The following is a 64,299-nucleotide window of genomic DNA, read 5'->3' on the forward strand; positions in this document are numbered from 1 at the left end:
GATTCCGCCTGACGATTTCGGGTACTGCTCCTATATGTTAATAGTCCATCTCCTGAATTTTTTGGTCTCGAAGTCTCCGCTGTAGTCGTGTCTCCCGACTACGCAATGTGTTGAAATGCTGTTGATGCACACGAGTTATGGGGTTATTCCTAACGAACCTATCAGCGTCCCTTACGCGCTCTGGTCTGCGATTTTCTTCATCCGCCCTCCAGGTAGCGCGGTTAGCAGTATTTTGCGACTGCTGTCGTCGGCGCTCCTCGGAGTTTGCCCTGACAAGAGCGTGCGCTGCCGTGCTTAGCGACTGCTGTCGTTGGCGTCCCTCGGAGATAGCTCTGGCCAGAGCCTGAGCCATAGCGCCCTGTTCTCGCTCTGGTCAGCGATTTTCTTCATCTGCCTTCCAGGTAGCCCGGTTAGCAGTATTTGGCGACTGCTGTCGCCGGCGCTCCTCGGAGTTTTCCCTGGCTATTGGATATAGTCGGCCGACCCTTATGAAATTTGGTAGGTCGGATTGATTGACCAAAAATAAAACCCATTGAAAAACCCATTTACAAACACCAAAGTTATGGCATTTCCGATTATAATACCCTCTGCAAGGGTATTAAAAGGACCTTTTTAAACAACAAAGTTATATTTAAAAACATTTTTTTTTTTCGTTGGGGACTAGTTTGCGTAGAAACGGACGGACGGACAGACGGACATGGCTAGATCGACTCTCCAGGTGATGCTGATCAAGAATATATATACTTTATGATATCGGAAATGTCTCCTTCTCTGCGTTGCAAACTTTTGACTGAAATTATAAATTATGAGAAGTCGTTGCCAATCAGACAACTACATACTACAACCGCTATTTAAAAATGAAATTGATTACGTATAGCTAATCTTTTTATACCCTTGCAGAGGGTATTATAATTTTGGCCAGAAGTTTGTAACGCAGTGAAGGAGACGTTTCCGACCCCATAAAGTATATTTATTCTTGATCAGGATCAATAGGGCAGTCGATATAGCCTGTCCGTCTATTGACATGTAACTATACTAATCTATTTTATTTATGTATACCCTATTCTTTTCGCTACTTTTTCAATTTTAGCAATTTCGGCAAAGTCTGCAAGGGTATTAAAACTTCGGCTTGCCGATGTTAGCTTCTTTAGCTTTTTTAGGCGGGTACTTTTATAGTATATTGTGTAGTTTTTCTAAAAATTTGAATGTGGTAAATTGTTATTATTTGACAGTCCAGATAAGCTTCTAACCAATATTGTATAGGAAAAAATTCAGATCAGAGCACTTGGTGGTGGCTCCGTGGGACTAGGAGTTTTACATCTGTCAATAATACCAATCAACCAACACTACAACAGCCGGAGAGTGCAGACGTGTTTTGCGCGAGCTCCGGAAAAAAACCGCTCAAAAGTGAAAAACAATAACTAAAAATACTAGAGTGGTGTAATAAAGGCAATCTTATTGCTAAAAACAGTAAATAATAATTAGTGCTATGTAAAAAGCTAGTGCAAAGTTATTATAAAAACTAAGAAGTGCCACGAGTGATAGCTCAATGAGCGGCGATTCAAAAAATGAGCGTAGAAGCTCCGTAGACCAGAGAAACAGTTATATTTCTTATTTCTCAACCCGCGATACAGAAGTAGAAAGAACTTCTTCAAAGAGCAACTCAGCCCTACTGACCATTGACAGTGCGAGAGCACGGTCTTGTTCTCCCGCCCTACTCACACCAACTCCCACTTCATGGAGCTTGCAGTGTAGAACCCCACCCCCAGCTTCGACTAACAGCTCACCAGCCACGAGCACTGCGACCTCGTTAATTTCTGCAACCGCAGCCACTGCAACAACAACATCAACGGTCGCCGTTAACAACAACGCGATTTCGAATGCGTTTGCAACTTCTGCAGCGCCGAATAAAACTACAAAGCCAAGTGTAAGTACGAGTGCCAATATCGGCAATATCAAACAACAACAAGTGGGTCCGGCTATACAGACTGGCATGGACCGTAACATCCAAATCAAACGGAAGCTAAGCCCGCAAAATAAAATGGTTGGAAATAAACCAAAACAAAATTGCCCTAATAAAGGCAGCGAACAACCAGGGGCATCTAGTAACAACAGATTCGCCCTATTGTCGGAAATTGATAATAATCAATCCGAATCTGGACAGGCTGTTCAAAAGAAACCAAAGCCCCCACCAATTTACATAAGGGAACAGAACTCAAATACCCTAGTAAAGAAAATTGTTGCGCTGGTCGGGAATGACAACTTTTATGTTACTCCCCTTGTTAAAGGGAATATTCATGAAACAAAGCTTCAAGCTAAAACAGAAGATCAATTCAGAGCTGTAACAAATTACCTAGACGAGGCTAGGAAACCCTACTACACGTACCAGCTCAAGAGTAGCAAGGGCTTGCACGTAGTGCTAAAGGGATTCTTCTCCAAAAATATTATTAATATTATCAACACAAATAAAAAGCCGCAACCACTCTTTAAGGTCGAACTGGAGCCTGAAAGCAGAGCCTTGAAGAAAAATGAAGTGCACCCGATCTATAAACTGCAATACCTGTTGCACAGAAGGATTACTGTTGAAGAACCGCATAAGCGGAATGGCCCGCTACAATGCACAAACTGCCAAGAGTATGGACACACCAGAAACAACTGCGGGCTTCGTTCAGTCTGCGTAGCTTGTGGTGGCTTCCACAAATCCGAACCTTGCCCTGCAAGCAAAGAAGACCCAAAGACAAAGAAATGCGCTAACTGTGGAGATAACCATACCGCAAACTACAGAGGCTGCCCGGTCTATAAAGAGCTAAAGAGTCAGTTTCAACAAGCAAAACAAGCACGCTCCCAGAATGCACGAAATGCGTACGTGCAATCCCAAACCACACCTAATGTTTTCTTTGCGAAAGCAGCCAGATCTTCATTTGGGCCCCTCAACACAAATGGGGGAGTTTCATACGCCAGTGCCCTAAAATCAGGACTTGCCAATCAGACGGGGTTCCCACAAGCTCAATGCTCTGAGCAAAATATAATAACACCTCAGCAAGCAATAGGACAAATACCAAACAGCATGGAAACCATGATGCTGACTTTACAACAGGGTATGATGGAATTTATGTCCTTCATGAAAACAACAATGACAAACCTTATGCAAAATCAAAACATTTTAATAAATTTGCTCACATCCCAACAATCTAAATAATCGATGTCTTGTCTTCGAATATCCATGTGGAATGCCAATGGCGTTTCACGGCACAAGCTTGAAATAACTCAATTCCTCAATGAAAACCAAATAGATGTAAGGCTGCTGGCAGAAACGCATCTCACAAGTAAATACAACTTCCAAATAAGAGGTTATACTTCATACTGCACAGATCATCCGGACGGTAAGGCTCACGGAGGAACTGGAATCCTAATCAGGGAACGCATTAAGCACCACTTTCACCAGAGGTTTGCAACAAATTATTTGCAGGCTACATCTATAAAACTACAAGCAGGCAACGGCAGTATCACTATAGCCGCTGTCTATTGCCCACCGCGTTTTACAATAACTGAAGAGCAATTCTTGGACTTCTACAATTCACTCGGAGATCGATTTATAGCAGGAGGAGACTACAACGCCAAGCACACGCACTGGGGATCAAGACTAGTGACGCCCAAAGGAAGACAACTGTATAAAGCAATCATAAATTTGAGCAACAAACTCGACTATGTCTTCCCTGGCAGCCCCACATATTGGCCAGCTGACCCCAGAAAACTCCCGGACTTAATTGACTTCGCTGTGACCAAGAACATCCCAAGAAATTTAGTCAGCGCCAAATCGCTATCGGACTTATCATCGGACCACTCGCCTGTTTTAATAACTCTCCTTCAAAGCCCGAAAGTAATCGAGCACCCCTTCAGGCTGACCTCGACTAGAACTAACTGGCTAAAGTACAAAAAGTACGTAAGTTCCCACATTGAACTAACACCACAGTTAAACATAGAGAACGACATCGACTTCTGTGCTGATGCCCTGGAGTCAGTACTCGTGGCAGCAGCCAAAATCTCAACACCAGAAGTGACAATCGTGCGTAGCAACCAATACAAAACTAATCTGCAAATCGAACAACTGGTTCGGGAAAAACGACGTCTACGACGCGTTTGGCAATCCTGCAGATCGCCCCATTCGAAGCAACTCTATAATGATGCCACCCGCAGACTCACCAAAACCCTCAAGCAAGAAGAGGAGCTTGCGCAGCGCCGGTACATCGAGAAACTGTCGCCGACCAATACAAAGCATCCTTTGTGGAGAGCTCACCCAAATTTAAGCTCTCCGATAGATTCAGTCACTCCGATTAGAAACTCCTCGGGTACTTGGGCCCGCAGTGACGAAGACAGAGCCGAAACATTTGCTTTACACCTACGAAATGTATTTCAGCCGAACGCCGCCACAAACTCTCTTCAACTACCGCCGTTTAGCTCTGAAATTGCAATTAACCCGATTTTGTTTCAAACACCTGAAATTGCTAAAGTCATTAGGAAGCAAATAAAACCGAAAAAGGCTCCAGGGGCCGACCTAATAACCCCAAAAATGATAATTGAACTTCCAAACTGCGCAGTGGATGTTATATGCAAGCTATTTAACGGGATCGCAAAACTTGGCTACTACCCCAAAAAATGGAAAAAGTCCGTGGTTATAATGATACCGAAGCCTGGCAAAGACCACACAATTCCCTCATCGTACAGGCCAATAAGCTTACTATCGTGCCTGTCCAAATTACTGGAAAAATGCCTGCTCACGCGCATTACACCATATTTAAGAGAACAAAACTTAATCCCGGCACATCAATTCGGGTTTCGTGAAAGCCACGGAACCATCGAGCAAGTCAACCGGATAACTTCAGAAATTCGTACAGCCTTCGAACATCGGGAATATTGTGCGATATTCCTCGACGTCTCTCAGGCATTCGACCGAGTGTGGCTTGAAGGCCTTATGCATAAAATCATAACATTACTGCCAGAAAACACTCATAAGTTACTTAAGTCGTACCTCTACCACAGAGTCTTTGAGGTTAGATGCAATACAACGACATCCAACGAGTATAACATTGAAGCCGGAGTCCCACAAGGTAGCGCCCTGGGCCCTAACCTGTTTATCCTATACACAGCAGACATCCCTACGAACGAGAGGCTGACTACGTCCACATTTGCTGACGACACCGCAATCCTGAGCCGCTCGAGATGCCCAACTAGAGCAACAGCTCAACTGGCTGATCATTTGGTGGTAGTTGAAAAGTGGCTATCAGACTGACGAATCAAAATTAATGAACAAAAGTGTAAACATATAACGTTTACCCTTAACAGACAATCGTGCCCGCCGCTAACTTTGAATGGTACGCAGATTCCCCAAGCCAGCGATGTAACATATCTCGGCGTCCACCTCGACAGACGCCTAACCTGGCGGAGGCACATTGAATGCAAGAAAGTACATCTCAGACTTAAAGCTAGCAGCCTACACTGGATTATAAATTCTCGATCACCCCTGTGTCTGGACTTTAAAGTTCTTCTCTACAACTCCACCCTCAAGCCCATTTGGACCTACGGCTCCCAGCTCTGGGGGAACGCGAGCAACAGCAACGTTGACATCATACAGCGCTCACAATCAAAAATCCTGCGAACAATCACTGGGGCACCATGGTATGTTCGGAACGAAAACATCCACAGGGATCTGGGCATACCACCGGTCAAAGATGAAATAGCAAAGCAGAAAGCGGCCTACCATAACAAGCTTACACTGCACCCAAATAATCTCGCAAGGAACCTAAGACGGGTTTCGAACAGAACTCGTCTGCATCGTAACGATCTACCAGCCCAGCAATAAATATTAGGGCCCGTTAGTCTAAATTCAGTCTACATGACTGTAAGTTAAGTTATATTCTTAAGATTTGATATACTTATTGTTGGTCTCATATAGAGAAGATTCAATAAATAAAGCATATATTTACAAAAAAAAAAAAAAAAAAATACCAACAGTTCCGTAGGGCTTTGCTCTGTGGGATATACAAATTTCGCTTTTTGTGCTGGAAGTTTCATGCGGTCTGCGTTTGTGCTACAGCGACGAAATTCCGCAACAGCCTTTTTATTCAAAAAGAAGTACATGTACTAGAAAGAGACAAAAAACTCTATAGATCTCGATTTTGTGATTATTGTGCTGCAATTGCACTGAACATTTGGCACTCACCTAACCTAAACTCTTTTAGAGGTCATGTTGTTCTGGTTACTCCGCACTAAGTAACTGTCGGATTAAAAATCGAAAACGGTGTCCCACTTTAGCAACCTTGATAGCTCAAGAACAGCGTTCTAACAATCTTCCTCAGTTCTGTGTGGACGATGGGTTACCGGCTACTACAAGACTTTGAGCGCCTCCCCACTTTTCGTCCCCGGCCCCATTGCATAGCTTCGGTGTTTAGCCAAAAAATTTGAAATATCTAAATACAGTGCACTTAAAATCTGGGAAATAGTCGTTTTATTTGCCTTGGATCCTTCTGGCCATGTTTAGTTATTGATAAACACCATTTAGTTGTTGACATCAATGTTAAGCTTGATGTCACTAAAACTCTTCGTCCTTTTCTATAACAACTATTTGAGTGTTTGACTGAGAAACAAACGGGCAAACTCAGCGGCAGCTCTACGAGCGAACTTCCAAAATTACACAACAAGCTCTTCACTGGTGAAGCTGGTACATAGGGTGATCAGCTTATAAGAAAATCTTTGAAAGAACGGCTCACAGCAAGCAGCATTTGACGGCAATACAAAAATCCCACTACTTTGCGGATTTTATCCGTCATATGCCTATAACAGATGCAGCTTACGAGGAAGATGAGATTGAGCGTTATAACACGTCACATTCTCAAGATTATGTTGGACACATATGTAAATTTTCCTTCGAAACTCCGAGAGATGTTACAATTCTGCGTAAGGTGACAGACGGAGCTGTGGTGATTGCATGCAGCAGAATGGGACTTCGGGATTATACATTTAATTCTTGCCAACATTGACACTAAAAATCTCGACCCAAATGGTTTAAAGAAAGTCGCTCATTGGAACCCCTGGCTGTAGACGATCTACTTAAGTTTTTTGACCGACGCTGCGAGGAGAATCTTACTTAGAATTAAGAATAGAATAATGCCTCCATCAAGGCATATGTGGCAATCGTCTACTGCAGTTTGGTATGAGCAAATATCCCTGCATCTGTTTCACTCATAGCAAGAAAAACAAGAGCTGCTCTGTGTGCTTCTCTGCTACTGATTTGACTAGTCCTATTTATAAAGACTACTTTAAAACACAAGAACATCGAAATATATGCAAGTCAACCATCATTTTGGTTTGGCAAAAATAACGTCGGAATTACTCGCAATGCATGGCATTATGTAATGCCACACGAGGCATGATTGCTCCATTTCGTCCTGTTGTGAACGGGACCTTTAAGGTCAACACAAGAAAATTTTTTGAGCATGAACCGATTGGTTCATAAACTATAAACATCTACTGACGGAAAAGAACTCACCGATTATCTGTAAGAAGGGCCTTCTTTGAGTCGGTGAACGACTGAACTATTCACAATATTACCCTTTTTTGCTTCCGAAATCAACAATTTTTATTTAGAGAACTCTACCCCTTTTTCATCCGCATCAAAAGTATTGAAAATGATTTGGCCAACGTAAGCACACAGCATCAATTTATGGCCGATATACCTTTCGCTCTCAGGCTGTGATTACGCTGAGCCATTTAAGCTAGAGAGGAAGCAAACATTGGCAAGCTAAAGTTTATATACCCTTGTAGATGTTACAAAATTTTTTTTTTTTGAAATTGCTTTGCTATTTATGTATTGAATCTTCTCCTTTCGGATACTAACAATAAGTGTATCAAATCTTATGGTAATCTAACTAACAGTCATAAGACTGGTTCTTAGAAATGTGGCCCTGAGAATTATTGCTGTGTTGGAAGGTCGTTGCGTTGAAGGTGATGATTTGGGTGCACGGAGAGTTTTTTTTTTGTAGATCGTCTTTTGTTTGTCAATTTCATCTTTTACTGCAAGAATGCCGACGTCTCTGTGGATGTTTTGGTTGCGAATATACCACGGTGCCCCAGGATTTTCGATTGTGCGCGCTGTATGATGTCAATGTTGCTGCTGCTTTCGTTCCCCCATAGCTGGGAGCCATATGTCCAGATAGGCTTCAGAGTAGAGTTGTAGAGCAGGACCTTGTAGTCCAGACGCATGGGCGATCGAATGTTTAATATCCAGTGGAAGCTGCTGGCTTTTAGTTTTAAATGTAATTTCTTGCATTCGATGTGTCTTCTCCAGCTTAGTCGTCTGTTTAGGTGGACGCCGAGATACGTTGACTTGGGGAATCGGACTACTATTCAATGATAGTGGAGGGCATGTTTGCCTGTTGAGAGCAAACGTTATGGGTTTACATTTTTGTTCATTTATTTTAATACGCCAATCAACTACGATGAGGTGATTGGCTAGTTGTGTTGTTGCTTGGCTTGGGCTCCTCGAACGACTTAGGATTGCAGTTTTGTCAACGAAAGTAGATGTTGTTAGCTGCTCGTTTCTAGGAATATCCGCTGTATATAGGACGAAGAGAGTAGGCCCAAGTGCGCTTTCTTGCGGGACTCCAGCTTCGATAATGTAGTCGTCAGATGTTGTTGTGTTGCACCTTACTGCGAAGACTCTGTTGTACAGATACGACTCAAGTAGTTTATGAGTGTATGTAGGCAAGTGTGTTTTGATTTTATGCATGAGGCCATCGAGCCAGACTCGATCGAAAGCTTGAGATACATCGAGGAATATTGCGCTGCAATATTCCCGATTCTCAAAGGCAGTGCGGATTTCTGATGTTATTCTGTTAACTTGTTCGATTGTACCACTAACCATACAACATATAGACTGGTCATTTCATACAACGAAAATGGACACAAAAATATTTTTACGGGAGGGCTCACGGCTCTTAGCGGCAGGCCCCGGACACTTCGTGTCTATTCGGGTTTTTTGCGCTCTCATTCATATTCTCATTTTGATGCGCATTTTGACGCGCATTTTGAAGCCAAATAAGCTTGGTTGTTGTTCTGCGAGCGGATGGTGCCTGCATACCCTACCGACGAGTGAATTTTAGGGCGGGCAGAGACAAGAATGGCTGTTTGGCTTTTGTTTTGTTTACATTTTTTAGGACACTTGTTTGGAATTTTATGTTTAATGAGCTTTGGCTAATTTTTTTTTTGATTCGCAGGGTAATTTTGTCAGTTCTTCCCATGCATTCGTTGATGACGGACGTATCGCTGTGCAAATAAGTGCTAATCAATATTCAACTGCATTCACGTGTTGTTCTCGCGTACCCGAACATATTTTTGGACACTGCTCCGCGGTGTCGGCAAAACGAGATAAGACAAAAAGTGAGATCAGTAGCTCTTGTCCAGCGGGCAAGCCACGGCCCCAGCTCTGCGGGAGCCGAGGGGCAAAACTTTGTTCGTATTAATTGTCGATGGGCAATTGCATATTTGTGAAAAAAACAAATATTGCGAATTGACCAAGAATGGATAGCGACGAATTTGATCACCTTAGCTTAGCTGAGCTTAAGAGAAGAGAGATTGAGAAGTTGAGGCAAACTGCTGGCACATCTGTAGAGTCGCGTGCTGGTTTATCCAAAGGAATATACAAGTCGATTGGGCGACCCAATTATAGTGATAATTTGATAGCAGCAACAACAAGTACTATTACAACTAGCACTATAACATTCACCAACGGCAGTAGTCATTCAAACTACACAATAGCAATGTCAACATCTGGCGGAGTGTGTTCTTCACCTAGCATCGGAAGCAGTGCACTAAGTAAAACAAGCGCACTTCCAAACTCGACTCAGCTAAACAGCTGTGCATTTCAAATGCCAATGGTCTCTTTTTCTAAAAAGCAGAAAAGAGCTGACAAGGGATTGAAAACAATTCAAAAAATCAAGCCTCTGTCAACAAAGGGGCGACAAATCAACAATACTGACACCACACCCTCGGTTGCACTTCGAAACAACAGGTTCGCAGCCTTAGCCGAAGAAGCCGAATCTGTTATGGAGACAGACGATGAGGAACTAGACGATAACTCGGAAGTCAGCCCTCAAAATGTTGGTAGACAGGTGCAAAGACGTACGACACCAAAGCCTCCAGCTATTTGTGTGCCACAAGTTAACAAAATGTCCAAACTAGAAGAAACGCTTTATTCTGTGATTCCAGCTGATGAATATGAATTACGTACTTCCAGATTTGGAGTCACACGTATTTATGTTAAAAATTCCAATGCATTTCGAACAGTAGTTACCTTGCTAACAAATCACAAATGCGAATTTTGGCATCACCAGTTGAGGGAAGAGGCACCATTCCGATTGGTAATAAGAGATATTCACCCAAATGTTCCGAAACAAGTAATTGAACGCACCTTTACTGACAAGGGCTTCACAGTTTTAAATATGTATTGTCCTAGAAAAACTGACTGGCGAAATATTAAAATAAATGAGGAGGATGATGACGAAATCAACAACACAAAGACCCGGCAAAACATGTTTTTTGTTAACCTTCAAAAGACACCAAATGTTGCAGAGGCACTTAAAATAACGCAAATAGGAAGACACCGAGTAACTGTGATGAAGGCAAGAGCTAATAACGAGCTAGTACAGTGCTTCAGATGCCAAGATTTCGGACATACTCGGAACTACTGCCGTAAAGCTCCAGTTTGCGGCAAATGCACTGGTGTCCATACCACGGGTTCTAAAGAATGTGAGCTAATATGTAATGAAAAGTCGATCTGTGCTAATTGTGGCGAAGACCACATTTCCAGCTTTAAGGGCTGTCCTGTCCGAATTAACCTGACAAAAAAGCTCAAGCCAGACGCAAGATTGCCAAGAGACGGATTGCCAAATAGCAACAGACATAACTCTGCCGCTTATCAAGTAGACAAAGCACAATTTATCTCGAATGCTACTGTGAAAAACGGCTTCTCCTACGCTGATATGGTAAGGCCAAAAGAAGGAAAACAAGTCAATGGGCACACAACCCAGGATAGGTTGCGATCCGTCGATCATTCCCAAAACCACAATGTCAATGTCAATAATAAAATTAATATGCTGGAGAATGCAATCCACGACCTAATTACAAGAATGGACAAACTAATTCAGGAAACGATGGAAACAAATAAATTCTTTCGAGACCTGGTACATAAACTAATCTCAAAATGATTCCATCCTTTTTTAAAATCGGATTATGGAACGCACGAGGACTGGTCAGAAACAATGAAGAACTCAGACTTTTCATCAGCGCGAATTCAATTGATATCATGTTAATTACAGAGACTATTTACCCGGGTATGATCAATACAACGCTAATCATCCGAGTGGTACTGCCAAGGGTGGCTCTGCAGTTTTGATTCGTTCAGTCATTGTCCATTCCCAGAATGAACCTACCTCCAGCGCTAGCATACAAACTGCCAGTGTAAGTGTGTCTACTAATGGTGAATGCTTCAAAATCTCTTCTGTATATATACCTCCAAATGAGCCATGGAGTAAAGCTGATTTTGACCATCTATTGTTATCCTTTGGCAACAAGTTCATCACAGGTGGTGATTTTAATGCAAAGCATCCATGGTGGGGAAACTTTAGGTCATGCTCTCGAGGGAAGCACTTGCAAGAGGCCATTTCCAGCAGTAATTGCCAAATTCTTGCTACGGGGGAGCCAACGTTTTATTCCTATAACACTCGACTTACACCCTCTGCTCTAGACTTTTTTGTTGTGAACGGGATTGATCTAAATAAGCTATCTGTTGAAATCAAATATGAGCTCTCCTCGGATCACTTACCAGTTGTAGCCACATTGTACAAAGCACCGCAATTTATACCGAAGAGGCAAGTTATACTCTCACATGCATCCAATGTTGATATTTTTAAATCTGAATTAGATAGAAAAATAAACCTCAACTTGGAAATAAATAGTCCAGAAGATATAGAAGATGCGATATCACTGTTCATGAATAATATAATGCTGGCCGCATCATATGCCAAACCTACGTCCCAGAATTCAGCCTACCAACACCGACGATCTGGCCTTTCGCAAAGTGCTGACGCGCTCTTACGCTTGAAGAGAAGAGTCAGAAAAGAATATGTAAGAACAGGTGACATGCGTATTCACCAGATGTATAAAAGGTTGTCAAACAGACTTCACAAAGTTCTTGCCAAAATAAAACAAGGCAAAATAGATGACATTCTGGAGAGCGCTGAGCCGAAAGCATCTTTTAACTATTCGCTCTGGAAACTCACTAGCCGTTCTAAAAGAATTTCAATTCCAAAAGGCCCCATAAAAAACCCAGCAGGCGGCTGGTGCTATTCCAGTCAGGAGAAGGCGGAAGTTTTTGCGAATAGCCTTGAAGAACGATTTAAGCCTTTTAATTTTTCCTCAGAGTTCATAAGAAAACTTGTTGAAGATCAATTAGAAATGCCGTTTCAAATGGCCCTTCCTGCGAACCCGGTGACATTGCAAGAGGTGGTTAATCAAATTAAAAAGCTTCAAAGTAAAAAATCTCCTGGTGAAGATCTCTTGGATAACCGGACCCTTAAACTCCTCCCCAAAAGAGCTCTACTTTTTATTGTGCTGCTGTTAAATAGCATTTTTAGGATAGGCCACTTTCCTATGATTTGGAAGACAGCACTCATCACAATGGTTCCAAAGCCAGGTAAACAGCATACCGAAGTAGATGGATATAGGCCAATCAGCCTTCTCTCAGCACTGGGCAAGATGTTGGAAAGGGTGATTCTGAACAGAATTCTGCAGCTAAATTCTGTGTCTAGCAGAATTCCAAATTGGCAATTTGGTTTTAGGCCAAAACACGGCACGCCGGAACAGCTACATCGTGTTGTGAATTTCGCCCTAGAAGCAATGGAACGCAAAATGTACACAGCTTCTGTTTTCATGGATATTCAGCAAGCTTTCGACAGGGTGTGGCATGATGGTCTGCTGTTTAAACTGAGGAGTATTCTAACACCTCAGCTCTACCAGCTAGTTAGCAGTTTCCTAAAAGGTAGAAGCTTCAGAGTTGTCGTAGATGGAGCAAAATCATCTGAACGCCAAATTTGTGCAGGAGTTCCGCAAGGCAGTGTCCTTGGCCCTACTTTGTATACGTTATATACTGCTGACATGCCCAGCTCTAGCGTAATAACTGGAATAGAAGATCACGACGTACTGATTGCCACTTATGCCGACGATACGGCGATACTGACCAGAAGTGTAGACGTAAAGTTAGCTACGGAATCCTTACAGCAATATGTATGTAGCTTTGAGGGCTGGACGCAGAATTGGAACATAGGCATAAATAGCAGCAAATGCGCGAGTGTCACCTTTACAACTAGACCCTTATCCTGCGAAGGCATCAATATGCTGGGCTCCACTTTGGCGCACATGACCTCACATAAGTATCTAGGCGTATTACTGGACAGACGCCTGAACTTTCAAGCCCATACGACTATGGTTAAGAAATCAGTTTTGGCGAAGGCTGGTAAGATGGCTTGGCTGCTTGCTCCCAAAAATAAACTGTCATTACACAGCAAAGTAGCGATCTATAAAATGATTCTAAGCCCAATATGGAAGTATGCATTCCAGATATACGGGGTTGCAGCCAAAAGCAACATCAATAAAATCAGAATTGCCCAAACAAAAATTTTAAGAAAAATATGCGATGCTCCCTGGTACATGAGGAACAGGGACATTGAACGGGACCTACGGGTTCCCAAGGTAGGCGATGCCCTTCAAACAAATGCAGCCAGCTATGTTCGACGACTAACAAGTCACCCGAATGGGCTTGCCAGGCATCTCAAGATACAACCCAGAAAGAGAAGACTTAAAAGGTACTACCCAACGGATCTCCCTTCCAGGATTATATAAAAACAAAAATAAATATTTAAATTAAAACAAAACTTGTATGTAACTATAATAAGATATAATGTAACTCTTAAGGACTAAATTTTGTTTCCCCCCAATATATAAATAGATTAAGCTGCCCCATAGGTAGTAGAAAACTAGTTTAAAACACATAACCCATTTAACAAATAAAAAAAAAAAAAAAGGGTAATTTTGTTTAATTTTGTTATTTAATGATCATAATGATAACATCGTGTGCTTCCAGATATGGTATTATGCGTGTAAGAAGGCATTTTTCAAACAATTTAGACAGACACGATAGTAAACTTATTGGCCTGTAGGATGAAGGAATTGTATGGTCTTTTCCGGGCTTCGGTATCATTATGATTTAGATAGATTTAGATTTTTTCCATTTGCTCGGATAGTAGCCGAGACGTATGATCCCATTGAAGAGTTTAAAAATAGCCTCAATAGCAGAGTTTGGAAGTTCAATTATCATTTTTGGTGTTATTAGGTCACTGCCCGGAGCCTTTTTCGGTTTCAAATCTTCGATTACTTTCGCTATCTCTTTTGGCTGAAGCAATGTTGGAGGAATGGACTAGTGGCAGGGTTCGGCTGGAAAACATTTCGGAGATGTGAAGCAAAAGTTTCGGCTCTGTCTTCATCGCTGCGGGCCCAGCTACCTGATGGGTTTCTTATCGGAGTGACTGTTTCGATTGGAGAGCTCAGATTTGGGTGAGCCCTCTAGAGAGATTGTTTTGTACTAGTTGGCGAAAGTTTACCGATGTACCGCAGTTGTGCATTTTCAGCGTCTTTCTTCAGGGCTCGGTTTAGTTTACCAGTTGCTTCCCTAAGGCGTTGTTTTGAAGATGGCGATATATTGGTTTGCCAAGCACGTCGCAGACGCCTCTTTTCCAGTACAAGCTTTTCCAATCGCCGATTAGTTTTAAAATGCTTGATTTGCACGCCCTTTGATTGTGATGTTGAAATAGTGGCTGCTGCCACGAGTACATCTTCAAGAGCATCAGTGGATCCTTCGATGTCCGCTTCAATGTTGAGCTGAGGGGTTAGTTCGATGTGAGAACTTACATAACCAGTTTGTTCTGTGCGATGTCAGTCTCTGGGGGTGATCTGTAGTTTCTGGGCTTTGAAGAAGAGTTATTAGCACTGGCGAGTGGTCAAATGAAAGTCCCGAAAGCGATTTGGCGCTTATTATTTTGCGTGGAATGTTTTTTGTCACCGCAAAATGTATTAAGTCTGGGACCTTTCTGGGGTCAGCTGGCCAGTATGTGGGGCTACCTGGGGAAACATAGTCCAATTTGTTGCTTAGTTTATAATTGCATTATATGATTGCCTTCCTTTGGGAGTCACGAGTCGTGATCCCCAGTGGGTATGTCTGGCATTATAATCTCCTGCTGCTATGAAGCAATCTCCAAGTAGTAAAAATCCATGAATTGTCCTTCAGTAATTGTAAAGCGAGGAGGGCAGTAGACAGCGGCTATGAAAAGGGGTCCGCTATCTGACTGCACTTTGTAATTAGTTGCAAACCTTTCGTGAAAGTGGTGTTTGATGCGTTCCCTGACTAGGATGCCGGTTCCGCCATGGGCTTTATCTGGATGATCTGTGCGGCAGAAGGTGTATCCTTTTATTTGGAAATTGTATTTGTTTGTAGTAGCATAATGTCGATATGATTTTCATTCAGGTACTGTGTTATTTCATGTTTGTGCCGGGAAACGCCATTGGCATTACACATGGTTATTCGTAGATTTGCCATCAATTATTTGGACTGCTTTGCTGCAAGCAACTGTAACACCATGTTCTGGTTTTGAATCAGTGTTTGCATGGCCGTTTTCATGAAGGACATAAATTCCATCATACTTTGTTGCATAATAACCATCATAGCTTCCAGTGGGCTTTGTGACTGTCCTGGGACCTGCGGAACGTTTCCTAGATAAGACTGGAGTGGGTTTTCCGTTCCTGTTCGAAGGGCATCGGCGTATGAGAATCGCTTCTGTGTATTTAGCTGACCAAATGAGAATCTTGCAGCCGTCCCGAAAAATACTTCCGGCGTTGTTTTTGAGTAAGTGTACACGTTTTGAGTGTTTTGGTGGCGCGTTGTTGTCACTCGTCGCATGCGGTCTTTCAACTCCTTGTAGACCACACAGCCCATGTAGTTTGCCGTGTGATTTCCTCCGCAGTTTCCACATTTCTTCTTTTGGGGGTCTTCCTTGTTGGCAGGGTAATTGGCAGAATTGTGAAAGTCTCCGCAAACTACACATACTGATCGAAGTGTGCAGTATGTTCTGTTGTGTCCATACTCCTGACTGTTTGTACATTGAACAGGGCTGTTCCTTTTATGTGGTTCTTCCACCTTAATTCTTCGGTGCAATAGGTATTGGAGGTTATAGATGGGGTGCACTTCATTTTTCTTCAAGACTCTGTTGTCTGGCTCCAGCTCTACTTTGAAAAGTGGTTGTGGCTTTTTGTTTCTGTTAATGATGTTACTAACGTTCTTTGCAGAAAAACCATTTTTTTTGAGGGCATCGATAACTTTATTGGGAGTTACGTCGGGCTCAATCCCTTTTAGTAAAACTTGCAAGCCCTTGCTGCTTTTTAGTTGGTACGTGTAGTAGTTTTTCTTAGCTTCCTCCAGGTATTTAGACACAGCTCGGAAATATTCTTTGGATTTGGTCCGAAGTTTGGTTTCGTGAATATTCCCTTTAATGATCGGAACAACATGAAAATTTCCGTCCCCGACCAGCGCAACAATTTTGTTGACCACGGCGTTCGAGCTTTTCTCCCTGATCTAAATTGGTGGGGGATTTGGTTTCGGTTGGGTCTCTTTACCCAGTTCCGGTTGAGTTTCAGCTAGGAGGGCAAATCTGTTGTTATTGGATCTCACGGGTAATTCGTTGTCACTTTGGATTCGGTTTATTTTTGTCTTATTACCCACCGCGGTGTTCTGCGGGCTAAGCTTACGCTTAATTTGGATGTAGCGATCCATGCCGGTTTGTATGGCCGGGCCCGCTTGCTGAATATTTGCTTGATTTTGTTATACCCTTGCAGAGGGTATTATAATTTTGGTCAAAAGTGTGCAACGCAGTGAAGGAGACATCTCCGACCCTATAAAGTATATATATTCTTGATCAGGATCACCTCCTGAGTTGATATAGCCATGTCCGTCTGTCCGTCTGTCCGTCTGTCCGTCTGTCTGTCCGTCTGTCTGTTTCTACGCGAACTAGTCTCTCAGTTTTAAAGATATCGAATTCAAACTTTGTACACACCCTTCTTTCCTTTGCACGCAGTATATAAGTCGGAACGGCCGGGATCGGCCGACTATATCCTATAGCTGCCATATAACTGATTGATCGGAAATGCCATAACTCTGCTGTTTGTTAAGTTAGGAAGTTGGGACTTTCTATGGGTTTTATATTTGGCCAATCAATTCCACGTACCAAATTTCATAAGGATCGGCCGACTATATCTTATAGCTGCCATATAACTGATTGATCGGAAATGAAATAACTTTGGTGTTTGAAAAGTTAGAAAGTTAGGATTTCCTATGGATATTATTTTTGGCCAATTAATCCGACCTATCAAATTTCATATGGATCGGCCGACTATATCCTGTAGCTGCCATATAACTGAACGATTGGAAATGCCATAACTTTGGTGTTTTTAAAGTTAGGAAGGTGGGATTTTTTATGAGTATTAAGAATGCATCATATGAATAATTTTGGAGAATATAATTTGCAGAATATTCTGCAAGGGTATTTCAACTTCGGCTCCGCCCGAAGTTAGCTTTCCTTTCTTGTTATACCCTTGCAGAGGGTATTATAATTTTGGTCAAAAGTGTGCAACGCAGTGAAGGAGACATCTCCGACCCTATAAAGTATATATATTCTTGATCAGGATCACCTCCTGAGTTGATATAGCCATGTCCGTCTGTCCGTCTGTCCGTCTGTCCGTCTGTCCGTCTGTCTGTCCGTCTGTCTGTCCGTCTGTCTGTTTCTACGCGAACTAGTCTCTCAGTTTTAAAGATATCGAATTGAAACTTTGCACACACCCTTCTTTCCTTTGCACGCAGTATATAAGTCGGAACGGCCGGGATCGGCCGACTATATCCTATAGCTGCCATATAACTGAACGATCGGAAATGCCATAACTTTGGTGTTTGTAAAGTTAGGAAGTTGGGATTTTCTATGGGTTTTGTATTTGGCTAATCAATCCGACATGCCGAATTTCATAAGGATCGGCCGACTATATCCTATAGCTTCCATATAACTGATTGATCGGAAATGCCATAACTTTGGTGTTTGTAAAGTTAGAATGTTGGGATTTTCTATGGGTTTTATATTTGGCTAATCAATCCGACATGCCGAATTTCATAAGGATCGGCCGACTATATCCTATAGCTGCCATATAACTGATTGATCGGAAATGCCATAACTTTGGTGTTTGTAAAGTTAGGAAGTTGGCATTTTCTATGGGTGTTATATTTGGCCAGCCAATCCGACCTACCAAATTTCATAAGGATCGGCCGACTATATCCTATAGCTGCCATATAACTGAACGATTGGAAATGTCATAACTTTGGTGTTTTTAAAGTTAGGAAGTTGGGATTTTTTATGAGTATTAAGAATGCATCATATGAATAATTTTGGAGAATATAATTTACAGAGAATTCTGCAAGGGTATATCAACTTCGGCTCCGCCCGAAGTTAGCTTTCCTTTCTTGTTTTGTCATAATTTTAGTTGACGTTATATTTGGCGCTGCAGTCGACGACATCGCAGTCGATTCCGCGGTAAGAGACGTTGCTGTAGTTGTTGCTCTTACTTTTGGTGCGATTGCAGAAGTTTTACAACTGCATGATGCTTATGTGCCAAGGGTCGATATTACATTGAGAACTCCACGCCGTTGGAGTGGCAGTAACAGTGAGTAAAGAGGGTGACAACGATCGTGCTCTTTGAGTATCGACTGACAGTAGAGCCGGGTGGGTCTTTGTAGACGTTTTTTGCACTTCGCTATCGCGCGTAGAGATGTACGAGAAGTACCCGTCTCTTCGGCACACCGAGCTTATGCGCTCTTTATTTGGTTCGTCGGTCATTAAAATTTTAGCGTGGCACTATTATAAAATAATTTGCACTTGAATTAATCATATTACTGATTTTTTTGTTATTTATTTAGTTTTAGCGTCTTTTCGCCTATTTTGAAGTACACCAATTTAGTTTTTTTAAATTTGATTTTTCTTTAATACATCCACTTTCTTCAGGTTTTCCCGGAGCCCGCGCAAAGCACGTCCGCTTTCTTCGGAGTTTAAGTAATCTTTTTTTTTTTTTAGAGTAGATGAAGATGTATACTTTATTGCGTTCCGAGAGGGATTAAAGAAGGACTATGAAAACAAGATTATGTTTATGATTATAGATTATAGAGTATATGGGTATATATTATATATATAATGACTTTCAAAGTGAACGGTCGTGTTTTTTTTTCTGCGGTGGGAATAATCAAAACAATTTTCATTTTCTTTAAGTTATTTAAACATACATGTAAATTCCGTTCGCTTCGCGAGTGAACTATAAATCTTTGTGCATCTGTGTAATAATACTAAACAATTGTTTTAATTTCGTAATTCTGTTCTGTGTTTTCTATTCTTGTAACCCCGCCGTTTCTCTTTTGTGCGTTGATCGTCGTAAGTCGTAGTGCTGTTTTTATACCCTTGCAGAGGTTATTATAATTTTGGTCAAAAGTGTGCGACGCAGTGAAGGAGACATCTCCGACCCTATAAAGTATATATATTCTTGATCAGGATCACCTCCTGAGTTCATATAAGCATGTCCGTCTGTCCGTCTGTCTGTCCGTCTGTCTGTTTCTACGCGAACTAGTCTCTCAGTTTTAAAGATATCGAATTGAAACTTTGCACACACCCTTCTTTCCTTTGCACGCAGTATATAAGTCGGAACGGCCGGAATCGGACGACTATATCCTTTAGCTGCCATATAACTGATTGATCGGAAATGCCATAACTTTGGTGTTTGTAAAGTTAGGCAGTTGAGATTTTCTATAGGTTTTATTTTTGGCCAATCAATCCGACTTGCCAAATTTCATAAGGATCGGCCGACTATATCCTATACCTGTCATATAACTGATTGATCGGAAATGCCATAACTTTGATGTTTGTAAATTTAGGAAGTTGGGATTTTCTATGGGCTTTATTTTTGGCCAATCAGTCCGACCTACCAAATTTCATAAGGATCGGCCGACTATATCCTATAGCTGCCATATACCTTAAAAATGCCATAACTTTGGTGTTTGTAAAGTTAGAAAGTTGGGATTTTTTATGGGTTTTATTTTCAGCCAATCAATCCGACCTATCAAATTTCATAAGTATCGGCCGACTATATCCTATAGCTGCCATATAACTGAACGATTGGAAATGCCATAACTTTGGTGTTTTTAAAGTTAGGAAGTTGAGATTTTTTATGAGTATTAAGAATGCATCATATGAATAATTTTGGAGAATATAATTAACAGAGTATTCTGCAAGGGTATATCAACTTCGGCTCCGCCCGAAGTTAGCTTTCCTTTCTTGTTAGTATTGCTTTTGCATGCACTTTAACTAATTTACGCTCCCGCTCTCTCGCTCTCTTTGCTTTGAAAGTTCTAAGCGTGCAGTTTCTGCGCTCTTGCGGTACTTATAACTGCTCGCTTATAAATTTCAAATCGTTTTCTTGGTACAGTGGTTCCAATAGATAAAATGAATAATAATAATTTAGTCTGCTTCTGCAAAAAATGCAGCCTCGTAATCAGGGCTGACCAGTCTAATATAACTTGAGCGCTGTGTGAAAATGTGGTGCACACAAAGTGCGCCGGTTTTACTGGCCGGACAAGTGATGACCTTTCAAAGGGGCCCAATTTGCAATTTTGTTGTGATGGTTGTGTCGAGGTTGCGAACAAGATGAAATCGTTCATGCGCCAAACTAAAGGTGGCCTGATGGGGCTGATTAGCTGTTTCGTAGTTGCTAGAGATAGTTTTCGCCGTGCTGATGATCTCCTCTCTGCGCTGGACTCGCAGTTTAATAGTCGTAAGCTATTAGAAGCACAAAAAGGCCGCTGGTGGTGAGCAGCAAAAGGGGAACACCCAGAAAAATCATCCAAACGAATACATTGTTTTCGCAAGGCCGACTTTCTGAGGCTAAATAATTTTATTTCTGGCTTTAATTGGTCTGATCTTTACTTATGCAATAATATGTCCGAGCAGTTAATGTTTTTACACTGCAATAAACTCATTTTTTAATTCCTGTGTTCCGTCGATTTCCAATAAATCACCTTGGTTTAGTAAAGAGTTGACACACTTTAGAAATTTGAAGTCCAGACTTTTTAGGAAATATAAAAATACCGGTGTAGCAGCCCAGTTAATATAAGTATGCCCTGTTCACACTATTCCTTGAGTTACGCTCTCTCGAGAGAGCATGTTACTCTCTCAAGAGAGCTCCTCTCTGCGAAAACGGGGGTTGAAAGCAAACTGCCTGCAAGCAGTGAGATCACTTGGTTATGAGAGCGCAACGGAAGAGGATACAAAAGACAAGATTTATACAAAAGTGAACTAAAGCTAAAACTAAAGTAAAATAAGCCTTAACTAAAGTAAAATAAGCCTAAACTAAAGTAACGTAAGCCTACAATAAATAAAAGACGCTATAAATAATAATAAAAACTACCTATTATACCGGTTCTCAATTCGTTTTTACTAGATATTTAAGTGCTCGGTCAAGACTTACCATGCTTAATGCCCAGTTTTATAATAGTTACTTAAACCGTTGTAAGGCCCAGTTCTCTCAGGACCCGAAACAGTTTTATAATTTCGTTAAGCCTAGTATTCAGATCGACAAGCGAGTATGCTAGCGTAAAAACTTTAATCTTTCCAGAGTGACCAAAGTTTCGAGAGTTCATCAGATTTAAGCGTGCTACAGTCGTACTGTCAATCAGCTGGCTTTGTTGACAAGCAGTTAAAATTCAAATATCGTATTTGCGGGAAAGCGCCTTTAAAAGATATTATCAACTACCTTGGAAAGACAAAACTGCCGCTGTAAAAAGAAATTAAAAAACAATACAATTTAAATTTAAAAGTTTTTTTTTAAATTTACTGATAATTACTTGCTAATTTGAAGTTCATAGCTGCACTTTTATTGGGTTTTTCGTACATTCTTGACCTAAAAAACATTTTGCTCTGACAAGAGGCACCCCAGATAGTATTAATGTTATTTTGTCCTCACATGTAAGCTCCTGCAATCGGCTTTTGGGAGTTTTTTGAGTTTTTCCCTCCATTTCTAATTATGTTCAGTGAGAAGCGCACGCCAAAAGATTAAATTTTTTAATCTTTTCGCTAGGGTTCACCCAAAGTTTATTTCCGCAGAGTGGCAACGCTATTCAATTTTCTGGTATATTTTCGTCGATCTGAGGACCGAGGTGAAAAAAAGCATTGACGAAAAGTGAACGCCAGATGTTTGCCTCTCGCTCTCTCTCATGACTGGCGATCAGTTTTCGTCGATCTGAAACATCTGTCGTTCGAAAACAATACGGCAACCACAGATCAGGCAATAGTCGATTTATTTGCCCAATTTTTTCAAACGTCTTACTCTACTTTATATTATTCTTCACAGCATTATTCTTACACCATATCCAAGTCAAACCTCATATTCTGTCCCGTTTTAACAGAAAGCTTTCTTCTTTTGGATCTTCTTCGTATTAAGCCTGTTTATTCGCCAGTTTATTGTGCAAACCTCTTCACAAGTTGTTTACCTTATCTCTAGAAACTTTCCAATTCCCAAATATTTGGAAAGAATCATTTGTTGTTCCTCTTTTCAAAAAAGGTAACAAGTTAGAAGCCAGTAACTACAGCGGTATTTCTAGTTGTCAGCTATTCCTAAGCTTTTTGAAAAAATCATTACTCCTCATTTGCAGCACCTTTGTAGATCAATCATTTCTCCAACATTTCTGTCAACACGGATTTATTAAACGTAGATCCACAATAACAAACCTTCTAGAGCTCACTACATTTGTGATAAAAGGCTTCAATAGTAGTTTTCAAACAGACGTCATTTACACAGACTTTAGTAAAGCATTTGACCCTGTAAATAACTTGCTTCTTGTTCAAAAACTTGACCTGTTAGGTTTTCCAGTTGATCTCCTTATATAAATCTCAAGTTACCTGAAAGGGTCCTTTTTAAACATTCAATTTCTAAAATTACCTCCGGTGTCCAACAAGGGAGCCCAGATGGTCCGCAACTTTTTACATTATTTATAAACGATTTCCTCTCAATTATAAGTCAATCTCGCGTACTTATGTACGCAGATGATGTTAAGTTGTGCCTGCAGTATAAGGACATTTCCTGCCATTTAAACTTGCAATCCGATCTAGATAATTTTCAAAACTGGTGCCGAGATAATTTACTAAGTTTAAACCGTTCCAAGTGCAAGCTGATGACTTTTTATCGGGCCAATCCGATATACGCGACTTACACGTTAAGTGGCAGCTCTTTGGATAGAATAACTCTTGTAAACGATCTTGGCGTTCTCTTGGACCCTAAACTAAAATTTTCTAATCACATTTCGTCAATGGTTAATAAAGCCAGAGGAGTGCTTGGATTTATTAAAAGGTGGTCAAAAGAATTCGATGATCCTTATTTAACTAAAACTTTTTTTATTTCTTTAGTCCGTCCGATTCTGGAGTATGGGTCTCCCGTCTGGAGTCCGCAATACGGAATACTTTTGGTCGTATTGAATCAGTACAAAAAAACTTTCTTCTTTTTGCTTTACGGCGCCTAAACTGGGATGCAAATCTTAACTTACCTTCTTATTCTAGTAGACTTCTGTTGATTAATTTACCCTCCCTAGCCAACCATAGAACGATGCTTGGTACTGTCTTCATTAACCTTATTTTCTCTCGCCAACTATTAGAAGGATGTCCGAAATATTAAAATGAATTTCAATTGATTTCCATCATTTTAGTGTTTTTATAATTTTTGATTTAAGGATTAATTAGATTTAGAGAGATAGTTCAAATTGACTATTCGAAGCTTGTATGCATGGCCTGATTAGTTTGTTTAAATAAAAAGCTATTAGATAAAGTTATCTGACTTAGGTCAAACTTAAGGGATGGGTCCCAAATAACCAAACTACATAATGGCAAAAAGCATCACCTTAGGCAAAAAAAAGTGATCGTTTCAATGGTTCCTAAGGCAGGTACAGGACATAGACGTTAACGTAAATAAAAAGAGCGAATATAGGCTTGGAAAAGTTAGATATAGTAGTATGGTATGTATAGTATAAAATATATAGTTAGTATGTATAGTTTGTAGAACTTAAAGCGCGTGGCTACAGCCCATCAGACTTGACAAACATTTGTCAGACATTTGGTATCATCCGATTTTTGTATTTTTATATTTTATTTTAATTCTACCGATTGGAGCTATATTTGTTAATGTGGGGACTTATAAACAAAATTAAGTATTACTGTCTTTAAATGTATGTTAACGGTACTCTTCAAAAGACGAACAAATACCCTAAATAGTTATCCGAATTCCTGGCCAAGAAAACATAAAAATGTCATATGCAAATGTCTATTTTGAAATAACATTTTTAAATCTAGTTTACAAAAAAACAAATGTTTTTTCGGAGAGCACCTGTGGTCGAACTGTTCAGATGTTCTGACGTAAGATCCAAGCAGATATAATGTTTGTCGTCATAACGAAATCTAAAAGTTAAAGAAGTCATTATTTACTTTAGAAAAATCATGGATATCATTTTAAAATTTTCCTCTAAGCATGCGTTGCAAAACACATTTTAAAATTCCACTATTATTCCAAGTAAATGCCTGTTGGGCCGTGTGTACATACATATGTTAGTACATGTCCCGATCGCTTTTGATCAGCTGCTCAGTTCCACCTCGTCATTCAACCGCACAGCCAGCAGAACAGAATCTCCGGGTTTCCATATTTTGATTCTCTATGGGAAAAACAATTATTATTTTGTTATTGCTTACTTTCGCTTACTACAATTAACTAACTATGTGTTTCTCGGCAATGAATAATCAAATTAATAATAACGTGAAGCAAGTGAAATATGTGCGAAACCATAGCCCAACTGTTAGTTCAATATAAAACATTTTATAAGTACATGTAAATATATACACTTGCTTAGTGTTCAAAACAGAATTCGGTTGCTCATGTGTGTGAATATAAATAAATACCAATAGATAATTATATATGTTCTTATGTACAATTGGTACGTGTTTCTGTAAATGTTTGTTATCGCTAAAATATTATAAATGTACATACACGCACATCTTCATACAAATACTTCGTACATACATACACATATATTTATGTAGGTTTATGATATCTGATTTGCTCTGCTCTGTCTGCAAAGGGGAATACTGCACTTTCAACGATGAACTGAAGTTCAAGAGCACAACAATTTATTATGTTTATAAATGGTTTTAATTGAATACAATAGAGTGTTCATCAAGAGGACTCATGTGAAACGTTAATGAACGGTCTTTGCATATATGTACACATGCACGAACTTATTCGTCTGACTGTTTGCACATTAGGGTGGTCATTTTCCATTGACGCATTTTGCTGCGACACGGTCCCAAACAATGCAAGTAATCTGGGATTTAGCTTTGTATTTTTAAATCTGTAGATGCCACATGATCTTAAGAGTTATTTTGGTACTTTCAGAGTAAGTTTTGTCGGAGTAGTAGAACAATTTTCATAGTAAAAGCAAGCTATAAGTAAAACAGATTTGTAGACTCTAGTTTGGCTTTAGATACATTTTTTAATAAGTGGCTTATGTGTCAACATTTTTTTAAGCACTTACCCCAGGCAACTTATCCTAAATGTATGTACATATGTACATGTATGCACACAATGGCTCAAAGTATTTTTCATGCAGAAGTAAATTATTATGCTAAAGTTGAATAGGCGATCAGCCATCCCAATTTACACATGTATAATTGTGTTGAAACACTACACAGAAAGTTATCTGCTAATTATCAGCTTATACCCAGTTCTGCACAATCAAAGGTTAAACGCTAAAGTTCCACGAAATGGTCGCAAATGTACACCACCAAAATTAAACCCTACGATACCGGCTCCAAAATTGATTGTTGATGCTGAGAACGAAATGGGCAAACAAAGTGTTCTGGAAACCGTCCTACATTTATATCCCACAAAAAATTAAATGTCGGTAGTATGTTTTGGGTTTCGTGCGTTGGATAAAGGAACATTTGGAATTAAAAAAAATGTTTCCCGAGGAAAAACAATATAATTTTTTCTTTTATTTTAAAGTTAACTATCAACATTTTTCTTCTTACGAGATAATGACAAAATAACACAGCAAAATATAAATTTCTTCTAATCATTTCCCCACCTATTAAAATATTCGATTGCTTAACAACAATCTTTTTTAACTTGCAAAAGAATTGTTTTCGAAACTTGCTTGTTTCGGAAACCGTAAAATATAGGGAGTTTAAATTTAGCATACAGATTAGTGATGAATACCAGTGCAAGTTTATGTACAAGTCTTTAAATGGCCACGTCCACTTTAACGCCCACAAATCAAAAATACTGTAGAGATGATAAATTTTGTTGTAATTTCTGTGAAATCTATCCAGTCACCGAATTTCAAAATCAAGCACTTATGGCGTAATGTAGTCAAGTCAGCAGTGGCTGGTAGATATACCTTGCCACCAGATGGCTCCCATCTTGTGGTGGCATACATATTAATTGTGTAACAAAGTTGCAGGTCTCTCTGATAGTTGATGCACTCGGCAATTACAATTAAAGAAAGAATGAAAACTTTTTAAGCCACAGATTAAATACCCTTGCATCTGTTACAAAAATTATAAAACGACTATATTTCGATTTATATGCGTTTAAAAACATTGTATCTTTTTCGAGAAATTTGTCGTTCATTCGTCTGGAAATAATGGAAACAATAAAGTTCCTATGGGAGCTATATAGTATAGTAGTCCGTTCCGGCTACTAACTGCCACAAAAAAAGACTTTTTCCAAATAGCATTAAAATTGAGGGACTACGGACGCACGGTCAGACGGACATGACTAGACCGGCTCGACAGCTTTTGATAGCTTCATTTGTATTTCTCTAGGTTTAAAAAAAATGAATATATTATTTTTTGTGATTGTGCCAATGCAAGCCGTAGAGTTCCTATTAATGGACTTTTGGAAAATTTTGATTCAGATAGCCTTAAAACTGTGATACTAGTTTGCGTAGAAATGAACAGACAGATGGAAGGGCACGGATTGAATCTCCTGGTGATGCTGATCAAAATTATGTATACTTTACAGGGTCGGAAATGTGTTCTTTGTAATACTCTTTGAAAATATGATGTAATAAAGTAAGAAACTAGATTTTAGTACTTACAAAAATAATAAACTGCCAATGTATTTAAAATATCTAGTCTTTTTCAGCTCTCTACAACGGTTTGATTAAAAATCATGCAGGCCAATGTTTTGTTCGGTTGGAAGAAATACAAGACTCACGATCAATATGATTATACCCCAATGAGTGATAACTCCACTTTAAATGAAAAAACTCAAAAAAACCGGTCAATGACAGCTATTCACATAAGAGTATACCCCAACGATATAGGCTATCAAATTCCGTGCAGAGTCTTATGGGACTGCAAAACAAGAAGAACCAGACGAATGATTATATTTGGACGTTCGAGATGCCATTTTCTTGTTAACCGATGGGTCGCAGTCGCTGTGCTTTTAATTTTAGCGACTGCACGCAGTGTTTTTGCTCAAACAGAAATTAAAAGCTATAGTAATTCTTCCAACGGCAACGGAAGACCGGAAATTGTTTTTTTGAGTAACGAAAAAAATATCGGTACAAACGTACTTTTTGAAAAAAATGCATCTTCACCGACCTCTGAAGAAGATCAAGTTAATGAAAATACGGCATTATTCCAAATGAAAGTACAAAGTAAGCTGGGGAGAAAAAGTTCGTCTATACCAAAGGTGGCAGTTTCAGGAGATCTTACAAGAGTTCAAAGCGTGTCTATGCACCACAATACCTTACTCAATATAGAAAGTATGCTACAACGTCAGTTGCGTGAGAAAGCCAAAGTCGACAGCTTGGAGTCAATTAAAATGCACATACTTATGCGTTTGAATTTAAAAAAACTTCCCAATATAACAAAACCAATATCCGTACCACAAAATATTTTAGATAAATTTTATAAAGATTATAATACTTCCTCGAAAAATACAGTTTGGAGTCGTATGGCAAGTACAGACGAATCTCATATGTTGCAAAAATCAACAATTCCAGAAAATGTGAAACCAAATGACACTTTTGGCAGCGATACCATTACTGAATTATTTGATGAAAGTTCATCCTCTCAAATGCAAGGAGATGATGCTAACACTGTAAACGAATTTCAATTAATGCACGGAATAGATTTAAATGAAAATCAAGATAAAAACACTGAAATTCCCATTAACAATAACGGAGAAGAATACGAAAGTATTCTTTCACACATTAGCAGCATTTACATTTTTCCTGACCGTAAGTACAAATATTTATTAAATGATTTCTTACTAAGTTAAATCGCATATCAATTGCCAATATTGCGAAGTGGGATTAGAAAATACAGCCTACGTTGTCCATGCATCACTATTGACGTATTTTCCAGAAAATAACTAATAAACGTAGGAGTACCCCTATAAAAAGTCATAACGTTGCATTTAAGGTAGTTCAACTTTAAAAGGTTGTACTCACACCATTCATGAAAACAATCAATATCTGACTGTAAGTTAAATCCCGACACTATATCATTATATGATAAACAAAGCTTAACATAATCAGCATACATTAGTACACGAGAATGTGTTATGATAGAGGGAAGATCGTTGATAAACAAAGTAAACAGCAAAGGGCCCAGATGACTTCCCTGAGGGACTCCAGATGTCACGTAGATCAATTTTGAAACAGAATTCTTGAATATAACCCTCTGAGTCCTACCATTCAAGTAACTTGAAATCCAAGTTAATAGATTGCCAGGAAACCCAAGCAGATCTAATTTGAATAAGAGAAGAGAGTGGTTGACGGAGTCAAACCCCTTACTAAAATCTGTATACATAACGTCAGTCTGCATTTTTTATACCCTTGCAGAGGGTATTATAATTTTGGTCAAAAGTGTGCAACGCAGTGAAGGAGACATCTCCGACCCTATAAAGTATATATATTCTTGATCAGGATCACCTCCTGAGTTGATATAGCCATGTCCCTCTGTCCGTCTGTCTGTCCGTCTGTCTGTTTCTTCGCAAACTAGTCTCTCAGTTTTAAAGCTATCGAATTGAAACTTTGCACACACCCTTCTTTCCTTTGCACGCAGTATATAAGTCGGAACGGCCGAGATCGGCCGACTATATCCTATAGCTGCCATATAACTGATTGATCGGAAATGCCATAACTTTCGTGTTTGTTTATTGTAGCTAGAGACAATCCCCCCGAATTCGGTTTTTAGACAGGGATATATATAGATACATATACTTATGAATCATTTCTACACGCCCCAGCTTATTTAATTCGGTCAGCCAAATTATAGTTATAATTTTTATACCCTTGCAGAGGGTATTATAATTTTGGTCAAAAGTGTGCAACGCAGTGAAGGAGACATCTCCGACCCTATAAAGTATATATATTCTTGATCAGGATCACCTCCTGAGTTGATATAGCCATGTCCGTCTGTCCGTCTGTCTGTCTGTTTCTACGCTAACTAGTCTCTCAGTTTTAAAGCTATCGAATTGAAACTTTGCACACACCCTTCTTTCCTTTGCACGCAGTATATAAGTCGGAACGGCCGAGATCGGCCGACTATATCCTATAGCTGCCATATAACTGATTGATCAGATATGCCATAACTTTGGTGTTTGTTAAGTTAGGAAGTTGGGATTTTCTATGGGTTTTATTTTTGGCCAATCAATCCGACCTATCAAATTTCATAAGGATCGGCCCACTATATCCTATAGCTGCCATATAACTGAACGATTGGAAATGCCATAACTTTGGTGTTTTTAAAGATAGGAAGTTGGGATTTTTTTGAGAATTAAGAATGCATCATATGAATAATTTTGGAGAATATAATTTACAGTATTCTGCAAGGGTATATCAACTTCGGCTCCGCCCGAAGTTAGCTTTCCTTGTTTCTGAAATCCATTTATTAAAATAGATGACAATTCAAGAAGGTTGGTGGTGGTCGATCTTCGCTTAACAAAACCATGCTGACACGGTGATATAAGCGAGGAACATAAATGTTGCAAATGAGAAGTGATAATACGTTCAAATGCTTTAGGAATTGCCGACAATTTAGAAATACCTCTATAATTCTTGGCATCAGCCTTCGCACCCTTTTTATACCCTTGTAGAGGGTATTATAATTTTGGTCAAAAGTGTGCAACGCAGTGAAGAAGACATCTCCGACCCTATAAAGTATATATATTCTTGATCAGGATCACCTCCTGAGTTGATATAGCCATGACCGTCTGTCCGTCTGTCTGTTTCTACGCAAACTTTAAAGTTTTAAAGATATCGAACTGAAACTTTGCACACACCCTTCTTTCCTTTGCACCCAGTATATATGTCGGAACGGCCGGGATCGGTCGACTATATCCTATAGCTGCCATATAACTGATTGATCGGAAATGCCATAACTTTGGTGTTTGTTAAGTTAGGAAGTTGCGATTTTCTATGGGTTTTATATTTGCTTAGTCAATCTGACCTACCGAATTTCATAAGGATCGGCCGACTATATCTTATAGCTGTCATATAACTGATTTATCGGGAATGCCATAACTTTGGTGTTTGTTAAATTAGAAAGTTGGGATTTTCTATGGGTTTTATTTTTGGACAATCAATCCGACCGATAAGGATCGGCCCACTATATCCTATAGCTGCCATATAACTGAACGATTGGAAATGCCATAACTTTGGTGTTTTTAAAGATAGAAAGTTGGGATTTTTTTTGAGTATTAAGAATGCATCATATGGATAATTTTGGAGAATATAATGTACGGAATGGACGGGTCTGAAACAAACACAAGATCTAATTGTCTATTTAAAGAATTTCGTGTAAAGCTTACTTGCTGTAACGATAATTCTAAAAGGCCATCTACAAAATCATGGGCGGATAAAGGTATAGCGACAAGTGAGTCAGTGGGAGGAGACCAAGAAATATCAGGTAGATTAAAGTCACCCAAAACAATCAAAAGGTCTCTGTTAGAAAGAAGGGATAGTACGTATTTTATTGCGGACAGATGGTGCTCATAAATTACTAGATCAGAGCCAGGTGGAATATAGGAACATGTAACAAAAATATATAAAGATTGCAAGGAAACGTTTACACTTACAAATTCAATTTCGTTTGGAATATGAGTGGGAATTCTTTCGGATGTTAGGCTAGAGGTAACGGCAATCAGTACACCGCCCCCCTACGTGAGGGGCGATCGGTCCTATAAGTATTAAAGTTATCTGACAGAACTTCAGAGTCATATATCTCTGGTTTTATCCAAGTTTCCGTAAAAGCCAAAATATCTTCGGTGAATGCAGAGGAGTCGGCATAAAGCTTGTGTAGCTTTTTATTTAGTCCCCTAACATTTTGATACGCCAAGAATAAACTTTTTAGTTTTTTGGCACAGTGGAAGGCCTCTTATTTGTTCTCGGTTTATTTGGAACAAATTCTTTAATTACTAAATCATCATTAAGCCAAAAACTTTCAGAAAGTAACACATTAAACACATCAGGCGGAGCAAATATTTTAAAAGACGATATCCGTAAGAAAATCGAAATTGTTCAACTGCAATATCCTCGGATCGGAATTTTTCACGTATAAATATTGTTATATATTTCACCAGTCTTCTCAAATTTTTTCATTAAACAAGAAAGGAAACGTAACTTCGGGCGGAGCGGAAGTTGATATACCCTTGCAGAATATTCTGTAAATTATATTCTTCAATATTATTTATATGAATCATTTTTAATGCTCATAAAAATCCCAGCTTCCTAACTTTAAAACCACCAAAGTTATGGCATTTCCAATCGTTCAGTTATATGGCAGCTATAGGATATAGTCGGCCGATCCGATGGAATTTGATGGGTCGGATTGATTGGTCAAAAATAAAACCCATAGAAAATCCTAACTTCCTAACTTTAAAGCACCAAAGTTATGGCATTTCGGATCGTTCAGTTATATGGCGGCTATAGGATATAGTCGGCCGATCCCGTCCGTTCCGACTTATATACTGCGTGCAATGGAAAGAAGGGTGTGTGCAAAGTTTTAATTCGATATCTTTAAAACTGAGAGACTAGTTTGCGTAGAAACAGACAGACGGACGGACAGACGGACATGCTTATATCAACTCAGGGCGCGATCCTGATCAAGAATATATATAATTTATAGGGTTGGAGATGTCTCCTTCAATGCGTTGCACACTTTTGATCAAAATTATAATACCTTCCGCTAGGGTATAAAAAGTAAGGAATTCTAAAACTCTTTTTTTTTTTAATTCACTTCAGATTGTTAAAAAAGTGGGTTAATCATTTCTTTTTTAAGGTATGACTTTTAATTTTTTCCCTATCTTTCCCGCCAGTTAGGAGAAATCGTAAAAATGAAAAACCGAGAAATCGCACGCCAAAGTGTTCAGAAATAAAAAATCGTAACGCTTGCTCACTCTTTTCTTCTGTATCTTAAAAAAAATTTTTAATTTGCTTTTGAAATTTTAGGGACACAAGCTTAGATAGTTTCGGCAGACATTTTTGCAAAAAAAAATCGATTTTTTGAAACCTATGAAGCAGGCTCCTTTTTAAATCTGTACGGGTCGCACTCATTGTTAGGAAGAAAGCTTCCTACAATTGCTGTTGCATGGCTTGAAACAAAACTTTGGCAGAGATTCCGGCAAAGCAAATGCAACGTCTGTATAGGTTACTACTATGCTCAGACAGTCAGTGTAAGCGCGTCATGTTTGTCGAAAAATACATTTTATATCATAGTTTTTACAATAAAGCCTAGTACTCAGATCGACAAACGAGTTCGCTAGCGGAAAAACTTTAATATTTCCAGTGTGACCAAAATTTCGAGAGTTCATCCGAACTGAGCGTACTACGGTCTTACTGTCCATCAGATGAGTTTGTTGACAAACAGAAAACCAAACAAATTTAAATGAAACGAAAATGTCGAGTTTAAAGGACGCAAGCGTGAAATTGGTTTTCGGCATTGCGGCATGTATTCTGGCAATAGATATTGTATATCTAAATATTGTATATGTCCACGTTAACAAATATTTAATAATGTACAATTATGACTTACTATCTTTATCCATTTCCCAGGCTATTGCATCCCACGCTTTTTTATAATGGTTGCATTAAAATGTTTTTTATTTTACAAATTCCACAATTCTGGGCGGGACTCCATAGATCGTATTAATGTTATTTTGTCCTCACAAGTAAACTCTTGCAATCGACTTTTGGAGGTTTTTTTGATGTTTTCCCTCCATTTTTTAAAATGTTCACTGAGAAGAGTAAACGAAAAGATTAAATTTTTTATTCTTTTCGCTCGGGTTCGCGAAACGATTATTTCACGATTATTTTTTTCGTCGGTTTGAGTACCGAGGTGAAAAAAAAGCCTGAGGAAAAGAGTACGCCAGCTGTTTGCCTCTTGCACTCTCTAATGACTGACGAACAGTTTGCGTCGATTTGAGTACTAGGCTTAAATACAGAAGAAACGAGGACGGAAGCTAGCTTCGGCAAGTCGAAGTTTTAATACCCTTGCAGACTTTGCCGAAATTGCTACAAATGAAAAAGTAGCGAAAAGAATAAGGTATATTGTTCCTATGGGAGCTATAGGATATAGACGTCCGATCGTCACGCGCTTTTACCCTAATCAAGGTATGCATAAAAAATCCGATTTGAAAAGATTCATTTCAATAGCTTATATACTGCGCGAAAAATCCTAAAAATCATTAAATTTGAACCGATTTTACCCTATTGTTCCTATGGGAGCTATAGGATTTAGACGTCCGATCGTCACGCGCTTTTAACCTAATCAAGGTATCCATAAAAAAATACGATTTGGAAAGATTCATGTCAATTGCTTATATACTGTGCGAAATATCCTAAAAATCATTAAATTTTAACCGGTTTCACACTATTGTTCCTATAGGAGCTTAGAATATAGACGTCCGATCGCCAAGCGCTTTTACCCTGATCAAGGTATCCATTACAAAATAAGATTTGGAAAGATTTATTTTAATAGCTTTTACACTGCGCGAAATATCTTCCATTCTTGCTAGTTATATCCGATTGTTCCTATGGGGGCTATAGGATATAGACATCCGATCGGTTTTCAAACTTGATCTGCGTACACATGTTTTAGGACGACTGTGAAAGTTTCAGATCGCTAGCTTTAAAACTGAGCTCGTAAACGGTATTGAAACAGACGGACGGACGGACAGACGGACATAGCTATATCGAATCATCTATTGATCCTGATCAAGAATATATATACTTTATGGGGTCGGAAACGTCTCTTTCACTGCGTTACAAACTTCTTACCAAAATTATAATACCCTCTGCAAGGGTATAAAAACGGCACTGTATGCCGAAACCCATTCTAACATTATGAGCATACAATAGTATTTCATAATAATGGAGGGAAGATTATAGATAAATAGAGTAAATAGTAAAGGTCCCAAATGACTACCTTGAGGCAGTTCAGTCTACGCAGATAATTTTGAAACAGGTCATTTGGGACCTTTGCTATTAACTCTATTCATCAATAATCTTTCCCATTGGGAATGTTTCTAGCAGATAGCTTTAAAACTGAGGGACTAGTTTGCGTAGAAACGGACGGACAGACGGACATGGCTTGACTCTCCTGGTGATGCTGATCAAGAACATATATACTTTATAGGGTCAGAAATATCTCCTTCACTGCGTTACAAACTTTTGACGGAAATTAAAATACTTTCTGCAAGGGTATAATAAAACAAGAGAGAACGCTATAGTCGGGTGCCCCGACTTGATAAACACAATAAAACTGCATTTTTACTTTTCCGAAATATTTAAATTTTTAAAATCGTATATAAGCGATTGTGGGCGTTAAAGGGGGCGTGGCACCTTTTTGAAACAAACTTGCGCTGCATAGGAACTCCTAGAATCTGCATGCAAAATGGAAATCTTCTAGCTTTTATAGTTTCCGAGATCTCAGCGTTCATACGGACAGACAGACAGACGGACAGACAGACGGACAGACGGACATGGCTATATCGACTCGGCTAGTGACCCTGATCAAGAATATATATACTTTATAGGGTCGGAAACGCTTCCTTCTAGCTGTTACATACTTTTGCACGAATACAATATACCCTTTTACTCTACGAGTAACGGGTATAAATATAAGTGTCATAAATTATCATTTAAGTTCAGCGTCCTTTTTTGCTTGAAAATTAAGACTGATTGTGTAGAATTTGTTTAATAAAACTACTCAACCCACATTACCTCATAAGTAATGTAATTCAGGCTATTTTTCCATTTATGAAAATATAATTGTCAGAAATAAGTAGCGAAATAATTGTCGAAAGAACAAAAATTTCTTCTACAAATTTATAAATACTTAAGTATATCGGGTAATTAATTTGGTTGGGCGGGTCGTGGACCCTTGGAAAATTATCTGTTACCGTTCACGAGTCGGATTCCGATGTATACCTAGATCACTTGGGGGATTAAAAACAAATATAATAATCACGGTAACATTAGCTTTCCTTTTACGTAAATTTCTTTACGATGCTTCTGACATTCGCTTCACCGATCTGCACACTAACTATCAAACTTTGCCTGTTTATTATTTTCACGTGTTAACCTATGGGGTTATCCTAGCATTCACCCGTTGGCTTCATCGCCTCACTTGAAAACCCGGAAAATGACCGCCGCCGTTTCAGGGTGGCCACCTCCTGCGAGAGTGATCTAAACCCCACCTTTCGGAAACCTGCAATCATTAGGCGGTATCGTGGGGATTTCGGATGTTCGTACTACGTCTTCCTTTAGCACTGGGGTGGTTTGTCCTTCTGTAAATGGGCCACCCCAGTGGGTACTTTGTATTTCAGACACGACCTGATCGAGAACCGTATTTCCCTTTCTTGGAGAACTTATATTTGTATTAGGAATGCGGGTGTCCACTGAAATGAATCCTTATCATCAGTCATGTATCCCAAATTCCGGTAGAGTTGTCCACTCCCTGCCTTTAAGCACATATCTTCTCGGTGTAGTGTCGTATTTTGGTTTCCATACTCTGGATCCATTTACACGAAGTTTTCACTTCGGTCATCTGTTGATTCCGCAGATTGCCGGGAAAGCGTATGCCAAACTGGAACTCCAAGGCCCACGGTTCAACCATTTATAAGCTAGATGGTCGGTGATTATTTCGAACCGATAACCCTGCAAATAACATCGCATTTACCTAATGACCTATATAATTACCAGACACTCCTTCTCTGTTGTTGTATAGTTACCCTCAGTAGCAGTAAGCGGACGGCTGGCGTAGGCAATGACTTTCTCCTAACCTTCGATGTACACCAAGCCATTGTCGGAGTTCTTTAAGACTGCGAGTAGAATTTAAATTGGTGAAAGCCGTCACTCTCTCCTGCTCAGTTTGAACTCCCTCGCCACTAATCACGTAGCCTGGGTAGACTTACTTCTTTCAAAAGAGCGCGGACTTCTTGCGGCTTACAATTAAATTCTCCATCCAAAATCTACGAAGGAATTCGGTCATATTAAATAGGTGTTGCTCGCCTATGACAATAATATCGTTCGAAAAGGCGATGGCGAACCCCGTTCACACTATCTAAGGCGCGTTGAAAGGTTGTGCTGACTGAATTAAGTTTGCACTAAATTAGACCTTTACCTGTAACCATGAAGGTCTTGATTTGACGGCTATCCTGAGCCTCGGTTATCTGCTAATAACAGTGTTTAAATACGATGATTGACTTGCCGCCATTTTTCTAAGATATGATTGATTCTGGGGACGGGGTATGCGTCAGGCACTGAATGAGCGTTCAAAGGTAGATAATCAAAGCACATGCATTTCAAGGGTGTATCATGGCGTATAATTATTTGATGTTCCGCCACATGAGATACCTCCCGAAGTTTCTCGAAGACTTCTAACTCGCGTGCGACATATTCTTGTTGCTCGAGTCTCGGGTCGTCTCACAATCTTCGTCTGGCCGAGAACCCTGCGGGGTCCTTTCCGGTTCTCAAACCGTTATCCCACAGACCCTTATTTCAAGAGAGTGGTCATCTGGCGAATGATACTGTTGACTCATCCCCTTCCATGTTATTTATGGCGAGACCCCGATCAATTCTTCTTCCTCCTAAGCAGCCGTACTGCCTCTTTAGTATACCTACGAGCTCGTAACGTCCGACGGTGTTGAATCGAGCTTACTCGTCCGTAGTCGGGGGACCTCCGCCGAAGGACGTACTGTTAGCAATGTATTCGTGTACCCATTGAGGCCAAGAAATACATACCTAATATCAGGGGATGCAACGTAGCGGGCAAAACCATCAATAGAATCATTACTCGCGTGCCAGCTAATTTCACACAAGTGCGCAAAAACTATTTTACATTTAAGCTTACGGCCGGCCAACGCTATCGAAGTGACTGTAGCCGTGATCCGACGAGGTGTTTCTTGTTGTTCGTTTCCCGGAGCATCTCTTTTACAACATTCGATAGTCAGTCTATTTCTGCGACAGCAATCCCAACCGAAATTCAATCGGGTATTAGTACAACCCTGTCTGGAATGGCCGACTTCTCCGCATCTTCCACACGCTTGTTCTACGTCGACGATTGGCATCGGCTGTCTGACCGTATGTTAAGAACGTATCGGGATTCCGAAAGGGGTGGTGAACTCACCTTATCCCGCTTTCGTGTTCTTTCGCCATCTGAGTTAATTATATACAACCGGTTTTTACTAAACCCGGAAGATGTCCTTCTAAACGTCCCGACCTTTCTAAATCTCGGATATGGCAGTCGGGATGGTCTCAAGGACTGTAGTGTTCCTGTAATTGTGCCGTTTCCATATCACCTCTGGGAGCGGCCCTTACCCAACAGCGTAACCTTCTGCATGCATCACTACCATGGCGCCATCAGCGCTGAATCTGAATTCGACCTCTAGGGCGTATTTCCGACAAAATTCCATCGTACCCCTACGCCTGGATTTTTAATTCAATCGGTTTTTTCGTACTCATCATACCATTGGACTCCTTTGGGTCGGCCATGGATCACTGACATAGGCGAAGTCTCAGCTTTATTCGTATTTTACTGCAAGCTGATTTCCTTCTTTCTATTCTTATATCTTTTGTAGCTACCTACTCGTTCCTCTGCATCCACCATTTACAAAACTCCGACGATTAAATTTTTAAGATAATTTTATTTTTAATTGGTCTTTATGTCTCTTTGATGTGTTTCTGGCTGGCCTCAATGCCCCTGATCGGGCGCTACTTTTAAGGATGCGCGGGTAATCATAATCTTCAAATATCACGTATTCCATGGTGCAGAAAGTCTCACGAGCTGGACCCTGTAGACTAAAAAAAGGGTTAATCAGTTAATTAGGAATGAAACCACCAACAAAAATGAAACGGCTAGCTCAAAGGTCCGAGCGAACCGAAGCCGAATTTCTTGTGTACTAATACAAATTTAATTGATTAATTAGAAAGGACCTCACCGTTCCCCTAAAAGGTTTAAATTATTTGGAAAGGATCTTTCCGTTACCCTACGATAATTGGCTTAATTGGGAAGGATCTCTCCGTTCCACTATGTGGGTTATGTATTAGGGAAGGATCTTTCCGTTCCACTAGGATAACGGTAACGCCATCCTATCAATGTGGCCATTTCCTTATATTTCTTTTCTCCCTCCTGCGTGATCGATCTAGAATTTGATTTCTTGTATTTTTCCTGGAGTCGTCAATCCGGGCGGAACTAATCTGCTTTTATACGAAATCAAAAACCACTTTATTATATTCGGACTTCGTGTCCGTTTTCTTTTATAATATAAGGTTATTAATATTGGAATAAGAATGAAAGAAGAAGTATAACATTGTGATGGTTACATCAAGTTCAATCTTCACAAAAAAATGAGATATTTCAAAAAATGTTTTAGAAAAAATGTAAAAAGTATACATATGAATCTTTCAAAAACACAATTTTATCAATAACTAGTTTTGTTATTCTTTTCTTAATAATTAATTGCATTTTTTAAATTTTTATTTCGCTTTTATGACAGGCAAATTATAGAGTTATTTAACAATTTCAGAATTACTGTTTTCCTTTTATAAAAATCTGACGACTATAATAATAGGAACGATCGAAAAATGTAACAAAAAATCTACCTAGTTTCATTGTTTTTAAGCATCGAAAAATATAATATTTTATTTTATTTTTATTTGTTTCCTTTCTTGTTTATTCGTGTTTTTAAAAAAAACTTATAAAGTCTGTGATCCAAATACCATTTTATTTTAGAAGTTAGTACACGGGGAATCAAACGATCAGTTTTCAAACTTTTACTGGTATAAATATTTTACTAATTTTAGATATCAGAATAAAATCATTAAACAAACTTAAGATTTAGACTGACATCTGATAGATTTGAAGAAACTGCAAGGATTTGTAGGCATTGACTTGCTCTAAATATTTTTCAAGTGAGAGAGATGTAAGACGTATCTACGCATAAGGTTTAGTGGTCTACACATGGTCTCATCGCAGTATCTAATCACACAGTCTGGAACTTAGTCGGGATCCGGAAATTGACTCTTTAAAGAATCAAGAAGAGAAACTCAAACAAAAAATTGTGACTCGCATGCTTTAATTATTATTATAAGGCAATTATTATTTAATTTGTTATAACATAATATTTTGTAACTGTGGGTATAATTCACGTATGGAATTGCAGTATGTTTTTTTTTAGATGGACTTGTACAATTACTTGCAAATGAGATTGCGTGAATGATTGTTGATATAGAAATCAAACACGAAAATATATGAATTTGTGTGCATGAGCAAAAAAAGGAATTGGAAATTAAAATACGACAAGATGGATTTGCTATATATATTTTATTTGATGAAGTAGTATCGGATTAATTGTACTTAGATATTGACAAAATCATACAACAATTAAGCTTTGAAAAAACTGTCTGACCGAAATGAACTATGTTTTTATTTAGATTAATTTGTACAATTAATTGGAAAAGAGTAGTGTTGAACAGAAGATTTGGATGTTATAAAAACTCTCTGCTGATGGTATTTAACAGAACCTTTTGATGAAGTTTGTATTTATTTTGTTACCTGTAACAAAAATTAAGTATTCCATTAAACGATAGTACAGCTATGTTCGTGCACAAAATTTTAAAAACAATTGTGTTCTGTTGATGCCAAATACATTTTCTTTTCAATTATTTTCTCCGATTGTTGTTATCATAGCTATTTGCTATATTAAAACCGATTTTCGGGATCAAATACAAAATGACTAGAGTACATGCATATTTTTTTTTTTTTTTTTTTCGCGCGGAGTCTCACGGTTCACTTACCCGTCCAGCCGACCGAGGGGCGCAGCCGTGTATCACGATTCGCGAGAGGATACACGCGAGATAAGGAAATATAGATAAAAGTCCGGGGAAAAAAGTAATAGTAAGATCAATTTTGTGCCAATGTAGTATTAATCGTTTTAGGAGCGGCAGAGAGTCAAGATTTCAGATTATAGGAAAAAGTCTATTATAGTCAGAACATAATACTCTGAAAGGCTCATGCAAGTCATAGTAAGAATTACGGTGATTTCATATTAGGGGAATATAATTTCTAGTTAATCCACTTGACACAGAAAAGTTTAGCCAACTTACCAAGTCGGGGGAGTCAATATCACCATGTATAAGGTTATAAATAAAGATAGTACCAAGCATCGTTCTACGGTTGGCTAGGGATGGTAAATTAATCAAAAGAAGTCTACTAGAATAAGAAAGTAAGATAAGGTTTGCATCCCAGTTTAGGCGCCGTAAAGCAAAAAGAAGGAAGTTTTTTTGTACAGATTCAATACGACCAATATGTATTCCGTATGTATGCATAGACAGACAGGCAGACGGACATGGCTAAATCGTCTCGCCTGATGATGTTGGTCAAAAATATATATATTTTACAGGGTCGGAAATGTCTCCTTTACTGTGTTACAAACTTCTGCCCAAACGACTAAACGAACTGTTGAACAGGGCGAAATTTTCGGCTCACTGCGTTACACAAAATATTTAAATTATAAAATTCCTTGAGGGGCATCTGCAAGCCTTTTTAAATTATAGTAACAAGGCATTAATACCGTTATTTTCTTTTTTTGAAAAACGAACTTAATATATCAATTTTAAATCTTAATATTAATAATTAAAACTTTTATGATATTAATTTGTTTTATTTCGTCCACTTAGAAATTCAACCACATGTCCGACACAATCGCAAAGCCGATGTTCTTCGGTTTAAAATTGACAGTACCTACTCGGAGTTATCATACGCTACGCTTCATTTATATTTACGTGGGTGGGACTGGATAAACAGCCATCAACCGGAACTCGTTGAAGAGATTAAAAACCAGCCAAGTAAAGAAATTGTTGTGACCATCCACCGTGCTGCAAAGCGGGCAAATACTACAAGCTTTACTCATAAAGTCAAAATGTTTGAGTTTCGGCAAAGTATTCCGTCAGGACTTGGCCAATGGGTTAACGTTGATTTAAAATCTCTGTTTGGCGATCTTGGGTCAAATAATACGCAGGAAATTCTAATCAAAGGCGCAGAATCCTGGATGAAGCCATTAGTTGTGATTACCGATAATACATCAAAGAATCCATTGGTACGAAACCTCTTAATTTAATAAAAAGTTACCGATTTGGCATTAAACAAGAAAGGAAGCAAATTTCGGCAAGCCGAAGTTTATATACCCTTGCAGTTGTTACAAATCTACTACATTTCGATTTCTAAGCTAAAAACAATAAAGCTATGTCAACTTTGCGCTGCATTTTGTCATCCTTTTTATGGCAGCTATATGATATTGTTGTCCGATTTTAATTTAATTAAAACCGTAATTCCAAAATATTTAAATATTCCAAATCCCAAAGAACAAAAAAAAATATTTGAAAACCAAAACGTTACATTTTTTTGAATTCTTCTTTCCGGTTGTTCCTATGGGAGCTTTATGATATAGTCGCCCGATCCGATAGCTTTAAAACTGAGGGACTAGTTTGCGTTGAAACGGACGGACAGACGGATTGACGAACATGGCTAGATCGATTCTCCTGATGATGCTGATCGAGAATATATATACTTTATAAGGTCGGAAATTTCTCCTGCAAGGGTAAAAAAAATGTATTTAAATGGTTATTTCGATTTTTAAGTTTTTACTGTTTTGTTTTATCCAAATTGATCCAAATATATTAAACTATTGCCAATTACCATTTATTTCAGACAGTTCACATAGAAATTGGATCACAAAAAAAGCATCGAAGAAAGCGCAGCGTATATATGGACTGCACGGAGAATGATCATGACATGCGATGTTGTCGATATCCACTCAAAGTTAACTTTACCAGCTTTGGATGGCATTTTGTCGTAGCACCAACGTCATTTGATGCATACTTCTGCAGTGGAGATTGCAAAGTTGGGTACCTAGAGCAATATCCCCACACACATTTAGCAGCCTTAACTACGTCGGCCACACCGTGTTGCTCGCCTACAAAAATGAGTTCCTTAAGTTTGTTATATTTTGACGACAACCATAATCTGGTGTTAAGTGTTATACCAAATATGTCTGTCGAGGGTTGCAGTTGTTCCTAGAGGACAAAAAAAAGACAACTCAAAAGTTGTGTTTGAATAATAGAACTAATAAATAATTTTATGTAAATAAATGCACATAGGGGAAATTATTGAGCTGTTTCAGAAAGCGAGTATGATGTGATGTAAAGAAAGAAAAATGCTATTATTTTATATAATTTGTACCGTATTAAGAGTAGCTTCTAAAGTTTTTTAAGTTAGGCCTATTAGATCCGTTCGTCAGCTAAGTGAATGAGCGAGAGGCAAATAGCTGGCTGACACTCTTCTACCCTGGTACTCAGATAGACAAAATAAAGACCAGAAAATTACATCGCGTTGCCATCCTCCAGAATAAACTCTAAGCAAACGTTTACCAGGCCCCAGCAAAAAGAATACAAAATGTTATCTTTTAAATTGTGTTGTCAAAGAAAAATGCTTTTCGGATCAAACAATACACAGGAAACCCCAAAAAGGCCTTTTTGATGTGCACAACTCAGTACTTGGCTTTAAGCCTAGTACTCAGATCGAAAATCAAGTTTGCAAGCAAAAAACCTTTTATCTTTCCAATTTTTCAGAGTTCTTCAGAACTGTTTGTGCTACGGTCGTCTAACAGTTTGGATAATTAATAGAAAATTGAATTGCGTTGCCGGTCTAAAAAATTTTAAAAATTAATCTTTTTAAATGTAATCTTCAAAGAAACGCATGCGAGAACTTAGTGCAATTATAATTATTAGTATTTGTACTCTGGCAGAATCGTCTTGTTAAAGCACTTGAGAATATCCTTTAAGGGCCCTTTCCTGCAAAAAAGTTTTTTTATATTATTGTTGTTACTTGTACTTACACACACATTACACCCAGCTTCCATTATTGACAGGGCCACCTTCATGTATTGTATTATCGACTGTAAATTGAAATCAATTAATTATTGCATATATAAACTGCATTTATTGATTTGGCGCCTTCAACTTAAACTTACGTTTTCACTGTCAAGAAGAAGAACTCAGAGTTGCAGCGAAAAAAGATAACCTAACTATCGCAAAAACGAGTCCGTCAACTTTAGATGGGGAACTAATCCACTAATATTAAATCATTGTAGAACTATGCCTTGCATGAGCCTTTCAGAGTATTATGTTCTGACTATAATAGACTTTTTCCTATAATCTCAAATCTTGACTCACTGCCGCTCCTAAAACGATTAATACTAGCTTTATTTACACACAATTGATCTTACTATTACTTTTTCCCCGGACTTTGTCCTATATTTTCTTATCTCGCCTCTATCCTCCTCTTGCCGTACGACACACGGCTGCGCCCCTCGGTCGGTTTAGCAGGAAAGTGGGCCATGGGACTCCAAGCGAAAAAAAAACTAACTGGGACATTTTTGGAACGGCCAAACCTTATGAACCATCTGTTCAGCGCATTGTGGATGGATCTCTGTGGGAAGACGCTTGTAGGTCAAAAACAAGAAAGGAAAGCTAACTTTGGGCGGAGCCGAAATTGATATACCCTTGCAGAATATTCTGTAAATTTTATTCGCCAAAAATTATTCATATGATGCATTCTTAATACTCATAAAAAATCCCTACTTCCTGGCATTAAAAACACTAAAGTTATGGCATTTCCAATCGTTCAGTTATATGGCAGCTATAGGATATAGTCGGCCGTTCCTTATGAAACTTGTTAGGTCGGATTGATTGGCCAAAAATAAAACCCATAAAAATCCCAACTTCCTAACTTTACAAACACCAAAGTTGTGGCATTTCCGATTAATTAGTTATATGGCGGCTATAGGATATAGTCAGCTGATCCCGGCCGTTCCGACCTATATACTGCGTGCAAAGGAACGAAGGGTGTGTGCAAAGTTTCAATTCGATATCTTTAAAACTGAGACTCTACGCGAGTAGAAACAGACAGACGGACAGGCGGACAGACAGACGGACATGCATATATCAACTCAGGACGCGATCCTGATCAAGAATATACACTCACTCGCATATCTCTGCGTACACCCCAAAAAAATTTCAAAATCTAACTTTAAGCCCTAGCTGTTCGGCCATTTATGCATATATTCAACCCATTCTTTTTTAAACATAATTATAATTTATTGTCTTCATTGACGTATTTTTTTTTAAATTATTCAACAGTGTCTTATATTTTATTTTTAATTTTAAACTTAACACTACCAAAAAATGTACCCGCAAAAGTCTGCGTACACCTATTTAAAACACAAATAATATTATTTTTAGTAACTGGTAGGGTATACTTTTCTCTGCAAAACTTCCGTAAGGCGTCTCGGCATGGAATCCACTTTTTTTTTGTCTCATCTGCAGTAATTTTCCCCTACTCCTCGAGAATCACATTCTTGATCATCACATGCTCAATTGGGTTTAGATCAGGACTCTGGGGAGGTGTTCGTACCTAATTTTTGACGTTATACAGCAGCGAAAGCTTGGTATTCTGTGCCGTGTGCTTCGGGTCGTTGTCTTGTTGGAACCAATATTCACTTTTGAGTCCTAATTTTTCAGCACTTTCTCTTAAATAATTTTTTAATTTGTCAATATAGATTTTCTGATCCATTGTTAACTCGATAAATACCAATTTTCCAACGCCACTTGCTGCCATACACCGCCACACCATTATTCCGCTTCCTCCTTGCTTTACTGTGCCAACCAAATTTTCTTAATTTAAGGCTTCTCCGCTCTTCCTCCATACCAAAACCTTTCCCTTGATTCCAAATATGCAGAATTTACTTTCGTCGGAAAATATAACCTAATTCCAGAAGTCTTGGTGCTTGGAAATATACTCATTAGTAAAGGTTAGGCGCTTTTGTCTATTGACTTCCGATATGAGAGCACCAATTTCTCTATAAGATTTTCCATCCAAAAAACCTTTTAATATAATTTTCCGCTCCTCAACAGAAATGTTCTTGCCTTTTTGTTCCATGTTGCAATATGCTCGTTATTATAATGAAAAAGTTTCATTTTAACTGCGTAATGTCTATGTTTAGACATTCTAAAGTAGATCGGCGACAACAAAATTAACGGTAATCGCACAATCCTGCATTCCTCGAAGTTGAAAACTGCTGTAAGCAGACTTTTGCGCGTACACTTTTTCGTAGTGTTAAGTCTAAAATTAACAAGAGAGAACGCTATAGTCGGGTGCCCCGACTATCAGATACCCGTTACTCAGGTAAAGGGAGTGCGAGGGAGATGGAGATAAGAACTTTGATCACGCATAACTTTTTAACGAATGGTCCGATTTGAAAAATCGATAGGTATTGATAAACACAATAAAACTGCATTTTTACTTTTCCGAAATATTTAAATTTTTAAAATCGTATATAAGCGATTGTGGGCGTTAAAGGGGGCGTGGCACCTTTTTGAAATAAACTTGCGCTGCGTAGGAACTCCTAGAATCTGCATGCAAAATGCCAATCTTCTAGCTTTTATAGTTTCCGAGATCTCAGCGTTCATACGGACAGACAGACGGACAGACGGACAGACAGACGGACAGACGGACATGGCTAGATCGACTCGGCTAGTGATCCTGAACAAGAATATATATACTTTATAGGGTCGGAAACGCTTCCTTCTAGCTGTTACATACTTTTGCACGAATACAATATACCCTTTTACTCTACGAGTAACGGGTATAAAAATAAAATATAACCCCCTGTTGAATATTTATAATATTTCTACGTCAATGAAGACAATAAACTATAGTTTTGTTTAAAAAAATAATGAATAAAATACATGCATAAATGGCCGAACAATTAATGTTCAAAGTTTGATTTTGACATTTTTGGGGGTGTACGCAGAGATATGCGAGTGAGTGTATATACTTTATAGGGTCGGAGATGTCTCCTTCACTGCGTTGCACACTTTTGACCAAAATTATAATACCCTTTTGCAAGGTTATAAAAATATGAAACATTTTAAACTTTGACTATAATGTGTTAGTTAAAATGCTAACAAAATATTTTTTTAAATAAACAGCTGGCATATCTTAAAATTCTGTGCAGCATAGGGATGGGATGTGTTTGAATGGAATAATATTATATTGTTTCGGTTAGGACTAAGCATAGTCCTCTGAAAAAGATGGTCATTGCAAGTGTACTAAATATAGTGTGTACAAATGCTGGTAGCTATAACGAACACCATGATAGCAATACAGCAAACGCTACAGAAGCTTATGATCGCGCAAAATCTTCTCCTAAGGCTCAAAGAAAAATCTGTGTATGGTATTTTTTTTTTTTTATAACTTTGATTTAATTTTTTAATCTTCTCTTGACGTGAATAACTAAAAGTATTCAAATCTTAAGAAATAGTATATTATTATTTCAGTTTATCTGAACTTAATTTACACGTTCCTAATATTTATTGCTGGATGGGAAGGCCATTACGACGAAGACGAGAGCGGCTGCTCAATCTGGTTAGGAACTTGCGAGGTGGCTTGGGTGTGTTGACAGTTTATTGTAGTATCTTTGGTTTGCGCTATTTCATCTCTGACGGGGAGAATATTCAGATCTCTCTGAATGTTATCGTTCCGAACGTACCACAGTGCCCCGGTGTTGGTTCTGAGGATCTTCGACTGAGCTCTCTGCATAATTTCTAAGCTGCTGTTACTGGAGCTGCCCCACAACTGAGAGCCATATCTCCAGATTGGTTTTAGGACTGAGTTCAAGAACAGTATTTTTAGTCCGGACTAAGAGGAGAACGGGAGTTTATAAGCCAATGCAGGCTACCAGCCTTCAGCTTTAGATATGTTCTCTGGTCTTAAATGTGTTAAAAGTGAGTCGTCTGTCAAGGTGTACGCTTCTTCGTTGGCTTGAGGCAGCACAGTATTGTTTAATGTAAGCTTGCCCTCCCTCTCGTCTGTTTAATGTAAATGTAACGTGCTTACACTTTTGCTCATTGACCTTTATTCGTCAGTCGGCCAGCCATTTTTCAACTACAACTAAGTGATTTGCTAGTTGCGCTGATACTTTTTGTGGACATTTTAATCGAGTTTGCAAAATTAGATAGGGACCTTCTCGGTTAACAACGGAACATATGAGTTTTGCAGATTACCATTTGGACTCAAAGTGCACCCAGCAACGAAGTCCTAAGGAAACAATTATCAAAAACATGCTGTGACAGCCGGCAACAGGGTATCTCAGGAAAACTTCAAGTTCTTCGAAAAGAGTGTATAATAGCTGGGATTTATCATGTCCTGTGCAGGGCTACCTACTATCGAAGGCATTTAAGCAGCTTAAGCCTTACAGCCACAATCGCAAGACCACTAACGGCCTTAAAACTAACGTTTAAGAGCGAACCAATCTAGAAAAATAAAAATTGAGTTATCTCATAAACAATTGGAGTCTTAGTAGACTTAGTTTTAATAAATCATTTGATGTATCAACGGGCGCTTCCGCGCATGGCTAAGAGGCCGTATTGTCGCAGAAAAATCGTACAATAACTTGGATCTCCAGAACAATTGCCAGTTGGTCATTGTCTTCAAGAAATTATTTGTATGGTGTAAAATAATTAAATATTTGTACTGACATTCAGCCCTTTCCACACGCGGTATCCTAAAAAAATACTGGATGGTAATCTCTTCAGAATATATATTTTTAAGGTTTTGTTTTGCCACCCTAAAGTTCTTAAGGCACATTAAGCATGAGCTCAAGTGGAATTTTTGAGATACTTCGCTGTGTAAAGCTTTTCTCTATGGGTACCAAATTTTACTATTATGGTATCAAAATAGAGGCCTTTCAGAGCTGCTACAAAAGCCATTTGAAAAACATATGCAGAACGAATAATTGAAATTTTTATTCAGCTTTAAAAACTGCTTATTTTCATTGTGTCAAGGGCGCCATAAGTTTATCTATAAAGATTCTCGTTCTATTGTTGCCGTATCATCACTCAAAACATCTCTTATTTATATATTGACTGTCGTATTGGGGATCCCAAAAGTATTAAATTGCTGGGGTACAGATTTAGCTTCATAAATGGTGAGCAATATAGGAGTAACTTTACTTTCCGAAAATGCGCGCATAGAAATTGGAGCCGGTCACCTACGTGAATGTTAAAATATAAAACATGTCAACGGTGTCAGCAATGTCAGTATAAAGCTCGGCGGTATACTCTTTTTTCTATGCAAGTAGAGAGGAGAGTGGAGCTTCCGCGCTATCAATGGATCTACGTTGAAGCTTTTATTAAAACCTGTGTCTACTTCGCTCTACAGTCAGTTTAAATTATGAAGCGATACACATGCTTCGTATTACTTGTTTCTAAAATGCGTCAACCTCCACGAATTTTTGGGGTACTGCCAAATCCCAGATGTTAGTGGCAATTAGAAGCTTTGGATGTGATTTCCCGATTCTGATTTCGGATATTAACTCTGTTGCATGATCGAAACATTTGAACTCGCAAAATACTTTCTTCAATAAGTGTAAAAAGATGTTGATGATTACTCCGTTTCCAAATAGTGGAAGTGGTAAGGTTATTACGCACTTCCGAACTCAAGCAATTTTTTTGTTTCGTACGAAAAACCGAACACTGCACAGCTGTCATCTTTATAGCATTGACCATAACATTGCCATTAAAGGTGAGCAGATCCGGTGATAGTACTTACCTTGCAAGCGAGATTGAAAGCTGGGGTTGTCAAAACTACAAGTTTTTCATTGTGATTGTGATCTGGCCCCGTGCCATATTGGCATAAATCGCAATCAATTGCTGCTAACCAGCATTCTGAAGGACATTCCCAAAAATGACCTAAGACACTCATTCGAAAACCAGTTGAATCTTAAAAACTGTATCGAACCACAAAAAACCGGTTACAGATTTACGACGATGAAAATTTCTTTTAAAAAAATATACTAAACACTTATAAGAAAATGCACCTATTTATCTGCGAAAAATTTATTATATAACCATTTAGTGATACATTACTGTATGTATATAATTATATTTGCATAAATATTTCTTATATAAATTTAAGGGCCTCGGCTTTCAAGTCGGCTTTTAAATGTGAGTACTAATCAGTAAAAAGAGTATGCCGATTAAAGTCGATATATGAAATGTACTTTTAAGATATTATATTTTCTGTCGAACACAATACGGATATTTTACTATTGTTAATATTATTTATGGTATTGGGGAGCTTACTTTAAAACTATATGTTTTTGTATTTTTATTAAATTATATAAATAAATATATTTATATAGACATATACATTCATTTACTTATTCACCGTTTTCTTATATTTCTGTTCTGCATTTATTGTTTTTTTTTTCTCAATCGCATTTGTAAAATATTCGTTGTAAATACATTAGCGGCCAATAATAATAAGTTAAATGTAAAACATTACAAACTTTGTAAAAAAATAATTTCTCCCGTTCTGTATGTATGTACGTATGTACATATGTATGTAAATTATTTCTTAGAAATAATTCTTATTGAAGATACAATCAAAATGTTCTTGAGCCTACAAGAAATGTACGTGTGTTTCGTAAAGAACTAAATAGAAAATGTAATATTTGTTTAAACTTTTTTATGGTGTTTAAACACAACATAGGAACAATCATTTTTCTATTTCTGTCAAAATTTGTTGTGAGATTTCTTCTATTTTATTTTCTCTGGAAATGGAATAAAATCTATAATTGGAACTTTAGCTTTAGCTATAAATAAATTAATAACATTAAGAATCAAATAATAAATTCAAAATATTTCTTATTTCCTTTTCAGGTCATTAAGCTTTGTAAAATGTTTATTATAAATTGAAATTGCTGTTGGGCTGATTTACACGTTCACATTTTCTTAGCCTTTACAACCACTGTACTCATAATTTATCATTGGAATTTAAGTACATTGCAATCATTATTTTGTTTCCACAACGGTAATTGGTTATCTGCTGAAAATATTATTTAAGAATTTGCTCTATCATCAACCATTTACGTTTCCAGTTTATTATAAGTCTAACCAAGCACCCTAGATCTTTTTTTATATTTTGTTTAAACAAACTGGTAATCTATTATTACTCATTAATATATCTTAGATATTTTTTATTTTGAAATACTGATTCTTCGTACATATGAGAACGCATTGAATTCCTTGAAATATTAATGCTACCTTACAAAGAATATTTGTTAGGGCTTAGTTATGTATATTATTATATATATAATATACATTATTATATATATAATATACATTATTATATATATAATATACATATACATATATTATTATAGTATATATATAAATGCTCATTTTTTTATAATTCTTGTATGAAATTAAATTGCTCTAGTAATAGTTTATGTAATGTAAAATGTTTATTTTGCGCAATAATAACCTTTATTTAGTCTCACTCGTTTGAATTTTTGACCTTACAGATTTTAGTTTAAAATTATATACATTTAAAAATATATAAGCCTCTATTACAATTAATCGGACTAGATTGATTAATATACTCTTGGGACATATTACAAACACAGATGTAAAATAATTGGTATTATAAAACATTCAATTTTGAACAGAACTACAATATTTTCGGTTTTCTAACATTCTGCGCATTTACATTGTATTATAAATATTAAATATGATTGACTATAAATGTATAAGTCTTTTTATTCACATTAATCGTAAGCTTTATTAAGGTAGTTGTCACATGTGGGTCATACATCGTATTTTTTAATAAATATAACTATTTTTATCTGCCTTTATTGATATAATATATGTTTCGTGCCGATCTTAATATTAATGCTATTTTATCAGTCAATTTTTATTTTTTAGAGAATAAGTGTTATAACATTTACTTATAAGATCCAATATATTTTGAATTACGATTGTTATTATTTATTAAATGAGAAATTTCGTTTGCTAATTTTCCCTAGGGATCTAAATAAAAAATGTGTCTTTGAAAATTTTTCTAGATTATTATGAACAATCAAAGCAAGAGTTAAATTTGATTAACTAAAGTCTGAATTATTAACTTAAAAAAAAGATTGCGTAATGATTATTTTATATGATGATTCTTTTATTTTAAAAGCAAGTGACTAAAGTTCAAGACCAAAAGGTTAACTGCTATAAGCCATTGGCAGCAGCTTAAACTAAAAAAAGGGTCAATGAAAAAATTTTCTTGAAAACTCTAAAAAAAACTGTTTTAATTTAATTTGTTGATATATTTACAAAATGTTGTAAATTTTTTTTTGCAATTTATAGGTAACTGAATCACAAAGTTAATAAAAGTTTTGGTTGGCTACATTTATTAATTATCGAAATATATGACTTGCATATTGAATTTTTAATTTTATTTATTTTATAATTTTAGTATTATTTTTAAAATTTACAAAATTGTTATTGCCATTCATTCGGAATAACTTTTTGAAAAACTGGTAAATCTGCCACAAAGAACTGAATTCAAATTGGAGGTGACATGAAATCGACCTTAAACTGGTTACAAATCTCGCTTCTCTTGTCCGGAGATTTTAAAAGAGTGGTGCCGAAGTTTATATACGGACAGACAGATGGGTATGGTCAGACCGACTCGTTTATTAATGTATACTTAATGGGGTCTGAAACGCTTCCTTCTTTCTGTTACGTACTTTTCAAAGAATACAATATATCCTCTAACTCTATGAGTAGTGGGTTAAAAAACAAATAATAATTAATAAACATTGAATTTTAGGTTCTTTTTGTTTTGTGGTCTACAAAATCTGAAATTTTTTTTTAAAAAGGGTTAGCGAATATGCGCAGCATTATTCGATCTATAGTTTGTGAATCTATGTTTTGAATATCGGTATAATTTCGAAAAAAAATAAACGAAAAAAAAATCAAAGACTTCAATTAAAAAGAAATAAGAATAGTACTTTTAAATTTCAAAAATGAGATTTAAAAATATTCATTAAATGGGTAATGGACAAAAACTACTTTTTTAAATTTTAGATATATGAAAATCTAAAGCATAATTTTTTTCTGTGCCTTAACTAATGAGAAACATTTTAACCTACAATCAGCAAAAAAATACGTTTTAGTTTTAAATTAAAGATATATGAAAACATAAAACCAAACTGTTTTCTGTAGCTTTATTCATATCTGATGTACAATTTTCTTTACAAATATCAAACCAAATACGAATATAAAGAATACGGTAATTACATTTTCTTTCCTTCACTTCTAAATAATAACAGTAAATTTGTAAAATAGTCGAAAAATGTAGCTGTTTGAATTGAATTAAGTGTTTGAACTCTGCCGTCATTATTTTGTCGAGTAACCGTTTAAGGCCTTTGTTTGTAAACAAAAAAAAAAGGCAAACCAAGTGTCGATAAAATCGTATAGTTTTAGATAAGGATATATATTAAACTCTTTTGCAAAATTATACATAAAACAACCAGCATAACTTTATTTTTTAGCAGGTTGTTGCTTAGTGGAATTTCAACCGACAAGACCGAACAAAATTTACGAAACTAAAAACTCTTGAGATTTCTTAGCAAAATTTTAATTCCCTTTACAAGGGTACACAAATTTTAAGACTTTTTACTTTTTATGACTTTTGAGTTATTGATTGTGGATTCCAATTTTTAGCAAATTGTTTCAAGACTTTTAGGACGTCATTACTATTACAAAATAAATATAACTGATGAAATTTAATTTGAGTTTTAAAAAATACAAGAACGAAAGAAATAGCAAGCTAAATATGTAGAACTGTACGGTCAGTATGGCAGACTTAGGACATAGTCATCTGATTTGGGAAAAACTCAGGATGCAGGCCTAAAGTGGTTTAACTGAACTGCTCCTAATAAAAGTTCCATAAAGATAGCCTTTTTAACAAAATAACCTTGTCAAATAAAAAAAAAATGAAATCTATCTGTAGGTTCCTTTGGGGACAACATTTTGAACATTTTCTATATGCATTTTTTTTATAATTATGCTAAAAGATTATAAACTCTATGCAAAGCTATGCATCCTTTATGTCCTTTAGCTATAAGAAAGTTGTACAAATTTTTTAAGAAATCTAAAAGCACAAACAAAAGACATTCCATTCTTCCATTTGCATTTTAAGTACCTTTTTATTGAAACCCATTTAAAATAATAAGCAATCCAAAATTACGGCCAAGAAAGCCCTTTTCTGAAAAAAGTAGGTGTGTGCTACCTCTCCTACAGCATTATACAATATAACTTGTTCGAAAAACAAACAAATTAATAAAATATATCGTTCCTAGGGAATCAATAGGGTACTGTCTGATCAGCAAAGGTTTTTAACATTATCAGTGTAGACAAAAAAAAACGATATTTTAAAGACTTTTAAAATGAGCCCGCAAACGGTATTAAGCATACAAACTGACGGAATTGTCTTCTACACTGCGTTATACCAAAATTAAAATACTCTCTGCTAGGAAATAATATGTCACATGGGTTTTTTATAGGAACGTGTTTGATGTGCTTTTTAACTGGAGCAGAGAAGAATATATGCGCATTTTAATTGACACATTTAACATAAGAAACACTGTTGAAACTTTCATCACCTTTTTTTTGGTAAAATGCTTTTTCGAGTAAGTTATCATTTTAAAGATGCTGTCATGTATATCAATTGAAAACTCGATAAAACTTAGTTTAGCAATCCTTGACCGCAGCCCAAACATAATATTTTGTTGTTAAAACAAATACCATTACATTTGTTCTTGTCCTCACGCACAACTATTGGGTGTCATAAGCTGAATTTTTATGTTTTGACTAGAAATACTTTTTGTCAACCCCATTGTTAAAAATTATATCAAAATTAAATCTCTTCTACTAGTCGACCGACCAATTTTTAAATGCCGGCGGCAGAAGAAATTAACTATAATTAGGTATATTTTTCAACACAAATTAAACCAAAAATTTTTAAGTTTAACTGTAGAAGTAGCAAAAATAAACGTTCATAATATCAAGAAGTCAATACCTCAAATAGAGTCAAAACGATTTTTAACTTAACAAATCTTAGTACACAATTAGTTTCCTAATTTAATCAAATTTTTGTTTGAGCTATAATATAAATATAAAGCTGATTTAATTTTAAACGATGCAGCGGTTAAGACTTACAGACTCGAAGACCAAATGGCTAGAATGCTGCACATGCAGCCGCTGCACCGTAAAAAACCAGTGTAAAATAAAAATATTTCAGGTCAAACCATTTTGAAGAAACTAAAATATAGCTACATTTTAAAGCACTTCACGAAAGCGACAAACAAAAAATATTAACAAACTACAAAACCAACGAATTAAAATTTGTTAAACATAATCAATGACTTACAAAAGTAATAAAATTAGAATTATCCTAAAATGCGCATTGCATGGTAAACAATAGAATGGCAAACCGGGCAAACTGCTTCCATAGAAATGCATATTTGATTTGCGCACTCCATGCAAAACATATTATGACCACATGGGACCAAAGCTGTGGTAACATTATTTTCATTACAAACAAAACATTCGCGATGAATCAAATATTTGTCCGGGTTGGATTGCAATTGAATGGCTTGTGGTTTTTGCTGGTTGTTACATATAGTCGGTTCTTTTGTGTGGTGCAGATTTTTTTGATTTGTAGAATGTTCGCCCAGGCCTAAGACCGAGTCCGTGGGACTAATTGAGATTGTGGGGGAGCAGTGAGCAGTGGGTATAATATTTGCAGGTTGATTCCAAATACTAGGCGAATCCCCAATACCCTCATCCACGTCAATTGAATCACTTATATTTTTCCATATATTCAATATTTCTGGAGGTGTGTTGGCGCTATTACTGGTACTTTTTGTTGAAGTTGTTGAGGAAGCAGATGAACAAGATCTTGTTAAAATATTTGCATTAGAGTTGGAATGAATCGATGCGGATGTTGATGTGGGAGGACAGAAGGTTAATGCTTTACTAGATGTATTACGAAATACAACATTAGCTTTTGCCAAGGGCATGGAAACTTCATTTCCGGGAAGGTGTTTATCGGATATTCCTGTTGGTGTTAAAGTTCCTACCATTTCCATGTCAGAGAATTCGGTTTTTGGAAAATAGTTGCCAGTATGATGCCCTTGCATGGGCTTTACTGGATTGCTACCATTTCCAGCTATCTTTATTGAATTATTTGCATAATCTTGTGCAGATGGAATTCCATTTTTGTATATAGACGACAAAATTTCTGAGTTTAAATCATCATTTAGTATTTGGGTTAATGAATTTATTGTAGGGAGGGGCGCGAACTCATTCGTCTCAACCGATTCACTACCTTGCATAGTATTGGCGTCACCATTTCCAGATCCAGCCCCAGTTCGAAGGGCAATGTGAGCTTCTATCTGCTTTCGTGCAGTATCTACGTTTTCGGGCAAGCCAGAAACTTCAAAAATTGGTTCCTTTTCGCGCGAAGGTGTCACAATGTAGGTTTGAGTTTCTTGTTGAATGTGTTTAATCGTAGCACCTTTGGGCCCAACAACAAGTCCAACTACCCGATAGGGTACACGTACCTGTATGGTTACCTGTCCAGGCATACATGGAGGACCGGACTGCATGCGGGGAACTGCACCACCTCCAGAACAACTTGCAATTCCTACTATGCCGCTACTCTGACCGTCGCCTATTGGCTTGCGTGATGCACGTATTAAGCTAAAGTGGTCAGCAGCGGACAGTATTTCCCGTTTGGCCTTGTTTACATCTTCCTTTCGACCAGTCACTACGAATACCGGTTCCTCTCCTCGAACTGGTGTTTTAATATAAGTGTTGGTTTTGGCTCTCAAAGCTTTGATCTTGCAACCTAAGAGCGGAAACAAGTATATAAAATTAATACATTTCTTCTCATAATAATTGTTTTATTATTATTATTTGCGGCTATGAGATTCACAACCTGCAAGCCGTTCCCCAAACTTGCTTTTAAAATTTGAGCCTAGAGCACAACTTATTAAAAAATTACAAATAAAAATAATCCAATTCCAAAAATAAAAAAAGTGTATTTTATTTGACCCATTTTTTAAAATATAAGTCGACTCCAAACCGCTGCATTAAGTTAAAATCTTGTGGCAGTTCCTTAATACGTACACATCTCTTTTTGTCGAATTTATAAAACATTTTTTGATTGCTTAAATGTCAACTTATTATAAGTCCTTTGATTTTATTAAATGAAAAATGTATTTTTAAAATTGTATAATTAATTTCCCTAAAATCTAAGCAAATTCTGCAGCTCTTAATTGGTGTCCTAATTTTAGCGTTGTCATCGTAAGCATATTTTATACCATATTTATACTATACTATAAAGCATGTATATTCTTGATCAGCATCACCAGCCGAGTCGATCTATCCAAGTCCATCTGTCCGTTTTTACGAAAACTTTTTAGAAAAATAGTAGTCCTTAAAAAAACAAGAAAGGAAGCAAACATATATATAACGAAATTATAACTCCCTTTTTTTACCAATGGCATCTGTATGATACAGTCGTCCGATTTTTATAAAATCTCTAAATAAAAAAATATATCTCTGAATAAAAGGATATATGTTGGAAACAACGAAGTTATAATTTTATTTCCCTTTTTCCCGAATGTTCCAATGGTAGCTTTATGATATAGACTAAGTTAAAAACTAAACTCAATTCTCAAAGAACGTGCCAAGTATAATGCATTTCTGGATCCCGCTTGTTATCGATTATACTTACCCTGTCTACCGACTATTTCGGCAACATGTTCTGAACTGGGGACTGGAACACATTCGGTCATGTTTTGCGACTTTTTTGATCGATCTTCTAAGCTGACGGTCCCGGCAACGGGTAATAAAAGGCAACTCGATGCCGATGGAGGTGGCAGGGTGTTATCTGTTTTGGAGAACGCGGGCACTCCGTTAATAGCGCCTATCTCGAAGTGACTTTGTGCGATTAAAGATAATGGTGGGGCTTGAGCAGGTTGCGCATAACAAGTTTGATTGTCATTAAATCCGACCAAAGATAGTTCCAACGCCAGTTGCAATGTTCGCGGATCGTCGGATAGAGGTAAAGACGCCGCATTCACTTTTGGTTGTTCAATCATTTCGAGTTGATGTACGGTGTTCGACTTGTGAATTGACTCCTTCGGATTAATATTGGTCAAGATTTTTGGTGTCACTTGTGCTGACATTTCAATAGCACTCTTGTCCTTTTTTTTAAGGGGAACAAATTTGGTGGTCAATGAACAGCTGCTGACACTTTCGCGCGGTGCAATACTTTCGCCCGGGGTAATAATACTTTCGCCCAATGAGGAGGAGCTCGATGACACGGAAGCCGATAAGAAATTAAATGATGAGATGGAACTGGATGTAGAATTTGAACTCACTCTATTGAACCCACTAAATTCCGTGTTTATGTGTGCTGCAGACATGTCAATATGCTGTTTAACTTTTAACTATATAATTTCCTTGTTTGGCCACATTATTTAAATCACCATGTCAGTTTATAAAATATTTGTAGTTCATTCCCTTAGAAGATTCTCTGCAATATATAAAAAAGACCGAAAGTGCATTTGGTATACATACGCATGTTTATGGGAGTGATAGCCACACATGGGTGTAATGGGTATGCCTATTCATAATACATAAATGCGTACACTTGGAAGATTTTCACGGTTCTGGTAAACTTACTTACATTTAAAAAACTTTTCAACGAAAATAGTTTTTTATAAGCAAAATTAAAGTATTTCCTCTCTCACTCAATCTTGTTACCCGCGATGCCACAGAACACACCGAATACCGCGCTCATAACCAACCCCTAACTTACAACTTTTGTGTCACTCACCCCTTGTAACTTCTTTTATGCTCCCGCCCCTCTCTGAGACCAACAACACAATACACTGTGTGACCACAGGCATATAAATAGTTAGATTTGCGCCTATCTTTAAATGGAATATTACATTTTGGCTGTTATTTCCCATACAACCAGTTTAATAGACTATCGATTTATTACAGAATAGATTTTATTCGTCTACAAGAAATACTGTAATAGCACTCGAATAAAATTTGATCAAAATTTACGTGTGTACACTAGAAAACTTATTTGGCCAGGTACACATTCCAGCAGTATCCCGACAAGCTTTGGTATACATATGCGAAGGCAAGGAAACAGGTATTAAGCATTAGGGAATGACTCTCCGGATAATTTCTCTAATGCAAATAAAATGTTCAGGTAGAACTACAGCTATTGTTTATTTAGCGCACCAAAATTTAATCAAAATTACATTGCCGGCTATCAGCACTAGATAGGGAACATAATAAAAAAAAAACTACTATCGATATCTTAGAGTTGTGAAACGTTGAGTATAATTTTTCGTAAAGACTATTCACACAGAACCACATTCCGCATAAAATGTTCACCTCATCCTGGCTTGCACCTGTAATATACAGTTAAGTTCAATATCTTTGTAGATCAATTATATATCCATGTCAACATCGATTTATAAGGCGAAGATCTACGACGACAAACCTTTTGGAGCTAACGTCTTTGATAAGCTAGACTTGTATTTAAGCTAGACTTATTAGGTTTTCCATGTGATCATCTAACATGGATCTTAAGTTATCTTTGTGGTAGGACTCAACGAGTCCTCTTTAAATACTCTATCTCTAATTTGATCCTCTTTAAATACTCGTTCTCTAATTTGATCCGATTTACTTTAGGCGTCCCACAAGGAAGCCACCTTGTCCCACTTCTTTTTACTTTATTTATAAACGATCTCCCTCTAGTCTTGACAAAATCGCGTGTCCGCATGTACCCAGATGACGTTAAGTTATGCATGCAATATAAGGAAATTTTCAGCAATTCTGACTTACAATCGGACCTAAATGCTTTTCAAACATGGTGTTGTGAAAATCATTTGGATTTAAATAGCGCTAAGTGTATAGAAATTACATTTTTTAGGGTGAACCCACTATATGGTTTACAGTATGGTTTACATATAGACCGGATAGAGTCTGTGCAAAAGAACTTTTTATTATTTGCTCTACGGGGCCTTAGCCGGAATACAAGCCTTATTTTACCAACCTACTCTAGAACACTTCTTCTAATTAAGCTACCATCCTTATTAAACCGTAGAACGAAGCTTGGCACTACTTTTATTCATAAACTTATTCATGTGGAGAGTCCCGAGTTACTGGGTCGGCTAAACTTCTCTGTGCCTAATATAATTACCAGGAACTTTATTCCTTTTACTTTAAATCATTGTAGATCTAACTATGATATACATAAACCTTGTAAAGTTCTGTGAAGTTACTATAATAGACTATACCATACTATTTCTACTACTGACTCTTTGCGATTCTTAAAAGCATTAGTTTAGATCTAAGTGCAGCTATGAACTTTAAATCAGCAAATAAATTTTAGTAAACAAAAAAAAACAACTGTTACTTTGGAATAAATAAATTTTGTTAGTAATTGCAAGCCACACATATACATAAGTCTGGGGACATACTCTCGTTCTTCAAGGTGCTCTGCTCCATGTTTTGAGTAACAGAGTGGAGCAACTCTTAATGCTGCCAGACGGATGGAGCAGTGATTAATTAATTATAAACAGCATTTAAAATTACCAGTCGTTATTGTGTTATGTGAAGAAGAAAAACTCAGAGTTGCACCGAAAAAACATCGCCTATCTATCGCATAAAAAAGTCAGTCAAATTTGGATGGGGAACTAACTGGGAATTTTCGGAACGGCAAAACCTTATGGACAATCCGTTCAACGGATGGTGGATGGATCTCGGTCGGAAAACGGCATAAAACTCCGAATCGCCACTACTGTCGTCCGCAGTGCACTGTAGAAGAAATGACTGATTTAGCAGCGATTAATTCAAGTTTTAACTTATTTATTGGCGCCAAAAATGTTTTGTAATCGAAAACTAATATATCCAATATTCCAAAAAACCTTTCATTTCGCTTTCCACTCAATATTCGCACAGCTGTAAAGCTTCAACAGCTGACGCTAACCGCTCTCCCGCCAATTTTGACCACTTGCTAAAATTTACAAATAATTTGATTTAATTCATTGCAATTCAATTTTTTGCTATTAAATATGGAATAAGGTATGTAATTAACTACAAAATAAGTGGTTTGTGACCTAAAACTGTGTTCGTCCCAAAATTGTAAGAGATATAATGTTTACTAACAAACTAAACTTTCGTAGACCAGAACTTTTGAGGTTCGACTGGGTTTGATATCAATGCTTTTTATAAAAATTAATCAATGTTTTGCGCTGTGAATTTGTCCAACATGAGCCGCCTATATACGAAAATTACCTAAATATATATTTTTTTAGCCTCATTGTCAGTCTCAGTGCTATTTTGATGATGCTCCCAACAAATTTTTTGCTCTGCAGACATACGTCTAAAACAATATTATAGACAGAAATATATATAACGATAGTGAATGCGTGAAAAGTAACTGAGAAAATATAAAATTTTACCAATAAATTGGCATCAAAATGGCAGGAGAACCATCGTATACGTAAGAATTTTAAGGTAAGCAACAAAGAATGGTTAAATTATAAGCATATATTGGTGGACCTAAAATCAAATGCTGGACGACCCGAACTTACTTTTACTGGCAAAAAAAAAGTTTCGGACATCGTTAAAGCTATTTCGTGGGAAGAGCTCGTATCTGCGGCTAGTACTAGTTTGTATAATTCTGGCAAGCGAAGTGCAGCTAAGATGATTAAACTCTGATGAAAGTTTGCCCAAAAAAAATGATATTAGCTACTCAATCAGCTGATAACCAACCGATTAAGTACACAGCAGAGGAAGCCTTAGCTTTATATGTTGATGGTGGTTACACAAAGAAGGCAAAGTGGTACCAAAAAGCGGAATGCAAATATATTTCCGACGTACGCTGTTCTACTGTCTGAAAAAAAGTGATATCCTAGTGGTCTAAACATCACTGATCATTCATTCGAGGTACCCTTACAAAGCTTGGTTAATCACAAAGTTACCAGATTATATACCGCACATGCCAAAGATTTTCCAGCAGCAGAGAATAACAATATTCCTACGATAACTGCAATATACAAACGGGGCTGTGATGGGAGTAGTGGCCTTGCAAAATATCGTCAAAACTTTAACGACACAAATGCTTGTATGGTCGATTAACATATGTTTTCGGTGTGCTTGGTAATACTACAAATAGTTCAACAATACTCTGTAAAACTATGAAACCTTCATCCACACGTTATTGCAGGCCAGTAAAATTGGGTTGTCTTAAAGAAACATAAGATTTTGTACGTGATGAAGTGAACAAATTTAAAAGTCAAATAGCCGAAATGCAGCCAACGAGACTGGAAAAATATGAAGTACATCATAAGTTTCATATGACCATGATAGATTAAAAAGTTCAGTGTTCTGGCAGAATCATCATCCCGAGTGTGTGGAATATGTGGAACAACACCAAAAAAATGAGCGATCTTATTGATATACAAAATTTCCCGAGCAATTAAAACCTGTATTAATATGGCTTATCAGGTCTACACGCTTGTATTTGTTTTCATGATTGCACTTCACATATTAGCTATAGAACTATTCTTAAAAAATGGAAAATTCGCAGTGCGGTAAAAGCAGCTGTAGATGTTAGAATAAAGGAAATAGGCATATTGGTTGATGTTCCCAAGCCTGGTTCTGGTAATACTAATAACGGTAACACAGCCAGAAGATTTTTCAAGGAACCAAAAAAGGCTGCCGGAGTAAGCTCTGTATTAATTTATCGATTCAGCGTAATCTTACCCACCTTAGCGTGTGGATATGAAATTGATACAGAAGCTTTTCAACATTATGCATTGCAGACCGCAATAATATTTGTGGACTTGTGTCCATGGTTTTACATGCCTACATCTGTCCATAAAATTGTAATGCATGCTGCAGAAATAATAAATAAATGTCCTTCCGATAGGTATAGGCAAAGACCAATATAATCTCTATTGGTCTTTGGTATATGTAGGTATGATAGGTATGATGTCAGAAGACGCTCTCGAGGCCAGAAATAAAGATTTGCGAAAATATCATTTACATCACACTTTACATCAGTCTTATTTTAAATAAAGATGTAGAGAAAGACTTATTTAATGATTCCTCATCAGATACCGATTAGAGCACTAAAATATTGAAAAAGAAAAAAAAGGCCATCTAATCTATTTTCAAGGCCATACTTCCGCACTTTTTGAGCAGCCTTTTAGCTGGCATCTGCACTAGTGTTGCTTTAATACGTTATTCAATTCATGTGTTATTCGTGTAATTTTATTCCTTTGTTGCGAGGTAATATCCGTCAATCTCCAATAAATCACCTAGGCTTTGCAAAGACTTAACAATCAAGAAAACTAAAGACCTTACATTAAAAGAAATATAACAAAATTCCGGCTTTTAATCTATTTTTGCTTGATATTTAAGCGCTCAGACAAGATCTATAGTGCCTAATGCTCAGTGTTATAATAATTAGTTAAGCCGAGACTCGCAGGACCTTTTATAACATTGTTAACCATGCGTAAGTGTAATTCTTATTCTTCCTCGTTTTCGCTTGAACATGAAGGAATGACATGATGACATGACATGAGGGCAACCACATATCAGACAACAGACGATTTATTTGCCTTATTTTTTTAACTTATTATAATTTAGACCATTCAACGCATACTTATGCACGCATGTTAAATTATGCCTGTAGTATAAGGATTTCTTGCCATTTACACTTACAATCCGATTTAGATAATTTTCAAAACTGGAGCCGGGATAATTTAATGAACATGATTTGTTACCACTTATACAATATTGGGATATATGTAGCCGTTCTTATTTTTTCTGCAGGCTGCAAAAAACTTGCAGACATATTACCTGTTTTAGTTGTTCGCGAAGGTCACTTGGAGCCTGTTACCAAGTATAGCGCTGTTGTACTCATTTCAGATGTTGTGCAAAATGCAACAGGGTAGAATGATTATCCAAAGCTGTTCAGATCAGCTGTTATCGGATGGTGAATGTGCTCTGTGGGAATCGGAGTTTCACATTTGTCAAAATCCCAACCGTTTCGAACGGATGGACTCTATGGGAAGTGGGCATAACAGTAATTTTAAATCAGCGTGATTTTTAAAACAAAACCGTGACTTTTGTTAAAAACTTATAATTTTTAGTGCGAATATATATACATATATATATATATATGTGTGTAGGTATAAAGATAGAGATATTTACCCATTCAGCTGTTACAAAATATTTAATATTCTCTATTTCGATATCGATGCTTACAATTTTCCGATAAATGCTTTTAGTTACAGCTATATGACATAGTCGCACGACTTCTATAAAAGTAAAACCGAAAATCGTTAAAAATTCCTATATCTCGGTTTATAATAGTTTATGTTAAGCATATGAAATAGTCGATTTTAATAAACTAAAACTCTATTTCTGAAACTGCTAAAAAGTGTTTTTTTATTTTGCTAAAAGTTAGGAACAACAAAATTATAATTTCATTTTTCTTTTCCCAT

At 37.4% G+C, this 64,299-nt stretch overlaps 2 protein-coding genes and 1 long non-coding RNA gene across 10 annotated transcripts; 1 reads left to right on the forward strand and 2 right to left on the reverse strand.

Annotated features, from left to right (window-relative positions):
- Positions 1-24,535: 24,535 nt before the first annotated feature.
- Positions 24,536-24,934, reverse strand: LOC108043082. The gene is made up of 2 exons (XR_001769238.2): positions 24,826-24,934; positions 24,536-24,683 (listed from the first exon to the last, which is right to left on the reverse strand). It is a non-coding gene; the product is annotated as an uncharacterized LOC108043082 (long non-coding RNA).
- LOC108041514 lies at positions 24,852-43,174 on the forward strand. Of its 3 annotated transcripts, none has more exons than XM_017119447.2 (4): positions 24,852-25,213; positions 27,414-28,525; positions 41,471-41,889; positions 42,501-43,174. In XM_017119447.2, exons 2-4 carry the CDS (start codon positions 27,451-27,453, stop codon positions 42,867-42,869), a joined length of 1,863 nt encoding a protein of 620 aa, XP_016974936.2. In that variant the 5' UTR covers positions 24,852-25,213; positions 27,414-27,450; the 3' UTR covers positions 42,870-43,174. The 3 variants fall into 3 exon arrangements, with proteins under 3 accessions (XP_016974936.2, XP_044316559.1, XP_044316560.1); XM_044460624.1 differs by having other exon boundaries at positions 24,853-25,213; positions 27,424-28,525; XM_044460625.1 differs by having other exon boundaries at positions 25,102-25,213; positions 27,424-28,525; positions 42,505-42,616.
- An 8,949-nt stretch (positions 43,175-52,123) lies between these two features.
- Positions 52,124-59,074, reverse strand: LOC108041513 (RNA-binding protein MEX3B). Of its 6 annotated transcripts, none has more exons than XM_017119442.2 (3): positions 59,015-59,073; positions 57,489-58,292; positions 52,124-56,597 (listed from the first exon to the last, which is right to left on the reverse strand). In XM_017119442.2, the coding sequence occupies exons 2-3, from the start codon at positions 58,180-58,182 to the stop codon at positions 55,135-55,137; spliced, it is 2,157 nt and encodes a 718-aa protein (XP_016974931.1). In that variant the 5' UTR covers positions 58,183-58,292; positions 59,015-59,073; the 3' UTR covers positions 52,124-55,134. The 6 variants fall into 6 exon arrangements, with proteins under 6 accessions (XP_016974931.1, XP_016974932.1, XP_016974930.1 ...); XM_017119443.2 differs by having other exon boundaries at positions 58,832-59,073; XM_017119441.2 differs by having other exon boundaries at positions 58,596-59,073.
- Between the last annotated feature and the right edge of the window lie 5,225 nt (positions 59,075-64,299).

Source organism: Drosophila rhopaloa, unplaced genomic scaffold (genome assembly GCF_018152115.1).
Source record: "Drosophila rhopaloa isolate 14029-0021.01 unplaced genomic scaffold, ASM1815211v1 contig_203, whole genome shotgun sequence".
Taxonomy (NCBI): domain Eukaryota; kingdom Metazoa; phylum Arthropoda; class Insecta; order Diptera; family Drosophilidae; genus Drosophila; species Drosophila rhopaloa.

Coding starts and splice junctions, on each gene's coding strand:
- LOC108041514 (XM_017119447.2), top strand. CDS start 27,451: ATGCAGGCCAATGTTTTGTTCGGTTGGAAGAAATACAAGACTCACGAT. Junction 28,526..41,470: donor CATTTACATTTTTCCTGACC/GTAAGTACAAAT, acceptor TCGTCCACTTAG/AAATTCAACCACATGTCCGA. Junction 41,890..42,500: donor ATACATCAAAGAATCCATTG/GTACGAAACCTC, acceptor CATTTATTTCAG/ACAGTTCACATAGAAATTGG.
- LOC108041513 (XM_017119442.2), bottom strand. CDS start 58,182: ATGTCTGCAGCACACATAAACACGGAATTTAGTGGGTTCAATAGAGTG. Junction 56,598..57,488: donor CGAAATAGTCGGTAGACAGG/GTAAGTATAATC, acceptor TTCCGCTCTTAG/GTTGCAAGATCAAAGCTTTG.